This window comes from Periplaneta americana, chromosome 17, assembly GCF_040183065.1.
Source record: "Periplaneta americana isolate PAMFEO1 chromosome 17, P.americana_PAMFEO1_priV1, whole genome shotgun sequence".
NCBI classification, from domain to species: Eukaryota; Metazoa; Arthropoda; class Insecta; order Blattodea; family Blattidae; genus Periplaneta; species Periplaneta americana.
The window spans coordinates 48,440,574-48,492,334 of NC_091133.1; the positions used below are offsets into that span (position 1 = coordinate 48,440,574).

General features: G+C 35.6%; 1 protein-coding gene across 1 annotated transcript; it reads right to left on the reverse strand.

Annotated features, from left to right (window-relative positions):
• Window positions 1–14,397: 14,397 nt before the first annotated feature.
• On the reverse strand, window positions 14,398–29,044 carry LOC138693267 (glucose dehydrogenase [FAD, quinone]-like). The gene is made up of 2 exons (XM_069817114.1): window positions 28,836–29,044; window positions 14,398–17,749 (listed from the first exon to the last, which is right to left on the reverse strand). Exon 2 carries the CDS (start codon window positions 17,732–17,734, stop codon window positions 15,869–15,871), a length of 1,866 nt encoding a protein of 621 aa, XP_069673215.1. The 5' UTR covers window positions 17,735–17,749; window positions 28,836–29,044; the 3' UTR covers window positions 14,398–15,868.
• Between the last annotated feature and the right edge of the window lie 22,717 nt (window positions 29,045–51,761).

A 51,761-nucleotide genomic window follows, 5' to 3' on the forward strand; every position in this document is an offset into this window, starting at 1 on the left:
TGAACCCAGAAGACTAGCAGTTGCAAGCTTTCGTCTTAACAGTGAACATGACATCCTGGGTAAACACTTCAATCGTCTTGGCATCCTTCCATCAGCATCCTGCATTTTGTGCCATCAACAGGAAGACATGGATAGACAACATCTTGCAAAGTGACCTGCTCTGAAATCCTCCAAGGAAGTCGACCGCTACTGGGAAGCCAGAGCCCGAATGTTTTTAATTACTTAATCCGTAGTTTTGTTCACCACTTTCTTGTTTTTTCGTTCAGTCAATGATAGTAAATATCATGTACTAGCTATTAGACAAATAAATTTTGATTCAGACTTTACCAATGAAACGTGAACACCTGCAACACTGCTCAGTTTAATTTTTCTGCGTGGTGATAATTCGAATGAAAGTGAACATCTCCAACATTGCTTCGTTTACTCTTCCCACTTAGTAATAGACAGTGTTTAAAATCGTCAGAACATATTGGTCGGTTCAGTATATACGTGTGAGCGGGTGATAGTGCGATTGTTTTATCAAAATTGCTTTATTTAGAGTTTTATGGACAAATTTTTAATTAAAAAAACTGAATCTGAATTAAGTTCTGGGTTAGATGACAGCAGTGCTAATTCAAATAATGTAAGCGAAAGTCCCCTTCAGGGTTCGCAAAAAACGTACTGCGTTTCGTAAATATTATAGTGACTATTACACTACGTCACACTACTTTCGACCAATAAAACGGTACGAAAGGACGTCTTTCAACCAATCATGGCTGCTTATCGCACAATTTTATCGCGTCCCTAGCATTTGTTTAATTTTATCGCGTCCCTAGCATTTGTTTATTTTTATCACTACCCTAGCATTTGTTTCTTTGTTTGCCAACATTTCAAACTGCACTGGTCTGGACGTAAAAAAAAAAAAAAAAAAAAAAACAGAAAATTACAAACCATTCCAGTCGATGCACAGCACTTTCAAATATGACTCGCATTGGCATTCAAGAACAAGAATTAATAAAGATCACTGGTCATATATGAAGAGCACCATTTGGAAATCCTGAATAAGTTGAGGGATACACCATGTACATCAACGAGTTCACTTCTTTTACGCACACGTCCAATATAACATCAACTGAACCACCTACCACTAAAACATTCAAATTTGAAAATTGTACTTTCAATAATTGTTTCTTTTAAAATTATTCATGTTTATTTTTTATTTCATCATTGTTAATTAAAACGTTTGTTTATTTCATCATCCCTAATTAAAACTTTTCTAACACTTGTTTCTATTATTTAGGTTATGTTCGTTATAGCTTCTGCTATATGATATTATGGATAGTCACGTATCAGGAATTGTTTAATTCTAAGATTTATTGAAAATCATCTGTCAAATGACGTTAATTAGTGGGATCCAGGTGATTGAAGTGAAATGCAAATGTTTTAATAAAAATGAAACTGAATCAAGAAAGCCTTCTTGACTAGTAACAGCCCACAGAGTTCAATGATGATTCCATAGTTGGAACAACTGATACCGGTAACAAGAAAACATAATCATAAAACACTACTGTCATCTAGCGGAATGTTGAGATGGTACAATAATACATTTGAAGACAGTTGTATTTTCGTAACCCAATTAATATTTTATTGTATTGGAGTACTTTGATACTTCTAATCTTTATATTCTTTCTTCTAATCATGTAATAGTCAATTAAACCCCACTCGAGTTTTGATTTTCTCTAGATAAATCAAAACCTCTAGTGAGATTACTGTTGATAAATACTTGTAATATGATTTTACGTGGCGTGGAGATGAATATAAACAAAATCTCGAGTGTCTTAATATTGAAATGTTTTGTCAAATCAGTCGATGCTGCCGAATAAACTAAGAAGACATTTAGAACTGTCGTTTTCAACGTCATACTTATGTCAATCAGCATTTTCTACCATGAAAATAGTGAACTCTAAACAAAGTAACAGACTACTGCATCTTGAAGATGACTTACGTGTTGGCCTGTCAATCATAAGGCCACGTATAGAGAAATTTTATGCAACCCACCAAACGTAGACTTCACATTAATTTAAATAGGTGAGTTTCCAAAAACGATAATAAAAATATTTTATCGGATATTCAGAATAGACAGGTTGAGATTTTTGATACCATACCTTTGTTTTTTTTTTTTCTAATGCGACTCAAGTTGCTGCTTTTTTTTTATTGCGTGTCAACATCGACCTATTTACAACACTGGATGTTCGACACTACGTAGAAGTTGATATTAGTGCTCTTTTCTGACGGAACGATACTCTGGCACCTTTTTGTTACTTTTTCATCATGGAACCGAAATATGTATGAATAATTATGTTTTTAATATTAGCTATTTTTCATTGAATTCCGCTTAGACCGACAAAACTCTTAGTTGGACGAAAAGGAGGTTAAAAACGACAAAAATTCCCGTGCAGTGAACAGTAATCATCTCCCCGTCCGCTATGAAATATTCTACACAAAGTTCCACCACCTTTTTCTCCAGAAGAAAAGCACTGGTTGTTATTAGCCTATTGCACTATTGTATTTAATAAAAATAAATGTGCCGCGATATCGTGGGCGTTCAGTAAAGTGTCGTCAGTCAAAAAATGTTGGGAACCACTGCTTTAACTGTGACTTTGTTGTGATAATTTTCTAAACCGCACATTGCGCGCTCTGCACATTTTTTGTGATTCTCACAATGTGAAATTAGAGACACGTAAAATAGCTTCTTATTCGCATGATCAGTGTGCGGTTCCGTCCATCTCGCCCGCCTTCTCATTATAACCACATATATGAAGCGGAATGGATAAATTAAATGCTGGCGGAACTGCAGCATAACCTTTAACGAATTACGTTTCAATGTCAGTCTGCAAAGTTGCCGAACTCGATTACCCCAAGGTCTAGTCTCGCTGAGGGAACGCCTAAAACTTTTAAGAAAAAACGAGGTAGGGATTTGCTTTCTTGCTAATGGAGATGTTTATCCTGAAGGTGCCAGTCAAAGATACATATTTTTATCTCGAGTGAGTGCCGAGCAGTGTTGCCAACTCAGAATTCCATTTACCGCTGCACAAGCTTAAAAAACCGCTAAACTGTAGTTGAAAACTCCAGATTTTTCTTAACTCATCACTTCCAAATTTGAAATGCAAACTATACAGTTTAGGAACTGCAGAATTTTATAAAAATGTAGACTAAATTATGGAAAGTCTGTATCACTTCGTAGGCTGTATGTTGTATGCAAAATCGTATGGACAATTAAAACTGAATATTTTGCATTCAATATCACCTTACACCATTTACATCGAGCTTTCCAACTATCACCGGCAACTTCTTCCACCCAATCTTTCAACACAGTATTTTTTTTCACACAACTATAAACTTTTATAAGTATGGAGTTTTACGCGGCATATTTCTTCAAAATTGAATGAAATTGATCAAGGTAATATACTGGACAGGAAACAATCATATTCACAATCACATCAGTCGGTTCGAAATCTGATTTCACACTGAGCTGGAGACGTCCCTGCGAATAATGAGTCTGGTTTTAAGTTTTAAGTATGTCTGTGAAGGCAGAAAGTAGGAAAGCTGGAGAATGCTGGGTTTGTAGTGAAAGATCTGCCCATGGGCAGAACACTATGAATAAATGAATGAATCATAATATAAGTTATCATAAATGAAATAGTACATTATGCAACGAGCCTATAATGAAGGTAATTAAGAAGTGAGTATGTATATTTATGAAACGAGCGCAAGGGTGTTTCATAACTTTCATACGAGCTTCTTAATTACCATTATAGGCGAGTTTCATACGACTTTTTATGCTCGACCATATTTATAACTTGATATTATTAATTTTAATTCTATCTGACCTTCAGCAATGTTCCTTATGTTGTGAGATGTGCGCAGACGCGAAAGTATTGATTTTTTCCGAGGAACAGATGTTCACATTGACCTTGCTAGGCCATAAGAACCTACAGAGATAACATTGAAATTAAATTAGACATTGAAAAACGAGATGACAAATTGAATTTATTTGAATATTATTTACAATTAACGCTAATTATTATAGTAACAGAACATAACCTTCTGCGACAGTATTGGATTTCCAGCCTCCGTGACTTTTCGCTAATTCTCTTTCGATTGCATATCCGAGAATAATCGATACTTGCGGTTTTATAACGGTAGAAAGCTGACCTGTCATTGGCTGAACAGTTGTAACCTGAGTCGTCATTGGCTGAAAGACCTGACCTTTAATGAGTAGGTGTACTTTAATGACATGCATTAAAGGTCTGCTACCAGGTGTATAATTACTACGTTTCGGCATGGTCGAGCATAAATAATAATTCAGTTCATTATCTACTATTTATGATTAAACATATCAATTCATTTACAAAAACAATGCATACATGATTACACGAGAGTTTACGAATGTGGCATACCTTATTTGTACAACAATGGATGAGGCAGGAAATGGACATGGTTGTACCAAATCGAGTATATAACATAAAACATTGATATTTTGTACTCGCGCAATGAAAAATTGTGATAATACCATATTAATCTCTGGTTTATGATTAACTAATATTGTTGTCCGTAAGTACATATAAAAACAATAATTATAACATCTTTACAGAAAAAAAAACTTTAAAATATCGTCTTCCTCTGCCGGAATCTTCAAAAAACGCCAAATAAATAGCTAGCCGCTGACGGTAAAATTCTGTAGCTGACCATAGTCCTGAAAACACCAGATTTAGCTAGAAAACCGCTGACTTGGCAACACTGGTGCCGAGTTACCCTCTGACTTGTTCTGACATATGAACAAAAATAGCTTTCAAGACTTGTGCATCACATACCATTCTTGCATAGACGAAGTGTTACAAATATGGAATACAACTTTTTTTCGTTTTGGAACCTAGATATTTTGAAAACTGAACATAATGTAAGAGTATCGTCCTGTTTATTGCTGAATGTCCCTGTGAATGTTACACCGAATTTATAAGTTCGAAAGATGTTATCAAATTTTGGAAAAAATAATTCCGTCAAAATCTAACATATTATCTTAATAAAATTAGGGGTAAAAATATGGAATACTACAGTATTAAGAAGTTATTAGATTAAAAAATTTCGAAGTCAAAATGGCCTCTACTAACAAAATCACAAAACACGCATTCAGCATCTTCATTAGAATGTGTTTTCCCAACCGTAATACTGAATCTAGATGAGTCGTATGTCACGTCTTTTCCCGTAATTGTTTTATGGTTTCTTGCATTGCCTTTTCATTTCATTATTTTCAAAGTTTATTGGAAGGTGAGGTTTTCCCTTCTCCTGTAGGTACCAACACTAATAACGAAACAGAAAATCAGGGTATCAAAATGGAATACCAATAATGCTAGTATTTCATATTTGCAACACACTGATGTTCTAAGTCAAAACTTCAAAATATATCATAATTTAAGAACGAAATCAATCAAAACATACATTCTTGTAAACGTATATTATTTATCTTTAAGAATATTTATCATCAATGTTTCTAACATTGACTGATAACAATGTTGTGGAGTAACGGTCAGCACGTCTGGCCGCGAAACCAGGTGGCCCGGGTTCGATTCCCGGTCGGGACAAGTTACCTGGTTGAGGTTTTTTCCAGGATTTTCCCTCAACCCAATATGAGCAAATGCTGGGTAACTTTCGGTGTTGGACCCCGGACTCATTTCACCGGCATTATCACCTTCATCTCATTCAGACGCTAAATAACCTCAGATGTTGATAAAGCGTCGTAAAATAACCTACTGAAAAAAAAAGATAACAATGTTTATTCAAGAAAAGAACTTACCGCCAAAATTTTCACTTTCGTCGAAAGCGCAATAATAAACGTTTCAACTGTTAAGCTTCTAATTGCAAACTAACACATTCCCGCGAAAGAGAGTATCAGTGCGTTGCAGTGCTGCCAACCGTATGATTTGGATCGTAAATGTGCGATAATTTGGTATCATGTACGATCGTACGATCCAACCCACGGGTAGTACACAAAATGTACGATCCTGTCGGGAAAGGGGGAATAACATTTCAAAAGGCGGGATATTATAATTTACGGTATTTTTAAATTTGGTGAATCTTTCTGATGTCCCAGGCACTAATAAATAAATAAAAAATTCCTTGAAAATGCGTTGGATTTAAAGTATTGAGTAGTAGATAATAATTGATGTGATCACTGGAAGAGCTGTAAGCCCACCCAACCCGCCCTAAATATGTACCTTACTTATATACGAAAATCGTCGTGCGTGAACGAAGAATACCGCCATATTTCTTTAATGTAACAGTGGGTTTCAGTGTTGTCAACGTAGTAATAATATACACACCTAATCAAATCTTACCTAACCTATCTCATAATACTACACACCTGTAGTAACATTCCTCACATTTAGTATCATTTCGTTTTCATGTATTGCCGGCATTGCCAATCGTATCGGTTTCCATCTAGTGGAAGTGGATCGTACTAATACTACTAATTTGAAGAAGAAACAATGGCGACTTTCATAATAATTACATTTTACATGTTTCGTGATATACTAAATGTGTTAATGTAGTAGAAATTCTTTTTATATATGGTACAATACGATTTTAAAAGTGTTGTGGTTGTGATAAAAGTATTGAAAATTGGCTTATAGCGCCGCATTGGCAGTGACAAAAGTGTGTAATATTCGTTCAGTGGCTGGTGGATGCTCTAGACCTATGGTGGGCATTCCTGCGGCATTGCCGTAGTGACGTCAGACCTCAGCGAAGCATCAAACTTATTCCCTACCTTCCCCTTCCCCCATTCCATGAAAATACTGCGCGTGTACGTGGCGGATTATACTGGACTGCTGTACTTCTGAGCTTCATTAGTGATATATTGTCTTTCTCAGAATCATATAAATCGAGAGGATATCACACTTACAAGAAAGGCGGTTCTTTCATTTCTCACGTTTAGGATTAGTTACAAATATTCAGAACGAGAACATAAATTTGTACGTTCTTAAAATAGATCACCTGTTATACGAGTTCAAAGAACACAGATTCAGTGATTTTCAAAGGATGGAGAAAGATTTCAATATTTTTGCCTCTTCTTTTCATGTTTAAATTGAAAAAGTTATCCCAGAATTGCAGTTAGAGATACTGGATTTGCAGTATGATGGCTTCTTGAAAGCAGAATGTGAAGGTCTACTGGTGGCTGAAATTTTTTTAAACGTGTCCAGTACTACATATCCACTGCTTAGACAGTTTGCTTCAAAAATAATGAGTACCGTCATTTCCCATAAATATGGTCCTGGAACATAACTATTGTCCACGATACAACTATTCAAATTTTGTACTCCATAACGTAGTACCTCGTTTATCTATATTCTTGCTGTATTGTAGTTTGAATTCAAGTCACTGCAGCTATCTACGAACGGTCTATGTTACTTCTACAATGATCTTTGAATGGTTGTATCGTGGACCATAGTTGTGTTCCAGGACCCTAGTTATGGGAAATGACGGTATGTATTCATCAACCTACCAATGCGAACAACTGTTTTCTAAAATGAAATTTATAAAGTCCAGCCACAGTTCCCGCTGAAGCGATGCTCATCTCCTTGCGCAACTGAAAATAGCATGCACAGATATAAATCCCAATTTCTAAGAAATTGCTTTGAAAAATGATTAATTAAATACCACGTGAATGGACTATTCTAATTACATATGGTAGGTAGGAGTGTAGTGGCGCAACTGTCTGTAAATCCGTCACTGAACTGTAAAGTGCAACCTCTCTCACAGTATGTAGTTGCCATTTAAATCCTGTCTTTTGGGTTGCGTTCATTTTTCCTACCACTGCTCTAGACTGATTTTAAATTTTATATACAGGCCTACATTTCTGCAGTATTATATCGCACTTGTGCATTTAAAGTAGGTTCTGCATGTATCACATCTGCGTTACAAGTGCTATACAGTCGATTGTCACAACACAATAAACAATGCTCTTCCATGTCTCCAGGTCCAGGCGACAACTTGATTTTCGTAGATTAAACATTATTATAGCGACGCATCAAGAAATCCATTACTTGTGGCTACTCATAAATGATGTAAACGAAGATTCCTTCGTTTATTTCAAAACATATCAAAGAAATGATCTCTCCATTCCTCTAAATACTATTATTGTTGTCACGTAAGCATGTAATAAGTTGGTTACGATGTATTGGGAACAACTGAACACAGAACATATTCGGTATAGTCTAGATCAGAGGTCTCCAAAAAGCGTATCGTCATTCGTGCTCTCGATGCTGCCCGCCAAACACAGTGTGCTGTAAGGCTAGAGCAGGGGAAGGGACTCATACCTCAACAGATGGGAGCGATCAGTGGGGGATCGCGGCAACGGTCTGCTTATGTTTACAAATAACATCAAAAGAATAAAACGTATCATACGTTTGTATATTATTTTGACATACTATAAAGCTGGAGCCCCGTCTGTTGCTTTTGACACAAGAGATTGCAAATTCAACCTCTTCTGTTCTATGGTGCCTTTCAGTGCCTGGAAAAGTTCTTCTCCAGTTGTATTTTGTTATTACATCTTGAACACATTCAGACCCAGTAAAATCTTCATTTACTCCTCGGATGAAAATGGCTAGGTGAGCTTAGTCATTTCTATCTGTCCTTTCGTCCAATGCACGTGAGTAAGCTACAAACTGGTTAATTTGTGGTTTCGACTTCAGATTCAATTACATTTGCAATCTTGAAATTCCTTCTCTGAACTGTAATTGGAAACAATTTAATTTTCTTAAACTTTGACTTCGTTCTGGACACAGTATTTTAGTAACGTCCTGTACGCACGATTTTACAAATGATGCTTCTGTAAAAGGCTTCATTGATTTTCCAATATCCCAGGCTAGAACATAGCTAGCAAGAAGCTTTTTTTCTTTAATACTGAGGACACGTGTGTGATTTTTGTTTGTATTTTCTTGTTTTTTATTTATCAAAATATTTGTAGGCCTACGCATTTCACCTAAAATTAAATGAAAAACTATATGTTTGTCATGCGGAACTGAGTGTAAACGTATTGTAATATACTGATTATTATGTATAACCAACAGTTATAGAGATAGCCCCAAAATAAATTATTTTCACATGTCCAACATGCCTGTAATTGTATGATATCCTTTGTGAAGAATCGAGTATTGTCGTCGCATGTTGAATTTTAACGCACCCTTAAGAAGTTTCGAACAAATTAAGCATTTCACATTCTCCCCACCAACACAAAAAGTTTCTCTTCCTATTCATCCTTGAATGTACTATGTCCATGATTAGAAGACATTGTAAAACGGTGGAACACTCCGACCAACACAATGATAATGGCAGTCCGCCACTGCTCTTCGTTTGCGCATAAACATTGAGTACAGTACAGGTGGGATGGGTGAGGCGGACCGCGCTCATTACGTACTGGCTTCGGTCCCGTTCAGGGGCTTACTCGCGAGTACGCTTTTGGAGACATCTGGTCTAGATCATGGATGGGCATCGTGCCTCACTTGAGACATAATGACTCACTGACCTTCACAGAGCTTATCGCTCTGAGTGACATCATCTTCACAGTCCCCGTTCCTCCCTCACGTAGCTCCTAGGCGTGGGCAGGTTCTATATCAGTTTCATAAGCAATATCAGTGGTGGTATAAAGGCATTATCAAAGCAGTGTGTACGCGTTAGAAAACGATTATTTCATGAACAATGGGAGGAAGGTTTTTTTTTCTTTTGCTGTTTAGAAGGGGAGAACATACGATGTATGTTATGCTCGAAAATCCTATTAGGCATTAATAAATTTAATATACAACGACATTACTCCTTATGTCATAAAGAACATGCTGAATTAGAAGGTAAGACAAATTAAATGTTATTTTTCGTACTTTTCCGAAGAAAATTTATGATCTTAACATTTGCATAGTATACTAAATACGACATTATACCTTAAACACGCTGCATTAAAATGTACGAGGAATGAAATGTTGTTTGTACGTATTATTTCCAAAAGAAATTTATAAAAAAAAATATCAAATGTGCGTAGAAAACGAAATATGATTTTCTGAAATTATTTTACGTCGAGAACGTGCAAATCTATTAAGTAATCTTGATAAACGCCAGAATATTCAAGAAAATATACGTAGACAACGTGATGGAATATTATTGGCTAGTTACGCAATTTCTCGCCTGTGATTTAAATCAATTCAATGATAGAGAAATAGTAAAGAGGTTTATGATTAAAGCTGCCAAATTAATTTGTCAAATTGAATAAAAGTTTTCGAGTCTCTCACGTTAACCAAGCGCTTTCCTAATAATTCGCCACTGACCGCCTTAGCGATTACGATAAGGTGACGCAGGTCACAGTAGTTTATATTTCCCATCCTACTCTGCAGTCTCCTCTCCTAGTAAACAAATTATTTCAAATGGAGTGCCTCACGTAACCGAAAATTGTGCCCATGTATGGTCTAGATACAAAAAAAGCTGGATTCAACGATCTTGACCCTGTCCTTGCTTGTGTGGCTAGTGAGCGAGCTGTGTGATGCGTCATAAGAAAGAAATTTTATCACAAACGTGCATAAGAGGGGAAGAGGGAAGAGAAAGAATAAAAACAATATTTATGCTTGTAGCTGAGAAACACTCCGTGTCAATAAAATATAAATTATCATGACATTGTTTAGTCAACAGACGTAGTGGTTAGTAAAGGGACATGTGGAAGAATATTGTGTTTTTAAGATGAAGTGTACCACGACATGATAAGAAGAAAATGTTGTGTGTTTTGAGTAGATTATTTTACGACGCTTCATCAACATCTTAGGTTATTTAGCGTCTGAATGCATTGACGGTGATAATGCCGGTGAAATGAGTCCGTGGTCCAACACCGAAAGTTACCCAGCATTTGCTCATATTGGGTTGAGGGAAAACCCCGGAAAAATCTCAACCTGGTAATTTGCCCCGACCGGGAATCGAACCCGGGCCACCTGTTTTCGCGGCCAGACGCGCTAACCGTTATTCTATAGGTGTGGACTGTTATGTGTTATGACTGTGCGGCCTGACTTGTGCGACCCAGCACGCCAGTAGTGATGACTAATTCTCCCTTTGTCGATCTACTTACTTTTGCAATGGCCAAAATTCTGAATCAAGCTTGTACAAAGCAACACGGAAGTCTATATTCTACTATAGTACTTCCTCGTGCAACTAGTGTTCGGTGCCAGTGCCAGGACAGTAACAATTTGTCATTAAGTTCTGACGTGATATGGTGGCAATGGAATCAGAAGTTAGCAATGATGTTCTTACTAGGTCCTGCCTTTAACAAACTACATCGTGTGGAATTAAATATAAAAAACGAAAAGAATAAATACAGAAAATTATGGTGAACTATTACTAAATTTAAAGCTTTTTTGTGCACTCATGAAATAAACTGTATGTATATAAGGGCTACATGTAACAGCCGTTTCTTCTGTTCCAGCTGTTGCTGATCCTTCTGAAGAGAAACATGATGATGCTTTCCATTTTTAAGCCTTCTTCCAAGGTAAGCAGACAACAAAATGTTTAAAAATCATTTTATGTGTCTATATTACATTTTTAACAAGAATTGAAAAAAAATCCTTTAAATAAAACACTGTGGGGGAGATTTAGGTAAAATAGTAAAAACTGGGCCAATATTTCGTTCTGGGCACTATAAAGACACAATTTCTCCTGCAGCTATTTTTTCACATGCGCAGTCATCTTGTATTGAATGAAGATTAATCATTGAAGATATTTGTGAAAATAAGTACAGTACATGGTACGTTTGTGTTAGACACCACGAATCCTTTCGGACCAATTCCAGTATGTCGCTGTAGCTGTGTTCAGGCGGATTTTTTAAATCGCTTGCCCAACGTTTCTGTAGTCATCTACGAGGTTGTGTAGTCTCAGTAGAATTGGTGATATCGAAAGAATATTTAGCGCCTTGAGTTGACTGTGAGGATTTGACATGAGATTAAATGACATTCGCTTTATATGACCTCGAGAAAAATTCTGAGCTGTTGCAGGTAGGGCCCTAGACCACAAAAAAATGATCTAATATTTTACAAGTGTTTTGATCTGTAACTAATAGTTATTAGTAGAATTGCGCTCTACAAATTTTCTTGTGCATTTGTATTTTATTACTTCATACTTACAACAGTACAACTGATTTTTCGTTGTTCTGTTCTACATATTAGCATTAGTCTTTTGGAATGAGTATGTAATTCTCTACAACTGAAGGAATGCTGTAACTTCAATTATCAGCGATATTTTTGTGTAATTCAAGGAAATTATTGACTGAAATATGTGGACCAGTAATAGTGTAAGTGACGATAATAATTATGAAAATACAGTGTAAACAAAGAAAGAATGCATTTCTCATTTTAACTTAATATTGGAGTATAATGAACGTTTTAGTATAGTTAAAGTCAAAGGGCTTTTGGGTGGCATTGGACATTGGACATACATTGGAACATCCAACAAATCTAAGTAGATTTTTATTTTATTTTATTGGGTTATTTTACGACGCTTTATCAACAGCTTAGGTTATTTAGCGTCTGAATGAGATGAAGGTGATAATGGCGGTGAAATGAGTCCGGGGTCCAACACCGAAAGTTACCCAGCATTTGCTCATATTGGGTTGAAGGAAAACCCCGGAAAAAACCTCAACCAGGTAACTTGCCCCAACCGGGAATCGAACCCGGGCCACCTAGTTTCGCGGCCAGACGCGCTAACCGTTACTCCACAGGTGTGGACTCTAAGTAGATCATTATCTGCTAAACACCAGTTATTAACTATACTTCATTGGTTGTGTAATGGTAGTCAATATCATGGCATAGCAGATATGCATGGAATATCAAAGTCTTCATTGTGCAGATCGATTCACTCTGTGATAGCAGCTAGAATTCCTCAGGTTTTTGACTGTATGTATGGCATTCTAGTTTCTTCGGGACACGAATTTGAAATCCAATTGGCTAGAAGCTTTAAAGAACAAGGTGAGTAGTTTAGGTCTAAGATGGTTTTGGGAGGAAATTGGAGTAATGAATTTAAATGTAATTTGTAAAATCGTAAAAGAGAGGTGTAATGAAACTACAAGACAGGAATTACATCAAAATCTCAACGAATTAAGAACATTAAGCAACTATAAGGACATTAAAACGTCATGGGAACAAGAAGAATATGTCAGAATAAATAATGGGAAAGTGAAGATGGGCTTGGCTTGGTGGAGACTAGGAATATGGAAATTGAAAAACAGGAGCGGTACCGTAGAGAAGGATATCCGCCCCCTTTGCGGCATGGGAGAAGACGCTTTCCATATATTATTGGAATGACAAGAAACAGACAACACAAGGAAAGAGTGGATAAATAATAAATTTTAGATTATGAATAGATATGTAGCATGTAAACAAATATGAAATATATCTAATATAAGAGAGTTAAATAAATTGGGCAAATTTTTAATGATAGTGAAGATGAAATGTGAAGAGAAAGTTAAAAGTAATAATGTTTTAAATTGATCTTGTAGTGTGTATGTGTGTGTGTTTCTGTTTTGCTTTTGTTCATTTTTTTTTCTTAGTTGTGAGACTTGGCATAATGATTAAAATTGTAAAGTAAGGCAGATCTGGGGTAATATAAAATTGTAACAGGACTTTCTTACAGATATATGATTGATGAATAAATATATCATATCGAATCATATGACATTCTAATAAATAAAGATGCAACTATACTTCGTTCAATAATGTCTGACAGGCTACATAAATATTGTCGGCAGAAAGAGGAAAAAGGATAATTGCTATTCAAGCAGTGCTAGAGGCCTCATTCCAGCCTTTTTAAATTGGGCGGTGTGAAGTGTTCTACCTCCTTCCAACTTCAAGAAAAACGAGGAATGAGATCACTGCCATTGGTTGAATAGCAATTATTCTTTTTCCTTTCTCTGCCAGCAATATCCCCTTTCAGACATTATGGAACAAAGTATAGTGTTCATGAAGAACAATGCATAGATCGTCACGGAAAGCATTCAGTAAATTGCAGATCTAAAATTGTATTGTGCTAGTGCAAACTGGCCAGGCGGTATTCATGACGCTCGTGTCAATAGAAACAGTGCCTCTTTCGAAGAATGGAACAAGTTTCGAGACTCCTTCCCAGTCAGTACTGCTCGGTGACTCTGCATACCCCTTGAAGGACAGGCTTATTACTTCGGAGCTGATTGTTTAAGGCGAACTTAGAGTCCAGAGATTGTGATCAGTAATTTAAATTACTGGTAAACTAATTATTGCTTAATAACTATAGGAATATTTTTACTAACTGAATTTAGAGTACTTTCGTACAGCCTTAGTCATCACCTTTGCCATCATTATACGATGAAAATTGATGTATTATAATGTATTTATTTACATTGAATGGTGTTTGTACATAGCTTCACAGCTAGAATATGGAACATATAAAAAATCTTAATAATAGGCCTATTACAACGTCTTAATTATAGTCTCAGTCTAATTGAAATATATACAGAAAAGTTTAGAAAATACTAGTACAACACAAGGAGTTAGTATCGATACATGACACAAGATACAAATATGTTGTTGTTCATAAAGTCAGAAATTAATTTGCAAATTGAAGTTCAGAAATAACTTTAGAATACAGTGTGTCCCGTAGAGTCACTACCACAAAGAAACCTGAATGTCTCCTAAACTAATAGTGAGAGAATAACCGGACTTAGATTCTAATACTACATAGTTCTCCAGCATATCTAGATATGTTGTCCCTGTCACTGTGCTTTCAGCAAAGAAGAAAGGTCCGATCACAGTATCACAAGTCAAAGCACACCACACGTTAACTTTGTGGCTATCACGTTCATATTCCATTACGACACGTAGGTTTTCTTCTCCCCATATTCTACAGTTATGGTGGTGCACTTTACCACACGTGTGAAAGGTTGCTTCGTCTGAGAATGCAACGTGGTTGAGGAATCCATTGTCATCGTCAATGCGGGATGACACTGCATTAGCAAACTCAGTCCGTCTGGGTTTATCATTTCGCTGCAGCTTTTGCTCTAAGTCGCAATCTTTTATGGACAATGTTGTGAACAGTCGACTTCGGAATACCCAGCTCTGAACTGGCCCGTCGAATTGATTTCCTTGGGCTGCGCTGAAATTCTTGCCTAACATCTTCAACTTTAAGCTGCGGACACTGCTTTTTTTTACGCTTCCCTTCTTCCTTAACATAGAGCCTGTTTTCAACAGCTGATTATACCATTACACAATGGTATGACGCTCTGGAGCATTTTCACCATATTCCTGCCTAAATCGTCTTTGCACTACAATTGGGAACTTCAATTCGGCTAACCAATAACAACATTTCACTTTCTGCTGCCATTTTAACTCTATGTCTTGTCATACCCCGCACATGCGCACTAGAGTCATATTTCTAAATTCACTGAGTGACGAGATATTTATATTTCTTTGTGTAGTGATTCTTGGGGACACAGTGTATAAAATTTGTATGAGGGCGATAACATAATATGCCATCTCGATACTAAAAGCGCGATCCCTCCTTCTTAAGATAACATTTGCACAACTATACTTCTTAGAACAGCACATAAAAGCAAACAAATATAGCGTATATAAAGACAAAGGTATGGGAATTGCAAATTAGTTCCGTGAGTTAAATCAGATCTAGGTCCTGCATAATTGTAGATGTAGGAATGAATTTACATAATCGGAGGATAGTTATTTTTATAACATTCCATGTCAATCACTGTTTCTCATAACACAGTTATAATTATACATCAAAATTATAGCTATAGAATGACGACTAAAAGGTATTAACAATTTAATGCTTATTTTCCCCAATCGTGCTTCACAAAATCAGCTGCTTTTGCTGCTATCATCATAGTTGGAAGAGCGGTATGTGCAGCGGGCACAACTGGCATTATTGATGCATCTACTACTCTTAAGCCGTTCACTCCATAAACACGTAACCTCGGATCAACCACAGCATCAGGATCCCAAAAAGGTCCCATTTTACAAGTTCCACAAATATGCCAAGCGCAGGTGCATACATGTCTTGCTGCACATTTCCAATAGTCATCAGAGCCAAATTTATGGTGTTCACAGCCAGGAACAGGTATATCGTGGAACTTTGTACCGAATTTTTGAAATGCAGGGGTCTTACTGAGCTCCAAAGCTTTCTTTATTAAAAATACCATATCTTCCAAGTCCTGAGGATTTTCAAAGAAATCGTAGTAAATTAATGGTTTCTTATACGGATTTGAAGATTTTAGCGTAATCCTTCCCCTACTCTTCGGTCGAACTAGTATTGGGGCTATTGAGAACGAATGTGCATCCTTAATTGATTTGAAAACACTTTTATAAAATTCATCAGACAATCCAACCATTTTGTAAAGTACGATATCCGCGCCAATTGCACTACTGAACAAAGCCAGTTCCATATTAGGATCTCCATCTGGATTCGTCAAGTTTTTGCTGTCAAAAAAGGCGATTCCTTCGCATGCAGCTGGTATTGAAAATGGTCCGCTATGGAAATGTGTGAACTTATGTAATGTATTTTTGTCATTTAGCAAATCTTCTATTGTTAGGGAAACAGACTGGTTTATTAGAAAAGTTGCAGGTATCATAGTCGGATGATCCATAAAATTATACCCAACTTTCAAGTCCTGTATTACTGGAATATTCAATTCATTCAGATGCTTCTTTGGACCGATTCCTGATAACATGAGAAGTTGAGGAGAATTAACTGCACCGGCCGACAATATTACTTCTTTCTTTGCACGTACAATATATCTTTTACTATCACAAACGAATTCTACGCCATACGCTGTTTTGGTACGTGGATTAATCATTATTTTAGTTACAAAACTTTTCTTCTTTACATGAAAATTTGTTCTATATTTTATAGGATGAAGGAAAGCTCTGGATGCACTTAACCGAGTACCATTTCTGGTAAATGTTTGAAGATAACTGAATCCGATTTGTGTTTCGCCGTTGTAATCAATGAATCTGTAGCCCATTTCTTTACCCCCTTGTATAAAGGTATCTGCTAATGCAGTCCTGTGGGGTACATATGAAATGGTTACTTCACCACCTGTGGAATGGTATTTCTCGTCGATTGCAAATTCTGCAATCGTCATGTCTTCTATTTGCCGAAAATATGGGAGTACGTCTTTGTAACCCCATCCTGTATTACCCATTTCCTCCCATTCGTCGTAGTTTCGCCGATGTCCTCTACTGGAAATCATTAAGTTTATTGATGTACTTCCTCCCATAACTTTCCCTCGTGCAAAAGGACACTGTTTGTTTTCCATGCTGAGACAGACGTTATTGTTAGGAACGGATTTGTATTTCCAGTTCACATCGGTGAATTGCAAATACAGTGCGAGAATTGGAATATCCAGTGCATAGTTTTCTCTTTCTCCAGCTTCGATGAGGAGAACTCTCCATTCCGGAATCTGAGTGAGTCGGTTGGCTATCACACTACCTGCTGCTCCTGCTCCCACGATGATGAAGTCGTATTCAGAGTGAATATTTATCTGGTCAGGTGGTTCTTCTGCTAAGTACATGGTTCCCTCCTGCACGAATTTGAACAGCCCTTCAGCAAGTCCTCCCATATGATTATGTGGTAATGATGTTTTGGCGAAGAACATAAGAAAGATGAGTCTCGTTGTTAGTTTGATCATTTTATTCATTGTACACTTCCAAATCTGAAAGCAGAATTTAGATATGTTTGTAAGTAATTCATGTAAGTTCTGATATTAAAGAAGTAATTAATAGAGCATAATAATAATAGGATGATAATAATAATAATAATAATAATAATAATAATAATAATAATGGTTCATTTTAATTGGCAGAGTGAAGACCATTCGGCCTCAAATAATATAATACAAGGTGGGCCAGTCAAACGGAAAGATTTGATATAAGTATATTGTTCATATGGAGAAGGTGAGAACGAATATAACCGTCTCTTCTCTACCTACTTTCTTTACAATTTATGACTCCTTAGGCGGTGACGTCTCTATCTCCGCGTTCCCTAGTAACGAAGTTGTTTGTCTTTACCATTTTTGCTAAATGGTGTTCATCGTTACTGCAAACTGCAATTAATTGATTTCAGTGATTATGAGAAACCTTTCAATGTCCAAAAGGTAACTGGTTGGTGCGCAGTTTCATCAACTGGAATAATCGGCCCATTCTGTTTTGAGAATGAAACCGGAAATGCAGTGATTGTTAATTCAGTGCGATATGTTGAAATGATACAGATTTTTTTCACCACAACTCATCCATTTTCCAGTGAATGAAAAAACAGTGTTTCAACACGACGGAGCAACACGTCACACCGCAAGAATTTCGGTGGATGCTGTGAATGCTTCGTTTCTGGGCCGCGTCATTTCTCGGAAAGGATATGGCTTGGTCGCCTAGGTCACCTGATTTAACGGTATGTGATTTCTTTCTATGGGGACACCTCGAAACAAAGTTTGGTGGCAATTCACCCAGAACAATTCCAGCCCTGAAACAACGTATACGAGAAGAGGTCGCTGCTATACCTGTCAATATGCTGAGAAATTCAACAGTTCGTGGCCAAACTCGAAGAATGTGTGCGTTTCAATGGAGGTCACTTGGCTGACGTAATTTTTAAGAAATAATTTTTTTCTTGTTGAATACCTAATGGTTATTCATGTAACTTGTCATTTCTACTCATTAAATTAATATAATAGTAACTTTTCATTCTTTTTCTGCGCCTTGAAATCTTTCCGTTTGACTGACCCACCTTTACAATAGCAATTCCCTTTATCTTCCCAACACACCAATAAAATAATTATGCAATAGTAATAATAATAATAATAATAATAATAGTGATAACTAACTATAATGGAATTATTATTAAACTCAATCACTATTATAATTATAACTTCAATTTGACTGCGTCCGTAAGAAATCGTTTAGCCTGTTGTTGAAAATAGTTATTGTCTGGCAGCCGTGTATAAGTATGAGTCTAATTAAAAAATAACTTTCAATATGATATAATACACGGTTTAGATTCACATGTGATGCATTTCACAATGTTTGATTTAGCTCGAGACTGAAATCTGCCATTGTTATTCGTGTTCTAAAATTCTACATTTCTCTTAATTTGTAAAGTCTTATATTAAATATGAATACATATGACTGCAGTGTTTTTTCATTATCATGTTATTGTAATTTGTGTTGTCTTATTACGGTAAGTACATTATTCGTAATGTTTCACAAAAATTGATTCGCACTTGATATAGGCTACCCTTTTTTAACTGAACTCATCAATTTGGACCCGATTTCGAACAGTTGCGCAAATATTGCTTGTGTTGAGAATTTAATTGTTCATATTGTATATTGTCTGCTTATACAAAATATCACATTGCCACACTACCAGAAACCCACTCAATTTTCTCCTGGAACATATTGGTAAACGCATAATTTCCTGTGGAACAGATTTTTCGTATCCATTGCATTCTCCTGACCTTACACCACCCGGTGCGTATGTATGGGATATGTTGAAGGAATCAACTTGTTTTCATAGAACAGTCCTACAGCTTATAAATTAATGTTAGAAATACTGTATCATTATCTCTACTTATTCGAAAGAAAAGGAACACAACAATAAGTGTAGTTATTACATAGATACTAGTCTACAAATTTCCTGTTATGATATATATGTGTGCAAAATGAATACGAAACGGATGAAAAATAAAGTTAAAATTTTCTATCTGATAACTGTCATTACTAGCTTACTATGATACAGGTGCTTCAGAAAACAAAAGAAATTCCATATTATATACAACATATTTATTTGTCATGGAATTTGAGTCGGAAAAAGTTGTAACAGTAACAACATACAGAAGCATTCCAATCCATATTATGGAATAAATTTAAAATCTCTTAATATAAACGATAATGAGAAATGAATCTATGATTGCAAAAAGCACATGAGTTACCAATTCTTAAATTTACAGGAGAAGGAATGAAGTTATTTGCTGCTTCGAAGATAACCTGCTCACTCTATGTAATTACAAATAACCATTCTTATTAGAGGAGTGCATTGTAGTTAATATATTTCACTAATGTAGAGAGGAATTTGAATTAATAAGTTTGTGATTCGTGGTTTTTGTACTAATCAACTGAACTGAATATTTGTTTTTAACTAAACATTGCCTTTTTAATGCATAGCATACTAAATTATTTAACATAGCAAAACTAAATTTACATACTTAATGTAATTTGTTAATGCAATGATATTATCAACATAATGAATACAAATTTCAGACATTAAGAAATCTGTGGTTTTTCTAGTCCTTATTATCAGAAATCTGTGCTCAAATTTGAGCAGTTCCTTCTCAGAATATTTCATCGCCCTCTTCTTCACAGTCTTCCGACGGTCATTGTTTTAGGTCGTAATACCATGGCTGGAGCTCATGAGGGATGTATGAGACAAGTTTTCCAATATCTTGAAGTTTGGACTTCTTGATGGGTACCTTTCCTAACGGATTTGATTTCTCGATAGGCATAGCAAAAATGGTGTTGGACTTATTCAACTTTAAAGTATGTGAAGATATGCCATCAATATAGCTTTGTACCACAACAGTGCCCTTGTTCTCTGCTTCATATTTAAAGATGATAAACTCATATGGTGCAAATGAAATCATCGAATGTCTTGGAACTTCTTTTCCATATGATTCATTGAAAAGATATCTCCGCTTATAATGAGCTGGCCACCAGGCTTTGAAGTCATATCTTCAGCTGCCAGATCTTCAACTGAAAATTTTGTGCATGTTCCTTCAATGATTGTTTTGTATTCCCCAGGAACGTAGATCCTAAAATGCTTCTTCAGCTTCTTCTTGATGACACCGAAATCTCTGTTCTCTGTCATTAGGCATGAATGAATGTCCACGTTGTGGAAAGTAGTAGCCATTCTAACTTTGCAACGATGAATATTCTCAAGAAATCATAAGGATATTGGAACTTTATATTTCATCTTTGGTGATTATTTCATCAAATCTTTCAGTATGAGTTAGGGAGAGGAAGAATCTGATGACAGTATGATTCTTGTTCTGCCGTTGGCAACCGTCTGAAAAAAGAATTCAGAACTCGTACTGTTTCAGGGACACATGTTTCTATGTATTTCAGAATCATTGAACATACCTCATTTGCACCCTTCTTGGCTTCGCCTTCATGGTGTATGAAGAATTTAAAATCATCAGTCTTCGGATTATGAATTCCAAAACAGTAAACTCATAATTGCCTCAATTAGAAGACATCTTCTACTGGCAAATGCGGATAAAGCATATTTTGCCTGAAATCGAAAGTTATCGCTATAGTGCAAATATTTAAAACTTCTGTTATGTTTAGCATAAAATTTTTAGAGAGTCTTCTAAGCTGAGCTCCTGCGGAGCGTTTTGCATCATCATTAAGGCTCGTGGTTTTATTTTCACAGAGAGTTCCTCACATTGACATTTACACCCGTATTTCTTTCTAGAAACATGGAATGCTTTTTTTTCTCGTCCATTGTTGCGTCAAGATGCAATATCTGCCTGCCGCCATAATTCGTGTGTTTTTTTGGAAATGATGCAATGTGACTGTGTATCTTCTCACATACACTCCCAGGAATAACATTTGATTTCTGATGGCGACCTCTTCTATCGTGTGGAGATTTTCCTTCAATGAACAGCTGGCACAGACGGCGAGTCCTGCTCTCCTTGATGCCATGCAGAGACGTGAATGCTAACTTACACACTCGTAGTTTAGTTGACACTTAGTCAGTATAAAATAATTAAAATTAAATGGCCTACTCTTAGGATCTTCTTTTCTTGGTCTGCAGTACGCTTAACTATATATTTTTTCGCAATCAAACTCTGCAAGAAAATATCTTCTTTATTGTCTTTATTATGAAAGGCATTTAAACGATCATTATTACGTTCCTTATCCTCACTAGTGACCTTGGAGAAGCAGTTCATTATACTATTACATTCAGATCCTGTGCTTCTAGATGAAACATGTTATCCTGTCCAGTTTACATGCTCCTGTCCTTTAACTTTTGCATTACGAATTACATTTCTCTTGTATGTTTCGCTGCTCCTATTTCTTTTCTTCTCTGAGTACTCTGGAACACATTCAGAATCAAAACTACTTGACATTTTATACTGTCCTATTGAACACAGAATACTGAAATGACAGACGCCTTTACAACTGTCTGACCTTGAGTCGAATGACGTCAAATGAATGCAGTACTAGCAACGTGATGGCTGAAAAATCGTTTGCTATTAAATCACTGCAAGTTCACAATACTCGTTGGTTGCAAAAACAGCATGAGTCATTGACTCGCGTGCTTTTTGCTCTCACTCACCTATATTAGGGCTTGATATTCTAGCAAAGACTAGTCAGACTCATGCGCCTTTTACACCATATGTGTATTATCGACGCGCTCTCATGGTTAACATTCGGCAGGTCTTTGATCGGCCTCGTGCATAACATTCGGCAGGTCTTTAAAATTTAATTGTGTTATTGTTTTCAATTACTTATGTCGCCGCTCCAATCACTCGCCTCAATTTCAATATTGCAACCAATAAGCTGCTTCCATTATTAAATGACACCTACTTGTCTAATCCACGTGGACTAAAACCGAGGTTGCAATGTCTTGTGCTGAAGGCGAAAATTAAGGTATGTGATTAAAAATTATTATTAAAGAGTTATTATTAAGAGTTAAGAATGTCAACGTACTCGTATATGAAAAAAATATAATAATAATAATAATAATAATAATAATAATAATAATAATAATAATAATAATAATAGCCATTTAACAATATAACAAACTAGTGCTTATTCTTATCGAGGAAGTAGACGTGACAACGTGACGCTTAGAGTGAAACCTACAGAGCAACAATCGGTCGGTAAAATTATGTTTTAAAAGCACACCGCACGTTATTGTATGATGCCGACATGTTAACCATGAGAGCGCGGCGATCTTCTACGAGTAAGATTATGACTTTAACTCAATTTCGTAAAAATGTTGACTCATGTTTTTTTGCAATCATCGATTCAAATGAATGTGTTAAATATAAAATGTAATACAGTATTCGCCAAAACAAATAGTACTGACAACGTTTATTGAAATTAAAATGTATACAATGTACAATGTATATTCTATACATAATAAACATGAAAACATAAAGATGGCTCACTTTTCTCTAACGTTATCTATAAAGAAACATGTTCAAAATGATTTCTATTATGTTCCAAGCAATACTCATAACGTTCGCGTAGATATCGAAACATGTTTGCAAATGTAGATTGTTGCAAGTGGTGAAGAAACTATATGATTTTTCCTCGCAATTCCACAATTCTTGACGGCGGGTTTTGTCGAAAAATTAGTGAACATCATACTCAGTGGATCCAGCACACTACCAGTCACACTACTACACTGCCATTATGGAACTGATACTTATTGGTTGTACACCTACTATACTTAGAAATGTTTTTACATTTCCTTCCACTCGATGCCTCGCCACTCCTATGCGTTTGTTGTTGACATTAAGTTGTTGTCGTGTACTTCAGGGACACTGTGTAGAAACGCCTTCCCTGATATTATTCGAACATTTATATCTTTAATTAAGATAGTTATTTGCTTACTCTTTTGCCTATATTTTTATATTCTGCCATCTCGAAAAATGTGCCATTTTTGGACAACACATTGTCGCTTTTAGAAGCTTGTTGATGACATTTATTTATTATCAATATCATTATCGTCATCATCGTTGACATTTACGACTTGAACTTGTCCGTTCCGTCCCCATTAGACCTGTTGTCTCCACCGTAATCTCAGTCTTCCCAAACCTCTTCTTCCTCTAGGATCATACTTAGAAACTTTTCCAAACTCTGTTCTCCCCACATACTGAAACCAATGTTAATTTTGTGTTTGGATATCCTGATCTTTACAGTTCTAGCACAGTTTAGTATATACAGTCGCGAAGCTTTAGTTGTTGAGGGTACTAGGAACAATAGACTGTGCCGGTACTATTTCGCATTGTCTGTAATGAGGCGATAGTAGCGATCCTAGTGGTTAGCAACTGTCTGTAAATGCATATTTCCTACGTACTGAGCTTCGTGACTGTATATACTAGACTATGGTTCTAATATAAAGGTGTATTCTTATTTCTTCACTGCGTCTGTTATCTAATAGACAGCTGTCACTTATCTTACACACCTTATTTCCGTTGCTTCAATTATCTTAATTTCTGCACCTTTTAGAGTCCGTATTTCGCAGGTAGTACCATGACCTAATAGCACTTAATTTTGATTTTCTTTGTTGTCTTGTTTTTAAGGCATCGATTGATTGTATATCAAATTAGTTGGCATGTTATTAGTTTTTCTGCCATGACTGGATGTTTCTCATATGCAATTTTACAATCTAAATAATGAAAGCTACTGTTCTATTCAATTGTTCGAATACCAATCACAATTTTTTTAATGTATCCTATAAGTGCTTTTGCCTTTGTTTTATTTCTGGCAGTTTTCATCTTGTACTCTTTAGCTATTTTGCATTGAATAAAGTGTATGCAGCTTTCTGAAGGTTGTCTCCAGAAATGGCTGTCACCACCTGATCATCTGGAAAGATTCAAATGAAAATTAACACTTCGACCCTTCTTGAAATATCATATTATACTAAAATTAAGTCCCTACTATAATTCTGTATACTAGCATTTCCTTAAATATTACACATTTTGTCTCAGCACCTTAGAATCTCATTGCACTGAATGATAACTAGAGGGCGGATGTTGATGAAAAGTAATATTCTTATTTTTTATATTAGGACGATGCCTATTAATATAGAAATCCTTTGTATGTTAATATCAACGTAAAAAGTAATTTCTTATATTGCATTTTTGCTTTTTTTTTTTTTTTTTTTTTTAGTTTTTTGACATTTTTATATTTTTTCGGTATTTTTGGTCGTTTTTATTACTTTGAAGAACTTTTAGATTATTTGGAATGCATTTTATTTTCTTCTTCTTCACCGATAGATCTGTTAAATCATTTTCTAACCAAATAGGTCAGCAGTAATTACCTACTGAATAAGAGAATAACATTGAAGTTTGAGTTTTATAGTTTGGAATACATTCTAAAGTCCATCCCTCATACCACTGAAGGCTTCATTTCACACAATGGAAGTAATATAAAATGCTTGACAACAGTTTAAGTGAGGACTTTGACTGCTACTGTTCTTTTGTCGGCACGAGGGTGTCTTTAGAATTTACGTTTCGAAGGGGGGAAACTTTCACCATGTCCTGGACATGACGTTGTGTCCTCAACATGGTTCGGAAGGGATGTCTACTGTAGTAGACACTATAGTATTTTTAACACAAAGATTGCAAGAATGCACGCTGCGCCCAAAATTTGTTTTGTCATTCACATTCCTTCATCTGGAAGATCTGGTAACAAAAGTGAAGCGCGAAAGGAGACGGAGAATGAAGACACTGACATGGACCACCCCTGATTGAAACACATTGTAAACCCTCATTAAAATCTATAGGTTTCCCTTAAAACCTTCATTTTGTTGCATGTTCTTTTTCTTTATCTTAGCCAAATTCCAGCAAGTTGCTTCCTCTCTCCGAGATTTGCTTGGCAGTCATTGAAAAAGGTAACTAATTTTTAAGAAGTTGTGGTGCGAGTAAGATGAATAATATTTAAATGTTATTTCATTTTAATTTCATGTCATTTTTCCATTAGTTTAAGGGCATTTTAAAGGTCATATTTGGTAGACTTTTAGGTCATCAACATCCGCCCCCTAATGATATCCTATGTATGTATGTACTCATACATAAATCCTGTAGTTCATGCATACGCTATTTTCTACACAAACCATTGCACTTTACTTTTATGCCCATGGTAAGGAAACTGGAGCATTTTGCATGAAATTTGCAGTAGCCTTTCGTTTACGAGACTCGAGACGCAGATATTGTACAAAAAAGTGTTACAATACTCAACACTCAATCTTCACAGCGCTTCCCTATCACAGATTCACTGTCTTACTTTTCCACCAACTAGCAACTACTACTGAAGTTTCTAGTATTGCAAGGACAGACGTGCATTTTGCATACATCCCACATTGTGCATTATTTGTTACTGCTGCAGAAAAGAAAAGGTAATTAGAAATATTGATACATATGTTGACAATAGTCACTGCGGATTGAAGATACGTATAAACTCCGTTCATATTCTCAAAGCAAGTTAGTTTGTACACAACATCTGTTTACAAATTTACGTTTATGTCAGTAGTCGCTCTGGGTGGCGCAGTCGGATAGCGCTGGCCTTCTGTGGCCGAGATTTCGGGTTCGATCCCGGCCCAGGTCGATGATATTAAAGTGTGCTTAAATGCGACAGGCTCGTGTCGATGTATTTACTGGCATGTAAAAGAAAACAACTCCTGAGGGACAAAATTCCGGCACACCGGCAACGCAGTTGTGAGCGTCGTTAAATAAAACATTTCATTTCATTTCTGTAAATAAATAATATTTTAAATGAAGTATTGTTCACGAATAACGCTCCAAGTATTAATAACATAGTAATGGAATATATGTTGTACCAGTACGACCATTTCAACATGACCTATTTCAAATGTCTAGAAATGCACTAATTTTTAAGAGTACAAGGAACATGGGGCTATTCTACAATATTTTTATATACTAATTTTATTAATTCAGTGACAAAAAGAAAGTAAATGAAGGATTAAAACACAAATCTTTTGCTGTCAATATTATATTTTGTGAGATATATTTATAAATAGGTATTGTGAAAAGACAATCTATGTGTTATGGTTTAATGCTCAATTCAATAAATAAGTAAATATATAAATAAATGTTCGTCCATTCATTTATTGAACTGGGCATTAAAACATGGTCTTTTCACAACAAGCTTTTATAAATATATTTCACAAAATTTAATATTGACAGCAAAATATTTGTGTTTTAATCCTTCATTTATTTTTTTTCTGTCACTGAATTGTTAAAATGAGTATAAAAAGACATAGTATAACACCATATTCATAATAAATAAATAAATAAATAAAATAATTAAATAAATAAGTAAATAAGTAAGTAAGTAAATAAGTAAGCAAGTAAATAAGTAAATAAGTAACTAAATAAGTAAATAAGTAAATAAGTAACCAAGTAACTAAATATCTAAATAAATAAATGAGTAAGTAAATATATAAGTAAATAAATAAATATATAAATAAATGGGAATTAAAACATGACAGGTAGATTGTTTTTTCACAACACGTTTTTATAAATATATCTGACATAATGCAATATTAACAGCAAAATATTTGTGTTTTAATCCTTCATTTATTTTTTTGTCACTGAATCTATACTAATAATAAATCTGTAGCCGAAATTTTTCTGGTAATTTTCGATTTTCCAAAAATAATTGGTGTTAACATGTATAATTAACCATCCTGAAACCGAAAATCGCTTTTTTGAAATGTTTGTTTGTATGTCTGTCTGGATGTTTGTTATCTTTTCACGCAATAATGGCTGAACCGATTTGTATGAAAATTGGAATATAAATTAAGTTCGTAGTAACTTAGAGTTAGGCTATACGGCATTCAAAATATTTTATTTAAAAGGGGGGTTATAAGGGGGCCTCAATTAAATAAATCGAAATATCTCCCTTATTATTAATTTTCATGAAAAATGTTGCATAACAAAAGTTTCTTTAAAAATGATTTCCGCTAAGTTTTATTCTATACAAAATTTTGATAGGACAGATATTTAATGATAAATGAGTTTCAAAATTACAATAACAACGCCATCTAAGGCGCTGTATTGAAATAAAAACAAATGACTTCGTCTGTAAGGGGCTTGGACAACAACAATCGAAAGCTATTAAACATAGCCCACAGAGAAAGTTTCTGTGTTTGTATGAAGTAATATCGAAAGCTAATTAATTGTTTAATTATTATTTCACCTTTGGAAAGTGTAGTTTCTCTAGATGGACATAATTCTGTAATGTTATTACAATAACTTCTGAGTGAAATTTAAGGATATAAAGACTTTTAAAATAACATTACAAGACATTTTCACCGCCGCTTCAGATTATAGCATTGTTGTTTCTGCAGTAACTCCTATGTGCAAAATATAAAATTTTTGAGTCGGAAGAAAAAACACATTTATTCATTCCATGGCAATGGTACATAGGAGAACGTGAATTCTTACATTTTCGAAAGAAAGAAATATAATTACATATCACTGTTTATGGTGTATCACTATTTAAGTTATTTGAAGGGTTCAGAACCATGGTGGGCCAAGCGCCATTTACTGAAGACGTAGAAAACAAGGGTTAAAATTAAGTTATTACCATAATTCAATGGAAACATATAGCAAGTAATATGAAGTATACACATTAAAACTAAATGATATGTCAATCTTCATTAAACTATGGTTGGGTTTAATAACAAATAAGAAACATGTTAAAGGAATTGTCTTTGCACCAAATGATTGCTCTCTGGACCAAAATGACCGCATTGAAATTATTTAAATTCAATTTAAATTAAGTAACATATTAAACGATTTATCCTTCTATCAAAAACGAATGTTCCCTGGATCAAACGTCCTATTTTAATTATGTAATTACTTTATATTTATTTCTAACAGGTGCTGCGGAGCGCACGGGTACGGCTAGTTAATGAGTACAGAAGAACATTATAGCATAAGACCGTATTCATACTAAATAAACAAATAAGTGACTATTCATTTATTTACTTACGACTTGTATTATGGTCACTGAATTTTTGTGATTCTTGATTATACTGATGTGAAGAAATATTTTGGTAGCACAAACTTGTGTCTTCTGTTCCAAATAACTATTGCACAAATTAAAAATATATATATATATATATAATTTTTATCGCTACAATTTCAATGCTGCTACGCTGCCTCACGTCACTACACCGTCTGCAGGCCAATGAGTGATGAGATAAGTTATTCTGTAAAGTAGCTGAACAGGTTTTATAGTTCTCGCTTTTATAAACTGCACATCCAGTTTGAAAGTAAGCTATTTCAACATCGCTGAGTATTTATAAAAATATTGTTATAGGTCAACCCAGTATCTCGTCCTTGAGATATTCTGATCAGTTAAGAAATTCAATAGAAATTATTTCTAATTCATTGCCATGTTGTACTTGAATACAAAGTAGACTATAATATTTTATATGCATTTTTTCGGGATAAATAAATTGATGGATAATGAACAAAAAAAACAATGCATGAGACATTGTTGTACGTAAAGCGAACACTTTTTCAGCATCAAGTAAAACGTTTATCTTAACGAACATATCTAAATACATGTTTTTGCAGTACCAGTATTATAATAACTATTCTAATCATCATGTAAAAAAACTTCAATTATTTTGATACATACATAGGCCCTAATTATATCATAAAAAATATCTAGGCTCTGTCCGTGTTTGGTAGTAGACATTGTACTAGTACCTTAATACGTGTAATTTGAAACTTTTTTTTTAACTTAAGAACTAAAATTGTAATTGAGTGCATTCTGCATGAACACAATCTATATACTGAAAAGATCAAGTTTAGAAGAGTAATAGAAGTCATATACTTATACACAAAAATGTCCAATAAACGTAAATGTCCGGCAATTGGTAACACCCACTTGTGGCATTCCTTTTCGCCCATGCCACTTGAAAGGCTGTTTCTTTACCTATACTTAGACACTTACGCCGAAATTATATTTCCATCACAGTGTTTTTGTTTCTTTTGAAGTGTTCCTGTGTATTCCTGTCGGGGCCGAAATACTAACAGCCACACACCATGTGTTACATACAAATTATTCTGTATGTAAAATTGTTATTTTTATACTGGTGTCTTCGGGCTGGTCTTACAAAATTTCAGGGATGATGGGGAAGGGCACATATATCAATTTGAGATCAGGAACCCTGGTCCGAAAATGACTGAGTAGAAAGTTATAAGCAAAAATAGCTGAGTGGAAATGGAATTGTAATTTGGCACCACGTGCCCTCCTTCCCTTACCCTTTGGAACAGTCTTGGAAAGATGGTATGGGCCGGATGTCTCCTACGTAGGTACTTGTATCCATACAATATGTGAGTCGTCTACTGTTCCCATTGGCTCATCCGTATTCGAAAATCATGTCTGCATATTTCGCTCTCGTGTACTCCTCCATTTCACTAGGACTGATCGACTGGACACTGCAAATTGTACACATACACGGCTGTCTACAGACGTGCATATCAGGACGGACCGTGTCCGTTACACATTATGCTATCTGCATTGCTTTAGACTAGACGGTAGTTCGGAAGGCGGTCGGCTGCTATATGCGTCGTAGCATTTCTAGTATGTGACGTCACAAGCTTGTACAGTAGAACCAGTCAGAATCAGTCTGTAACAAGTACTTTCCGAGTTAGTTTGTTTACGTGTGAGTGTTTCAATACATTGAATAAGTAAAACTAACATTTACTGTGTGTATGTAAGATAAATAAATGGAAGAAGAGATTGTAAAAAGACAAGTATTGTACAGGCAGGAGTGGAAAATATTGTCTAAGGTGTATAATTATTTTAAAAACGTTGACGAGCAGAACGCTGCGACCATCATGATGCTGGCTACAACGTTGCCAATGTGCAAGAAACGACTGCAGAAGTATGTGGTGTGGGATTGAGAACCGTGCAAAGAAATCTGTTAATGAAGGAAAGAGTTTATGTTTGATGTCATGTTTACAGTAACCAACGGCTAAGGTCATTACTGTCTTCTGATAATTTAAATTCTCTCCTACGCTATTTGTATGACACGTGCGCGTGACGTAAACGCTAGCAGAAAACCCTCTTCCGATTTGCGGTCGACTCTAGTGTAGTTTCCTGTCCCCATCCCTCAGACAGCTCACTGAAAGGAATACTGTAAGTAGACAACGTAAACAACGTCAGATGAATACAGTATGAGTAAGATGTACAGATAAATACAACTAATAATGTGTACAGAGGAATAAAATTATTTCATTTCCACACAACTATTTTGCTTGTAACTTTCGACTCAGACATTTCCGGACCAGGATTCCTGATCTCAAATTGATACATGTGCCCCTGAAAGTTTGTAACACTACCCCGGAAACACCCTGTATATTTGTTATCTGGAACTTTTATTGGGTTAATTCATTATTTAGACATTTTGTTTCATTGGAGAATTTTGTTATCAGGATTTATCTTTTATTGAACCATATTGTCACTTGGGTCAAATACTTCACACACATTTTTATTACTTACAAATAGCTTTTAGAAAATCCGGAAGTTCATAACCACCCTCACATAAGCCCGCCATCGGTGCCTATCCTGAGCAAGATTAATGCAGTCCCTACCATCATATCCCACCTTTCTCAAATCTATTTTAATATTATTCTCCCATCTACGTCTCGGCCTTCCCAAAGGTCTTCCTCTCTCTGCCCTTCCAACTAACATTAAGACTTTAATAAATTAAGACTTTATAATAGTATTAAGTTTTTGACTTGTTCCATATTCTAGCTGTAAAGCAATGTATGAATACCATGGAATGTTAATAAATACAATACAACATTCTATATGCATTTCTGGATTGCCCCATACGTGCTACATGCCCTGCTCATCTCAAACGTTTGGATTTAATAGTCCTGATTATGTCAGATGAAGAATACAATGCGTGCATTTCTACTTTGTGTAACTTTCTTCATTCTCTTGTAACTTCATCCCACTTAGTCTCAAATATTTTCCTAAGCATCTTATTCTCAGATATCCTCAATCTCTGTTCCTCTCTCAAAGTGAGAGTCCCAGTTTCACAACCATTTAGAACAATCGGTAATATAACGTTTGTTATAATATTCTTTCAGCATTTTCGAGAGGAGACTGGATAACAATAACTTACTTATCTTCTCAATCGAATAATAACAGGAATTTCCCATATTTATTCTGTGTTTAATTTCCTCCCGTGTGTCATTTATATTTTTTTTTTACTTTTGCTTTAAGATATTTGAATCTTTCCACCTTTTTATTAAATGATAAATTTTCAATGTTTATATTTCTCTTTGGTACTATGTTTTGGTCACGAGACAATTATATATTTCGCTTTTCGGGATTTACTTCCAAACCTATCTCTTTACTTGCTTCAACTATTATTCTTGTATTTTTGCTTAATAGGTTGTGGAGTTTCTCGTAACATATTCACATTATCCGCATAAACAAGCAGCTGATGTAATCCGTTCAATTCCAGATTCTGTCAGCTTTCCTGGACTTTCCTATTGGCGTATTCTAGAGCGAAGTTAAAAAGTAAAGGTGATAGTGCATCTCCTTGCTTTAGCCCGCAGTGAATTGGAAAATCATCCGACAGAAACTGACTTAAATTATACGGACTCTGTTGTACGTTTAACTGACAAGGAACCCCTTGAGTGCGAGATCGCAAGTTGAATCTCTAGTAAGGCTCATTTGAAAGTGTTGGGTTAACAATTATGACAGGAAAAAATATTAGCTGCTAATGACCCACCATGTGCATCAGGAGGGTGAGAGAAAATGAGTGCCCGGGAGGTGCAGAGATCATCCCTCTATGGGGTGTATGTATTATCAGGGCTACCTGATGTATTACAATTAACAAAATGGACATCGTCGACATTCAAGAAATGTTCGAAACAAACCATTAACTTGCACCATAAAAAAGACGCACAAAGAAAGGTGATCACAAAGTTTCACTGAAAACTACTAATGTACACAGACAGACAGACAGACAGACAGAATATGCGTTGCTTTCTTTTAACACTACCCACTACTTTACTTGGTAATATGGTTTTTACACTTAAAATGTACACGGGTTTCAAAATGATGGTAACATTTTACGTGATTTATTGTTATTATTATTATTATTATTATTATTATTATTATTATTATTATTATTACTACTACTACTACTACTACTACTACTACTACTACTACTACTACTACTTGTTAAATAACTTAGTGCATGTAATTTGCAATTTGTTTAAGCAACTCTCACAGTTTGTATTGACACTTTATAAAGCACTCAGTATGAGAAAAACCTTGTCACACGGCATACATAAAAAAGATAGGCAGATTCTTGCCACATTCTCTCCAACATCTCGGTGGGATGCAATCGGAGCAGTAATCCGATGCACTTTCTACAATTTAATTCTACTCCCGTCAACAATGGGATTTGCACTCCACACTAAATGACAATTTACTTGAATTATTGAGAACAACAATGAACTGTTAATGTTAACTAATGTTCACAAAGCACTATTTACAAATCAGAACTGTCAGTTCTCAGTTCACAGTTCGTTTGCCTTGGCTAGTTCTTCTAGCTCAGTCACTCGAGTTCACAGTATCTCGAACCCCAGACCTTCAGAGACAATCCGCTGAACTTCGAACTCAGGTCCCTCAACTACGGTCCACTGCACTCAAACTCAGGACTTCCGGCTCCACAGTTACGGACACAACTCAAGTCGAACTTCGGTCTCGAAGCTGGTTTCACTGCTACACAAGACTGGCTGGCTTGCTGTTCACTAACTATAACAACACTGTTCAAGTTCACTCGCGTGTCGTAATTTATAACCGCACCATAGTTACGAGAAAGTACGATTGCTCGAAATTTCCAGAAGATGGCACCTATCTAGGCTTCTCTGGATTTCTCTCCTCGGTCACCAGCTGCTTTACTCCCCCCTCTCTGCCAAGGACTAGAGTGCCATCGCTCCTCTTATGTCGCGCCCCTCCAGATCCTAGCGGCTGCAGCCCTCTTCGACGCGTTTTCTCGTGCACCCCGCCCTCTGCGGGACGCGTGATCGAGCCTCGACTTGGCTGTCACAATATGTACAGTTGTCAAAAAAAAAGTGGCCGCACTCGTGAACAGCGAATATTTTCAAAGTCCACTTCGGGTCGCGGCGATGTTACACGATGCATGTGCTTGTACAAGCAGTTCGTAACTATGAAAGTGTTCCATATCTACGCCTCGTAGACCAGCGGTAGAGTGCTTGTTTAATGATTCAAAGGTTGTGGGTTCGGGCCTTCTTCAAGTTTTCATTTTATTTTTTAATCGTTCTTTAGCGATGTAAATGATATTCAAATTATCATTTATATCCAGTTATCGTTCTTTATGGATATCACGTTATTTATATTTTGTTATCGTTATTTAGAGATATGAATAAAATTCAAGTCACCATTTGTATTCTGTTATAGTTTTATAACGATATGAATAATAATTTTTATTATTGTATCTCCAATGGGGGTTAGCCCTATTTTACATATGTGTGTTAGGGCTATAATTTTGTACACAAAAAAGATAAGCATAAAGAGAAATGGAAAAGAAAATTAAATTAGCTTACGCGATGTAAACAAAACATAAACATTCCGTAAATTAGGCATTGCGATTGCAAAACAAATATCAGTTATCAATTTGAAACATACAAAAACATTAACAACACACATACGTAACACTTCTGTAACACAAATATGCAGATTTCCGTACCATAGATCATAAATTGATACACAATAATCACACAAACACAATCAAACTATAATTACGACATTGCGACGACATCAAGCATCCCATAACTGACTCACATACATAACAAATCAAGCATCCGTTGCAACACATACACTTCAACGTAGTAACCACACTTTTAAAAGTTACAAATTTGGCTCCAAGAAGAATAAATAGGACACTGTTACTAATTACTATTCTTCTACAATTTCTTAAATACATCTGTAATAAATCTGTGAAATTCCGATATGAATAATATTCACGTTTTTTATATTGTTATCGTTCTTTAGCGATATAAATAATATTCAAGTTATCATTTATATTCTGTTTTCCTTCATTAGCATTATAAAATAATATTAAAGTTATTTATATTGTTATTGTTCTTTCGCAATATAAATAATCTATATTTTATGTAAGTAATTATTATAACACAAATAACCATCTTTCTTTGTAAAATTGGTTATTTTATTTAGGTAATTGAATTCGTATTTTATAATATCTTATATTAATTAAACAAACCGATATTTATCATTTATATTGTTATCGTTCTTTAGTGATACTGTATAAATTTTATTCAAGTTATTTATGTTGTAATCGTTCTTTAGCGATATAAATAACATAAATTTAATATTAGGTTTGGAAAAATCCAGTTGCATAATACTGGTATTAGTTTTTCTTTTTGTGTTATTACATTATACTATCTTGAACCACAATAAACTGAAAAGGAGTAACGAGAAATTGAACCTGAGATGTTGACATCTAAATTCCGACGTTCGTCCGCTGAGCTACGAGGGCAAAAGTGTGGAAACATTTTCGGAAAAATTGGCCCAATCACACTCTAAGATTTTTTGATGATTCGTAGAAGCTAGTCCAGGATGCGGGGGGCAAAGGCTAATTGAGATTTTCCGGTCTCTGATCGGGTCAAACATCCTGATAGAATTAATATTTAACCCTTGCCGTGACTTTCGGTGAAGTCCGGAGGGCCCAATTAGTCAAATCCACTCTCCTCACATCCACGTTTTGGCCCCCTGGAATTTAATAAGATGCGAAAGAGATAGTGGTGTGTGGAAAGCAACTGGATGTTACCCCATTTAGGCCTATCCTTCCCAAGAAAAACTGCAAACATGAACAAAGGAAGCTTTTAATGGAAGAAGAAGGATCTTGTGCGGACCTCTGGAAAAAGAACTAAGGAAGAGACTAGTGAAGTGCTTTGTATGGAGTGTGGCATTGTATGGGGAAGGAACATGGACATTACGGCGAAATGAAGAGAAACGAATTGAAGCATTTGAAATGTGGATGTGGAGAAGAACGGTGCGTGTGAAGTGGACAGAGAGAATAAGAAATAAAATTGTGTTTGAAAAAGTGAGTGAAGAAAGAATGTTGCTGAAACTGATTAGAAAGAGAAAAAGGAATTGGTTGGGTCTCTGGTTGAAAGAATAATAGACAACATTAGGATATGTGGATCGTATGCGGAGACTAAGAGGAAGGCAGAAAATAGGAAAGATTGGAGATTGCTGGATTTGCAATGAAAGACCTGCCCATGGACAGAACACTTATGTATGTATGTTCAGAATGCCTGGAATATCGTGTCTAAGAACAGTCGCTATTTGCAAGACTAGTCAATTCCATGCCCACTCGACTGCAAGATGATCGAGATAAGAGGAAGATAGACTAAATATTGAATTGTGGCTTTTTGTTTTGTTTTTTGAACGCTTAATTGTTTGAATGTTTTAAGGCCGACGCCAGTAAATTTGTTTTGTTTATGCCACGAAAGATATTTTTATTGAGAATAAAATCTTTTTTCTTTCCATTTGCAGCCACAATATCATAATGATAAAGTCATGGCATAATATATTAATGAACCTGATGTTAATTACTAAAATAATCGTAAAAGAGAAAGGAGCCATTATGTATAGTTTGTCGCTCTCAAAAACAGAACAAAAAAGAACATAAAAAGCACGAGGTTGTAGTCGAACGCAGGACCTCATGAAGAAGAGGCCTGAACGCTACTATTACGCTATCGATTAACATACAGAATACTTCAGTTATAACTGTAGACATCAGACAACGTGGTCCAACAACATGTAACATCGCCTGTCTCCGAATTGTAGCGAAGATACCCGAAGGGAACTTTGTTTCAGGAGAGCGGCCACTTTTTCTTTTGACAGCTGTACTTATATCGTATAATAGTGTTGCTATCATTTTAAAATTCGGTGAATTGTACTAGTATTCATAAGCTGAATAAGTAACCCTGACATTTGATAGAGAAATATGTTATAGTCACGAAATTCTGCACAAAATGTGTTCTTATTCTTGATGGTAGGCCTATAGTGCTTAATATGTTAGTCATTGTATGGGAAGGAAACAACGGTTCTTAACCGGCTAAGGATGATGTATGTGTAAGAGCGATGAATTCTAAAGAGTGGCTTTGTCCTGGTATGCACTAAAGAGTTCGTCCCGTTTTGTAGGTTTACGCCATATAATAAAATGCCGTTCATTCATAGAGTTCTCCGAACAAACTCACAGTCTGAATGATCTCTAAGAGTTGAAAGCGTCATTCAAAGAAGTACTACTATAAGTTACTACTACTACTACCATCACAACTAGTCTATATACATGTTTCGTAATATTACTGCATGTCATTTCTGCTAACCTTCACCGCTCACGCACACAGTGCCTTTCTTTCATCTATTGCCCAACTGTTTCGAGAGTTATGTGTTGTGTGAAATAAGAACGATATTCCGTGACGTCAAAAACAACTTCTTGCATTCCTGTGGTGTAACGTCATTCTGTTCACATCTCTAACGAATTGATCTTGGAGAATCTTACTGGAGGCCACCCAGTCTATTACAGGTGTCACGTGACATCTCACCATCTGGCGGGAGAAGACTAGGGTAGGCAATTAGCCTAATTCGGATGACAGTAGAGATGGGAAAAGTTGTTATTTTCTCGTAACGGTTCCAACTGTTCCAGTTCCTTGAAAATACTAGGTTCGAAATAGCAGTTCCGAAATAACAGTACCATATTATGTAACTTGTGTGTAACTACAAGATGTACAGTGGTATCTTGGAACCGCACGGATGACTAGTATCTGATGGAACAGCTGTATTTTGGAACAGGTACGTACTTCTAGTACGTAATGTAACAGTGGTATTTTGGAACATGCACGTACGACTAGTAATACAGGGACATCAATTTATTTTACTTGCATTTTTATTGTACCTGCATTTCTGAATGTACTTCACTCCCACCCCTTCACTAATGTCCTTGCTAACGTCAGCCACACAAACTTACGGCCGCTGTTGCATTCGAAGTCTTCAAGCAGTGAAGTAAACACTGCAGTGTATGGTCTGTTTCATAAATATGATTGCATTTTCTATAGAAGAAAGAACCTATATTAATAATATCGTACTAAAAAATTATATTCAAGAAACGATAAATTCAATTTCAGAGAATATGCTTCAAAATGTTTTTAATAATATGCGTAAAGAACTGAAGCCTGCATTGTAATGAACGGCAACCATTTTCAGCAACTTGTTTAAAAATTCAGATTAGCTTATTTTTAATTGAGGTGGCTAGAAGCAAAGGAATGCTAGTGACATTTGTAATAACACGAGTTAAGTGCATCCATTGTAAGCAAAAGTATCTACAATTTTAATGGCAAAGGGATATTTTAATCGCATCACACATTAAAATTTATATAAAATTTCACCGATTTGACGAAAGCTTAAATATTTACACTCCATTTTCTCAAAAGTAACTTAAGTGCACTTACAGCCCTTTACTCATGACCCCCCAATTAAATGCACTCTCTATATTGTATGTTAACATCAATAATTAATATGCTAAATAAAGTAGACATTACATAACGAACATAGCCGCCTGAAAAGTTGAGTTTTTGAAAAAAAAAATGTTACTACTCTACTGTATTTTGATAAATTCCGTAAAAGTGTTGATCAAACTGAAAATCCTAATATCGTATTTCCCTGTAACATAAATGGATACACAACTTTTCTCTCCTCCTATACCTAGTAAAATGATTTGTTTACATATTGCACTAGTAACATCAAACTCCTGTAATGGAAGGGGGCAACAGTGTTTCCGATTATAGCCAGGTTAATGTTAAAAATGTTGGTAAAATAAAGTGATGTCCCTGTATAACAGTGGTATTTAAGATGCTAAAATGATCACATACTTCCCTGTATGCCATGTGATGCAGTATGTCATAGCGAGCCGAGATGTGAATTCGTGGAAAATAAATGTTTTCTAATGCCAAACTGAATTCGTAGATCAGGTTTGTTCGAAGCAGCAAATGTAGTGCAATTTTAAATTATTTGTAAATTTTATTGGTCACGAAATCGAAGTGGATTTCAATGGTAAATAAAACGTAACCTATTCTTTCTCTTCTGCTCAGCTCAAGTTTAAAATAGTATTCAATTTCTCCAAAAATTAGTAAATAAAAGCTACAAGCATTTCGATCGTGCAAAAATTCATATTAATACCGTCATGAAGAGTAATAATCTCATTGTAATGAAATATGAAAATTTACCGTTGTATTTTTGCAAATAAAAAAACTTCGACAATAGTCATGTTTCAACAGAATTTAGTTTAATTTCAAGAATTGGTAATGAAACTAAAATTGTAAAATATTTGCAAATAAAACATAACATATACATTTTCATCTCCCTTGATAAAATTCACAATGTAGTTACTATACTCTAATACAGGTATTATGCTAATAATTGTTTGATAGAATCCTATACTCAGGAACATTAGTTTCAAGATAATGTGTACATGTTTTATAGAGGCTCTTCTTATCTTTACTACTTAAGCTATCTTTCACTTTAGATTCCAGCATTTCTTTCAGTGCGACGAAAGGATTCCCAATTCTGCTTTTCTGCTTTCAAACAGTGACGCCAATTTATGTGGGCTCGTGGGATCCTAATCCACCCAATAATTTATCGTGTTATCAATATACTTCCGACATTTATTTAACTTATACCTCAAATGTTTGAGCCCACCCAGTGTTTTCTAAAAGTTGGCGCCACTGCTCTCAATATTGCCAAACATGTTCCGTTCTGTGGAACAGGCGTTGTCATAATGTAGTTCCAAAGTGAAACGAGTATTTTGTAACTGCAAGTATTTCGTACTAGCGTTACTTTGGAACGTAGTATTGCAAGGTGCTTTTATGTTTTGGAACAGTTCCAAGCAAGGAACTGTTCAATTACTAAAATTCTCTTTCACTGATGTTAGCTTCACCAAAACGTTTGAACGGAGCCGCCATTTTTAGTTGACTGTCTATGCGGTAAACTAAAGACGATCGCAAAGCATGTTTTATAGTACCGTAAAGAATTTCCAGTTTGAAATGTTGGCAAACAAAGAAACAAATGGTAGGCAAGTGATAAAAACAGAAGAGAGTATATAATGATTAGAAGAAATAAATTATTCTAATACAATAAAATATATATTAATTGACTTACTAAAATTTTATATAACTAAATAATGTTACCTTCACCAAAGCGTTTGAACAGAGACGCCATTTCCAGTCGACTACCTATGCGGGAAACAAATGACGATCGTAAAACGTGTTTTATAGTCCCCTAAAAAATGTTCAGTTTGAAATGTTTACAAACAAAGAAACAAATGCTAGGGAAGTGATAAAAATAAACACACCCTAGGGAAGTGATAAAAATAAACAAATGCTATGAAAATTATAAAATTGTGGGATAAGCAGTCATTATTGTTTGAAAGACGTCCTTTCGTAGTCTACAGTTTCATTGGTCAAAAGTAGTATAACATAGTAAAAGTGTAATAGTCAGATAAATTTATGAATAGATACTGGGTATGAAGAAAATTCGTTCATGATTAGGGGAAATTTCTGTACGTAGACGGACAGACAGACACCATATTTGAAACCTCTTAGTCTGTTACGAATGTTAGGGATGTATTTCAAGAAAATACGAAGCAGATTATGTGTGACATCGCAATAGTATTTCTAATGTGGAAAAAAATCTTTTGCTTACTTATCTTCGTAAAAACTTGCATCAACACCAAACTTGAGTTTCCGTCTCAGAATGAGTAAAGTGTGGAAGAGTAACTCATCTGGAAAGTTTAATATTTCGGTATAATAATATATTGGTTACTCACAGCGGGCAATGATAGACCTTATTAAATCCTGTTTTTACTATGAATAACCTTGGGGAATTTTGTATTCATACCATACATTCAAGAAGATAAACTTGCGAACTGTAAATGAGGCAGTAGAGCAAGTGGACAACTTCAAATACTTAGGGTGTGCAATAAGTAGTAACATGAGCTGCTGCCAGGAAGACAAAAGGAGGTTAGCAATGGCAAAGGAATCTTTTAATAGAAAAAAGAACATCTTCTGCGGACCTCTGGAAAAAGAATTAAGGAAGAGACTAGTAAAATGCTTTGTGCGGAGTGTGGCATTGTATGGGACAGAAACATGGACATTACGACGAAGTCAAGAGAAACAACTAGAAGCATTTGAAATGTGAATATGGAGAAGAAGGGAACGTGTGAAATGGACAGACAGAATAAGAAATGAAGCTGTGTTGGAAAGAGTGGGTGAAGAGATAATGATGCTGAAACCGATCACGAAGAGGAAAAGAAATTGGCTGAGTGACTTACTGAGGAGAAAGTGCCTACTAAAGGATGCACTGGGAGAAATGATGAACGGGAAAAGAGTGCGGGGCAGAAGAAGATATCAAATAATAGACGATATTAAGGTAATATGGACCATATAAGGAAACAAAGAGGAAGGCGGAAAATAGGAAAGACTGGATATGCTGAGTTTCGTAGTGAAAGACCTGCCGTTGGGCAGAACGCTATGAATAAACCACACATTCCTTATTTCTATATCACATTAGGCAATACTACGCAGATTATCATTTCGAATACTCAAAGTAAATATACAAATATTTCACCCGACAAGTACGAGGAGTGTTTAAGCATTACCGTTAAGATCGACCTTTCCTTCCTGCTTGTCGCACTTTCAGTTTACAAGTTAACTTCAGAGAACACTACTAGCTCTGTTATTTTTACTAATATCACCACAAGTTTACTACTGTTACTATTGCAACTGTAATTAATACCACTATTATTACTACTACCACTACTATTAGGCCTACTACTACCAGCAATCCAATTGCGACTATTAAATCTACTACTGTTACCACTACCACTATTGCACTACTACGATCATAATACTATTACAACTATCGCTGCTACTATTATTACTACCACTAATGTTACTACTAATCCTATTAGCACTATTACTTTTGTTACTTTCACTACTGCAAATTTTAATAATAATACACTACTGCTACTACTACTGCTACGAGTACTGCAGCTATTATTAATAGTACCACTACTACGATTACTACTACTATCACCACTATTACTAGTACTAATATTACTGCTACTCCTAGTACTATTGCTGCTAATACTACCACCACCACTACAACTACAACCACTACAATTACTACTATTCTTAATTCCGCTACTACTGTTACCATAACTATCACTACTTATATTACAATTACCATACTACTATTCGTTCATTCATTCATTCATTCATTCATTCATTCATTCATTTTATTCCATAGATCTTACATGAGCAATGAAGCTTTAAGATGTGGAACAAGTCAACATTTTACAATATTACAATTACAATTTTTACAAATTTTTATAGTTTTACAATTTAGTAATTTTCTACAATTTTTTACAATTTTGTGCAATTTTTTATTTATTTTTTTTTATTTATTTATTTATTTTTTTTTTTGGCGAGATGTAGTGAGATGAGATGAGGTCCGAGGATTCGCCAAAATATTACCCGGCATTTGCCTTTTGGTGGGGGAAACCTCGGAAAAACCCAACCAGGTAATCAAATCAAAGGGGGGTAATGAAATCAAAGGGGTTGATGCCAAGGACTCGCCATAGACCATCCGGCTTCAGTCCCACGGCTGGGGAAAACCTCGGAAGAAACCAAAGACCAAAGGGGGATCCAACCCAAGCCCGAACGCAGCTCCGGATCAGCAGCCCAGCGAGTCTGCCGACTGAGCTACATCGATGGCTCTACTACTATTATTACGAATACTAATACTTCTAGTATCTCTACTACTACTTACTGCAGCTATTAGGCCTACTAATAGCATCACCCCTACGATCACACTGCTACTACTACTATTACTACTACTACTACTACTACTACTACTACTACTACTACTACTACTATTACTAATATTTCTCCTACTCTTAGTACCGCTACTGATATTACTATAACTAGCACTACGTATATTACAATTACCAAAAAAAAAAAAAGTGATGTAAGTGTTGTAAATAAGAGTAAACGGAAAAGTCAGCAAGTAATGTAGGAGAAAATAGCGGGAAAATAATGATTAAGAGTAGGTAGGATTTGAGGGTAGAGAAGAAAATAAAGAAATAACGCAAATTATTAAGGAAGGAATATGCAATATTTAATAGGTGAGCGAGAAATGGAAGGGAGACAGCCTAGATAGAAGGGAGAGAATAGAAGAGGATAGAGGGGGAAGAACATATAGCAATTCAGTCATAACAGAACATTACAAAGTAATCAAGAAATTCTCGGCAAAGAATACATTAATAGAAAAGAGTTATATGTATTAAAGGGATAGTGGATCGAAAAACAGAAATGTAGAGGTCCACCATAACTGTGAATTGTAAAGTTGATCGACAAATAAATACCATATCATATTACAATTACCACTACTATTATTACTAGTAATATTACTTCTTACTACAGCTATTACTAAGGGTACCACTACTACTACTACTACTACTACTACTACTACTACTACTACTACTACTATTATTGCTACTCTTAGTGCCGCTACTACTATTACTATACTGTAACTACCATTATCACGACTACTATTACTACTACTACTACTACTACTACTACTACCATTACTACTAGTATCTCTACTATTACTACTAGTACAACAGCTACGGTACTACTGTTACTACTACTGCCACTATTATTTCTACTACCACTACTACTATTACTACTACAGTTTATGTCGCAACGTTACAAGGTATGTATACCTCGTATCTTTAAATATTCGTGGCACACCCAAATTGTTGTGTTCCCCTGTTCAATCGCAAAAGTTTTTTTTTTCAATTTTATTAGTGTGTAAGTAAGTAAGTTTATGTGGCTTTGTAAGGCCCGATGCAGACTAGCGTCATAAAGACGCGCGTCCATTGGTTGACGCTGCGTCCCTGTGTCCACCCGTCCACACGTAGCGTCATAATGACGCATATTGTTCCGACTTTTGGAATCTTTCAGAGATCCATGATGGAAGTGTACAGACGAAAACGTGCTGTTTTTGCGTATTTAATTTACAAAAACTACTTGAAGCGCACAGAGAGGCGGTTTTGGGAACATCCATTGGTTGCCAAACGATTCCTTCAAGGTACTTACTTTTACGACAATGTTCACAGAGTTGAGAGAAGGTGATACAAAATTTTTCAATTATTTTCGAATGAGTATTAAATCATTTGATGAACTGGCATGTAAGATAAGTGACGTGATCAAAAGTGAAGATACTGTGATGAGACTAGCAATCCCTCCCTTAGAAATGTAAATTTTAAGGCAAGATCACTCATTCAAAGTATATTGATATTGAAAATGAAATATGTTTAATTTGGTATTATTAGGTTATATTTTCTAAGTTATAAAGTATAAGTTTTAAAAGTATACAATTGAACTTTAGCGAAGACTTAAATAACTGACAAACAACTATACTGATTAGCTATCTAGCATTTGAATACATAATCTATCACTGAAACATTACAAAAATTAATACAATTTCACTGCACTTACATGAACAACAATTAGGTCTAAAGAAACTGAAACAAGTCTACAGACTCGGTGGAGTCTTCTAGTGAGTGTGCGGAAGTTGAAATGTTGCTCATCGCAGGAGAACATTGAACAGAGAGAGGATACTGCCAGGGTACACGTGGCTGGTTTTGGGAAGGAAAATGCTGCTCCTGAGGAACATTGTGCTGTGTATGGGTTGCGGTATGAATAACAGAGAGTGTTATTTTCTTGACAAAGTCCAAAACTCCACTCCTAAAATCCAATTTTTGTTCAACATTAAAAGTACTGACGATTGCAATCAGAGACTTAAAAAAAGACCTATCATCGTTAGGCTTAGGAGCAGGAACATTAGGGATTGCAGTCTTCATGAAAGATATCATAGTATCCTCCAAATTCCTTCGTCGCTTTGCTGGACGCTCAGAGAGGAAAGGTGGGTTAGCTGAGGCATTCCTCACTTGAAACATCTGGGAATTTTTTAATCGCTTCAATAAATAATTCTACGTCGATTTCGCTGTCCATACTATAGCCGATAGACGCACGTGTGAATTGAACAACAGTCACCAATGAAGTGCCAGAACGCAGCAGCTAGCGGTGACGCTGCGTTCTGGCAGAACCCGCAACTAGAAAATTAACGCTGCGTCACCGCCGTCTATCTTTACCTGACGCTGCGTCCCGGGGACCACGTGTGTATGGGTCACTTTAGAATAATGTACTTCTAAACCGCGCATCAATGGGACGCTGCGTCACAGCGTCCTTTTAACGCTAGTCTGCATCGGGACTAAGAAAACTTAGGTTTTTCTACGGCACAACCTCGCATCAATCAATTTATTGCTCAAAATGTATAATTTGGCCTTCATAAAACTAATTGAGGTCAACCAGTCTGAGTAATGCATTGTTACGCAATGTTTCACCAACTGGCAGATTAATCTGTGTTACACGCTCAGAAATAATATTGAACGCAATACCAAGCACTTGATGGGCATTACGATACGTACAGTACACATAAATGAATTCTTAGATGTAATGAGTTCATTTTAGAAGTTGCTCAGTGACTTCGTATGTAGCCTATTTAATTCTGAGCGTTATTGGGTACGTTTCATTATATATTAAAATATATACAGGGACATCACTTTATTTTTACCAACATTTTTAACATTAACCTGGCTATACCCGGAAACACTGTTACCCTCCTTCCATTACAGGAGTTTGGTGTTACTAGTGCAATATGTAAACAAATCATTTTACTAGCTGTAGGAGGAGAGAAAAGTAGTGTATCCATTTAAGTTACAGGGAAATACAGTATTACGATTTTCAGTTTGATCATTACTTTTACAGTATTTTATCAAAAAATGAGTAGAATAGTAAGATTTTTTTTCAAAAACTCATCTCTTCAGGCGGTTATATTCATTATGTAATGTCTATTTTATTCAGCATATTACTAACCTAATTTATTCCTGAGAATTTTGTGAGCACTTCCGTAAGAAACCCCAAATTCTACAGCTAACTTCTTGACCGACTTATTAGGACCTCGCTGCATCCTTTCTCTAGCATCTTCTACAACATCTTCTATCATCTTTGTTGGCCATATTACACTTTTCTTTCTTTTTGTTCACTCTGTTGCTCTGAATTTATCTACCAGATTAATGACATTTCTACGAAAATATTCCGTAATGATATAATCAGGAAATTGTGAAAAAAAAAAAAAACTGTTGTTCACATTCGGTTATATTGTAATTCCAGTTTCCATCATCGTCCTTCATACCTACAAACAGTAAAACAAAACTCTTGTTTAAATAATGCTGTTAAGTACCGTTACTTTCGGTAACTCTAATCTTCACTTGTGCTCAGTCCACACAGATAAATTCAGTTATGCTACACACGATACCTGTGTGAAAATAAACTTCAATAATATAAACTCTTTCTTCTGTAGAAAATGCAACATATTTCTGAAACCCACTGTACTCTGTACTGTTTATTTCACTGCTAGCAACAGCGGCCGTAAGTTTGTGTGACTGACGTTTGCAAGGACATTAGTGAAAGGGGTGGGAGTCAAGTACATTCAGAAACGCAGGTACAATAAAAATTGAAGTAAAAATAAAATGATGTTCCTGTATATAATTACTTGTGTGCGTTTGTGGTTTTATTAACATCTCAATATACATTCACGTATGTGTTATTTTATATAACTTACGCGTTTAATTTCACTTTTCATTTAATATGAGTAGTGTAATGAGATGAGTATTTGTCTTATATTTGTATAGATATAATAGATCATAAAGAGGAAACTACATTGACAATTCTGACAGTACTTTGCTAGTCGGCGTTGGTGTATTCCCTAAGGCAGATATCGGCAGAAATGTCATCGTGATCACTACCAGTAGTGACGTCGCAGGGGCAGCGCTGTAAACTGTCTTTCAGCATATTCCGAATCTCACCGGACCGGTGGACAACAATGACGTCACGCTGCAGAGGAATAGGAACAAAACTGCTGGAAGGAACGATGGCTGTTATGGCGACTGTGTAAGTTGTTATCTATGCTACGCTAGCAAAATTTTGCGAAATTTCCGTACTGCCATCCCGTTCAAAGGAAAGAGATCATAAACAATTTATTTCTTGAACCGGTAGTAATAACTGGTCCGTTGACATGTTTGCTCATAAGTCATTAACATATTGTTTTTACGTTGTGCTCATTACAAACAATAGAGCAGAACACACCGCCATGACACAACAGTGCACGATGTCATTCGTCTGCTAATTCCCGCCCTATACAAGAACCAATCAGATTCACTGATGGCGGCTGATGGAGACTGCCACCACCTCTGCAAGCTGATGGCACCGGTGCGACACCGGTGGAGCATCAATGACGTCATCGGTGGAATTCGGAACACTGTGATGCCATCGGATTGCTCACCGGTGAGATTCGGAATACGCTCTTTGCTTTACCCCCTTCCTTCCGTCCAGCTCCCCTACAACTCCAGTACACAGACTTCTATCAGTAGCGGGTTACCTCATGAGATTTAGATTGCTTCTTTCTCAGAACCTTAATCTCTGTTTGGAAACGTCTATTTAAGGAAGAATGGGAGGAATAGTATTTGTTGTGCACATGGTGACAATGTAGACGCCTCTTGTGCACTTAAAAATCTAACATCTAGTGACATTACGACACGTTATAAGATTATCACGTAAACTTAGGTAAGCACGAACATCTCTAATGTAATTGTAAACGGAAATGTATACAGTAGAAAATAAGTACAAACATTTTTTTTTTCTTCGGGCTGGACGGGGCGAAGCAATTAAAACATAAAAAAGAATAAATTGAAATAACAGTTCCGGTACTTAAATATGATGCAACAAGCTATGAGTCAAAGGGAACTCCATGCAAGTTATGTTATTGTTTTGGAAATTACAAAATAATCGAAATACTGTAATGAAGGACAGTATATTAATAGGCCTACATGTCTGAATAAAGTTGCTAACATTATTTGTTCCGAATAATCTGGTGTGTTCAACAGTATGAAATTATCCACACGGACAACACAGAGGAGGATGAGGGATATTGAAACTTTAGGTGAAGTAGAAATAAAATCAAACATGCATAAACAGATGTCTAATCTCTAGCTTTAGGTGAAAAACTCAGATTTTGATAGTAGAATTGGTAATGTTCACCCGCGAATTTACGAAGAATCTCTCTGTATAAGAATATTTGCTCGATGTCATTGCACTTAAAGAAAATACAACAGGAAAGGAATTTTCCAAGCATGAAGAAAATATAAAGAAGAAATGAATCTGAATATAAAGAAACTTGTATCTGTAGTTGCATACGGGACTCGAAATACAACATTTAAAAAGTTTACCAGATGGACTAACATGTTACTAAGACAGCTGGAAATAAGTGAGGACATAAAACGTTGCCATTGTATAACAAACCAGACTGGCTTAGATTCGTTTGAAATGTTCTCTATAGAAAAAATAATAACTTATTTGTAGTCCTATCATAGGTCGTCTGCCGCTACACTACGTAGTTGCTATGTCTGGCTCTATATTCAATATATTTAGGAACGCTAACTTGTTTTCTCAACGAAAACTTGTAATATCTAAACAAAGATCGTGAGTAGCAGACGAAAATTTACGAGTTGTTTTAAGAGATGTAATTTGTGACGTATTTTCCTAGGTTTTTGTAGCACAGTAAAAATAAAGGTGAAATAAAATATAATCTGTCCATCTATAAATCAATATTGTGTAGTCTACGTCAGATAATTGGGTTGAGAGTCCGCCACTGGGATCCGTACGGAGTGCTCTGTACTCCTCGATTGATATTACGTTTTATGTATTGCGGCTTGCGTCCAGTGATGTCATAGTGAGTACAAATTTGCCGACTGCTGTCCTAAATGAAGGACGACTGCAAACTCTCAACTGAAAAGTTGATGACCTTGACGCTGAATACCAATGACAGGAAAGGGAATATTAAATGACTAGTAATAATGGTGGGGATATGCTAATTACGATAATGACGGTTGTAATGGTGATGTGCTGTTGCTACTACGGTTATTTTAGGCCTATAGTCTAGTTTTCAGTATATTTGATCATTATTGCTGTAGTCCTAAATACAGTTCCTTATTTCACCTTGGTTTCAACTGTAGTTGCTATTAGTGTTCTAAATTCAGCATAAACGAAAAAATTTCTAAGTTGTACCCTAGATCATATATCATATATACCCAGATTGCTCGGTCTTACAGGCTTTGACGGTAACAACTTTTGGCAGGTTTACTATGCCGCCATCTAGTTGTTACATAAGGAGTCACGTCGTAACTCCCATTTGAATTGCATTAGAGACTGTACTGACATCTGGTGTTCGTTTACGGCAGACGGGTGGCGATCCTGGCGGTTCTCTTCGAAGTGCTACCGATTTTAACTTAGGGTTGTACTGGAAACCTTTTACAGGGACAGAGTTTTTTTACGGAAATCTGTAGCATGGGACCCACTCCTTTATATTACCCGAGGCTGCGGCGTCTTAACCAGTAAATTTCGAATCTGATGGCTTGCATGACAACCACCAGACTAACAAGAATGACGTGATTGTAGTGGAGTTTCCTGCTGTTTCCGCTAATGATTAGATGATGAAAGTGATATCGTTACTTTTTTTTTTTGGATTGTTAGTAAAATTCATGTTCTGTGAATAATAGGTTAATTAAGTAGTAAAATATCGCTGCAATCGAAAAGTATTGGAAATAAATTTGAATAAGGAACAAAAAAAAAGTTTCCTTTTCAGGCAGGATTCGAATCAAGAAAGTCTTGGTTACCAGTTTATCGTGCTCTGAGTTAACAAGGCTCTGAAATCAGCTACAAGGGTCGGTCCGGTTTTTTGCCAGTACTGTAATTATTATTCATACTCATGGCGTCCATTTAAAAATGAATTCAAATTTGTAGTTGTTTTCAGAGATAAATTGTGACAGCAGTAATGGGGGGGGGGGGGGGAACCAAATTTTCAGTATGAGACAAAAAAAGGCTCTATATAAAAATTATTAGTAAAAATCAAGAAACCTATGTATTAAAGGTAACGATTTTATCTATCATATGAGAAAAATAATTCCAAATAATGTTATTTTTGACTATTTTTGTGCGTAATATGAATACTGCGGTTTTAAATTTATTAAATATTTCGATAAGCTTCCCCGAGATTTACATCATATTCTTATACTAGCAACATATTATATTATTATAAAGATGCAGAACTAGCTATTGATAAATACCATAAAAATATTACGAGTTTATTCACTTACATAGCAATTAAAATCTCACGGTCAGTGTCTGGTTTCGGACTGGAGTTTAGTATCTCGCTACCGGTTATTGCATAAGCACAGACAGCTTTTATTTATTTATTTTTATTTTAGTGCGCCACGCGAGAGAATCTCTAAAAAAAGTAGCCTTAATTTATGTCTCTACTTGAAATGTAAATAATAACGATAAACCTTCGATTTCACTACGTCGATAAACGTAGCTTGTTGAAATCATAATAATTTGTTAATACATTTTAGATGTCAACTTTTGGTTCCTTGTTAAACTTAACATGAATAGTTTTACATCCAGTTGCATTTCTCAAAGTAATGACAAAGCATGTGAACATAGTTTATGTTAAAAAACAGGCACAGACTAAATCACTCGCTATTCAGGAAGGTGTGCAATGACGCATTGACAACAAATATAACGCACGAGTGTCCAGCGACTCACAAGTTGCTCTTGTGCTACGTTTACACGGCGGGAGTTCAGAGAAGAGCTAGAGATTATAGCTGACAAGCAAACGTTCTGATGGGGGCAGATAAAAAAGGTAATTTCTTTTCTTCCTCCATGTTAATAATGTCAAAAGAAGTGCTTATACAAATTTTGGCCACTCGACCGCAATTACGAGAGCCGTAAAAAATAAGTTCGCAAGGGGCCGCAAAAAAAAACACAATTTCATTGGACAAATTTATTGGAACGGACACAGTAATTGTTGAGCTATTTTTCAACATATTTTCCATCGGAATTGAGACATTTCTCATATCATGGGATCGACAGAGACGGTTGACTTCTACGACACAAAAATTGATCCAATAGTATGACAGATGTCTCATTTCCAGTGGGGGATATGTTGACAAATAGCGCAACAATTGCTGTATCTATTTCAATAAATATTTCTATGCAATTATGCTTATTTCTATAAACGGCCCCAGGGAAAATCACTTTCTGGACGGCCTCGTAATTGCGGTCGAGTGGCAAAAATTTGTATGAGCACGTATTTTGACATTATTAACATGATGGAAGAAAAAAATTTAACTTTTTTATCTGCCCCCATCAGAACGTTTGCTTGTGAGTATCATCGTGTAAGCGGTTTTGAGAGTAGGTATCTCGTTGACTCTAATATCTAAATAGAGAGGCTAAATAGAGCGGCCTTGAAAACTGCTCTTGTGTGTAAACACCCTGGACAGAGAACTCGCATATGCTCTCATATGTCATTACAGCTAGTCTAAATTATTTAGCTGAGTTGAACTTTTTTATTAACTCTCGGGACAGAAGGAGTGGAAATGGCGGCCAATAAATAATAGTGTAGTATATATTTATTTAACCTGGTAGAGATAAGGTCATCAGGCCTTCTCTTCCTCTCTACTAGGAATTACAACTACAATATTAAGAATACAAATTGCAATTATAATTACAATTAATGGAAACAATGGAGTGGGAGAAGACGAAAGTGATTGCTTGGAAAGTTATTTGTGGAATGTGTTTGACAATA

What these genes read in the sequence shown, in the direction of transcription:
- LOC138693267 (XM_069817114.1), bottom strand. Translation starts at nt 17,734, where the DNA reads ATGAATAAAATGATCAAACTAACAACGAGACTCATCTTTCTTATGTTC.